Source organism: Micrasema longulum, unplaced genomic scaffold (genome assembly GCF_059751315.1).
Source record: "Micrasema longulum isolate JH-2025_06_02 unplaced genomic scaffold, ASM5975131v1 h1tg000018l, whole genome shotgun sequence".
Classification (NCBI taxonomy): Eukaryota; Metazoa; Arthropoda; class Insecta; order Trichoptera; family Brachycentridae; genus Micrasema; species Micrasema longulum.
Genome location: NW_028277226.1, coordinates 244,867 through 310,626, shown reverse-complemented (window position 1 = coordinate 310,626; position 65,760 = coordinate 244,867). Strand labels below are relative to the sequence as shown.

General features: G+C 31.4%; 2 protein-coding genes across 2 annotated transcripts; both read right to left on the bottom strand.

Annotated features, from left to right (window-relative positions):
- Positions 1-8,118: 8,118 nt before the first annotated feature.
- Positions 8,119-39,519, bottom strand: LOC148285640 (uncharacterized). The gene is made up of 4 exons (XM_088242607.1): positions 39,426-39,519; positions 32,285-32,850; positions 17,869-17,914; positions 8,119-8,980 (listed from the first exon to the last, which is right to left on the bottom strand). Exons 1-4 carry the CDS (start codon positions 39,435-39,437, stop codon positions 8,252-8,254), a joined length of 1,353 nt encoding a protein of 450 aa, XP_088098733.1. The 5' UTR covers positions 39,438-39,519; the 3' UTR covers positions 8,119-8,251.
- A 13,689-nt stretch (positions 39,520-53,208) lies between these two features.
- Positions 53,209-56,709, bottom strand: LOC148285639 (uncharacterized). Its single transcript, XM_088242649.1, has 2 exons — positions 56,636-56,709; positions 53,209-54,058 (listed from the first exon to the last, which is right to left on the bottom strand). Exons 1-2 carry the CDS (start codon positions 56,645-56,647, stop codon positions 53,537-53,539), a joined length of 534 nt encoding a protein of 177 aa, XP_088098775.1. The 5' UTR covers positions 56,648-56,709; the 3' UTR covers positions 53,209-53,536.
- Between the last annotated feature and the right edge of the window lie 9,051 nt (positions 56,710-65,760).

Sequence of the window (65,760 nt, the reverse complement as noted above, 5' to 3'; positions counted from 1 at the left end):
TGTTAGTTCATCTAAACTGCCTAACTAGGGATAGCTTCCCCGTTCTAAGGCAGTAAATTATGTATTTTATAATGATATTTAAAAGTATTTACAGTTTTATCATAATGTGTGCTTTTTCAGTCTTAAGGGTAAACAATGAATATCCAGAGAAAACATAAATAATACCAAAATCTCTATATCCTAAGTCCCATGTCATTACAGGCTAAAGAATTTTTCAGGGATTGCTAGGGTGGGTAGGTTAGTTAAGTGGACACATTTAGAGAATCTGAATAAACTCTAGGAAAAAAAACATCTTCACTTGGCTAAAAAACTTTGGCAAGCCCTTTTTTTTAAAAAACAAAATCAACAAATCAAAGTTAAATTGGCATCACAATTATTCAGTAATAGCGTTGTTGACGCAATAATTTTTTGTCCCAAAGAAGAACAATGAAATACCCTATTGACTTGCTTAATTCTACAAATATTAACCACTTCGATTTTTAAAAACCCTTTTGTGCAAGAAACAAAGAAAATATTTTTTAATTTATTAAAAACACACAAAACAACATGAATTCACTTGAACTTATAGATGGAACAAAAGTAGTTCATTGCAGGAAAAAAATTGAATTTTATTGGTCTTATAGTTTGCATGGAAAATGTAAAAAAACTTTATGCCACGCTCGTAACAAACGAAGTTTTTTTTCCCTATATTCTGTTCTTCAAAATGAGCCTAGATCAATTTTTAGAAACATTTTTTGGTAATTTTTGTGCACATTTTGGGTGTAATGACAACCCAACTGAAAGATAATTCAAATCAATACATGATTTAACTTCACAAACATCAACAGATGAAAGAATTGAAGGAATATAGATATTCAAATATGGGCAGAATGGTGAATGTTACACAGTGTGTAAAGTGGCCACTTAAACCAGCCATTGACAGGTCATAAGCCCTGTAGATGCCTAGTATTCTATATTACCTTCTCTTAAATGTTCTTTATCTCTGTTGTAATCTGTTAATGTTAATCCAGTCTTTGTCTACGAAAATTTGGAGAAACTCAAAATATTATTAAGTATATATTGTATTTTTTCAATTTAATGTTGTTTTTTATAACATTCATGAATGTAAAAGCCTTATGGGTGCGAAAAATTAATAAAACAAAATTAAAATAAAATAAACAAATTAATATTTCTTGTTATTTTTAATTTTCTTGTTTTATATATTTTTGTTTTTATATTGTTTTTTTAACTTAACTCGTTGTACTATTTTATTTTATATTGTAAATTTCACTTATGTCGTATAATAAATGAATAAATAGAAGTTTTTTTTTTCAGGCATTGCCTAGTAGGTGAAATAATTTGGCCAGATTAAACTCCAACATCAATAAAGGTTTACGTCTTTAACTTTACAAAAGTCAACAAATAGAACTTGATATAATTCAGATTTTAAAACACACACTTTTGTGTACTGGCGGATAAAGAAAACAGATAAAGAAAACAAATTATTGAAGCATAAAAACTTTGATAAATTAAATCAAACATTAATTTAACTTTTTTACATGTACAAAAAAATATCTAAACACATTTTGACGTTTTTGAAAAAACTTTTTTTTTCTGGTTTTACCAAATTTTTTTTATAGAAGCATTAATTTAATAGTTTTTTTATCTCGTTTATGTGAAGAAAAAAATCCTTTTCCGAGTTGATTATCTTTATTCATTTTTGTTTTAATTATTTCTTAAGTTTTTTTTTTATATGTATGTTTTATCTATTTCCACATTGTTCTTTGAAAATGAAAATGATTTTTTTTTGCTTTTTAAAGTAGAATTGGCTCTGCACTATTAGGCATTTTACTGGAATAAAAGTATTGTAATTACTAAGATTATTTAAATAAACTGAGGAAAAAAATATAACACATACCAACTAAAGAAAAATAAATTATTTTCATAACCAAAAACATACGTTTTCAACTCCAAGTTATTCCTTAATCATAGCGTTTGCGCCCCACAACAACAAAAAATATTTATACTTTTGGATGCACTCAATTGTCAACGCTTGTATTAGTCATCCAAATCAAGCATGACTTTGTCAAGCTGGTCAAGGAATACCTCCATGACGTCATCGTTCAAGAATTCAAAAGTGAATTTCCAGCTTCGAGCGCTGAGTCAAGCGGAATAATTTCAATAAAGACACTGGATTAAAAGCACTTCATGTTGAAAATATAATATTAAAATTAGAAAACTTAGAAATTAAAAAAGCGACTCATAATAAGAAAACAATTATTCAATAACCAAATAAACAATATTTCTTTTAGTCCTCTCCTGTCTAACTTCGAAAATAGTGATATCAAATTACCACCCGTGTAAGGAAAAAACCACTTGATTTATTAGGTCCACTTGTAGTATTTAGTGAACATGATAAAAATAAAAAGAGAATCAATTCATTAGTTACGTAAAACTTGACCAAGAAGCTTGTTTGATTTGAAACCGGTCGGAGAAAAAGAAATTAATAAAAATTAGTGGTTAAGAACAAAGATGTTTTATTTATTTTATTATATGGAATTATTCTTAATTGATAAAAGTATTTTTTTTGTTATTTATAAAATACAAACTCGTCAGCAGGTTCTTAAATACTGCTTCGATTTTTTATACTCCACCTACATTAATCATAATTTTATTTAGAAAACGTTACATATTATACCATATTTTATAGTTTATTATCTTATTAAAAATTAAAAACTATTATTCATACAAAAAACTTTTTTCCATTAGCCATAATTTGAGCATACGTCTCGGTAACGTATAAGGAAATATTAACTCAATATTTTAATGCTGGGACCTATGATTAAACTAACCGATTTTGATTTCTGGGAAATAATACATTAACTTGATACTGGTTAATTGACCTGGACTTAACACCATGAGTTTTCAAAATGAACAACTAATTATACACTTGTTTATTTATAGTTTGTACCGGAAAACATATCGAGCATTTATTTTAATTTTATTATTTATCGGTGAGGATATTTTTAGGCAATGTTTTAAGTATGTCCAAATTCATTGTTCGTCCCCAGCAAGAATACTGTACTCCTATTTAATTAATCACCTTACTATAATGTAAGTATTAATAGACTAGAAAGGGTCCAAAATTATTTTTTTTAAGCTAGTCGACTACCGGTTAAACATTAACTTCTCTAACCATGCTGAAAGTATGCAGTACCATGGAATGAACTCTCTTAAAAATCGAGGAATAATGTTAGACCAGCTATTTTTATACAAATTAATGATTGATAAAATTGATTCTCCTAACCTACTTGAAAGACTTCCATTTCGTGTGCCATCTAGACCAACAAGACAAAATCTTCTGTTTTACACAGAAAACGCGTCAACAAACTATTTGAAACAATCCACAATACCTACGAGTAGAATATGCGACCAGTATAACAATAGATTTACCGAGGCTAATATTTTTTGTTGAAAATGCATTTCAATTTAGGTCAAAAATCATAAATTTTTTGAGAGAAGCAGATATTTAACTTAATTATTATATACGTATTTTTAAATTTCTTTACTTTTACATTTGTTATATTTAATATAATTTAAATTATTGTATTAAGTGTAAAAAATATTTCTGGGTGTGCATGAGTGTCCCACTATAATATAGAAAGAAATTGACAATATTTGAGTACATACTGTTTGTTTACCCAATAAAATAATTAAACGCTTTCAGACAGGCTGGATTTCCTCCCTAAGGAGTTATTAAGGTGCAAATTTGTAGCAAAGGAGAGGAAAAACACTTTTGAGAAGAGAATATGAAAGTCCACGCATTAAAGGGTGAATCTCACCCATGCGATAAACATTTCAGCTCTTTTACTTCACAAAAGTCGACAAATGGAAGAGTTAGATATGGATATTTAAACATAGGCAGAATGGTGAATGTTACACATTGTGTGTGACCACTTAAACCAGAAAATGCCAAGCCGTAATTCCTGTATATGGCTTGACTTTTATGTTCTCTTAAATGTGTCTTCCCTCTCTGTTGCAACAAATTTGCAAGGATATTTTTTATATTTCTTAGAAATTTGCATGAAAATTTCCACTATTTGGTCACTACAAGAGACACGATATTTATTCTTTGAACTGTTTGAACAATTTGTATTTACAATATATATATATATCTTTATCTGGGCTGATGAATAATACAGAATACAGTTCTGTGGATGAAGTGGAACCAAAATTTTTGAACTCGATGTCTTCTCTCAGGTAAAAATCCTGAAAAAATAAATCTGGTGGAGAAAAGTCCGCCTCTTAGTGAAGTGTTTGGCATGTTCACCTAACATGTTGAGGTCCTGGGCTTGATTCCTAGGAGAGTCATCATGAAACATTTGTTTATATGGTGGATATACAATGCGATATTTCACTGTCTCTGGATTGGCACCTGAAGCGTAAGACTGATCACCTTACCATGCATTACACTGCATGTACTTTTTCAATGTAGTGTCCTATGCACCAATAGAGTTTGATGATGATATATGTACATTGGTGGGCGTGTAGCTTTTAGGCACAGATTCATAAATTTTCATAAATTTCATAAAAAGTACATGTTTTTGTAAAATTCTAAACATATCTACTTTTACACATCTAGTAAATGTTATCACTGTAACTCTCCAAAAAAAGAGACTAACTCTTGTGCTTGGAGAGTGACTTACACTGTTTTAGTTGTTTATTTATAAGAGTGCTTTTCAGCCCTTACGTTGAACCAAACAAAAACACACAGGGCCATTCTAATAAGTGCCAGTACGCATGGCAGTAAAAATATATAATAAGCTCCCCAATAAAATTAAGGAAATAAATTGTGTTCAAAAATTTGCAGCTGTTTTTAAAATTTTCTAATCAATAAATATTTCTTGTATGTAAATGAATATTTGGAAGATGTTATAGAATAATGTAAAATGTATTAAATTAAACATCACTTATTACCTCTGCAATAACGTCGTGAAATAGCTGATATAATTTATCTATTGAAAATGCCCTCTGGTTCAATTATCTGAACTACTATGCAAACTTTTTATTATTGTTACGTCCAAAGTACTAAGGAATAACCTTCTTCTTCACATTTCTCTTATTTCATCTAATTAAAGGCAAAATTCATATTGATTTATTTTAAAGAAACAAGCAGTCAACAATGATATAGTAACATTTAAAAAAATACATTTCAAAGACAGACCAGCAAAGTTTCTAAATAAGAATCATACATGTTATTAAATTGTGTTACAACAAAAGGGTGTGTTTATGTGTATTTGTATGAGAGTAAGTGTAGATGTGTGTTTATGTGTATTAATGTAGGAGTAAGTGTTCAGGTGTGTGTAAGTGTGAGCATCATTAATTAGTAAGTGGGATCGTATCGCAACCAGAAATAAGGAGTCTTAAATTTTTTAATAAATTAAGGGGCATGTAAAATATATATTTAGATGAAAAAAAGTATTATAGTTAAAGCAAGAACGATAGAGAAAAGAATGTTGTGCAAAGTTAGTGCTACAGACTGGCAGATGGAACAAATACGTATTTCTTGTCACGCAAAAGGGGACATTCAGATACATTTTGGAGAGTAGGTTAAAAGAGTGTACTTTATTATTTAATAATTTATGTAAATAGCATTCAGATACAGTGCGTCTATTTTCAAAGGTAAAAAATCCATTTTGTTTGGCAGATTATCCGTAAGTATTAAGAGTTTTCTTGTTTTTATAATGTAGGTATTTTAAAAACTTTCGCTGAACATTTGTAATCCTTTCTACCGTTATGTATTGTGGGCTCCACACAACGGATGCAATATTTTTGGATATTTTACACAGTGAGATATATTGTTGACATTAGCAAAGATCTGGGCATCATCGGCAAAAAGTAGAAATTGAGAAAATTTAAAGCATTCATTTATATCATTAATATAGAGAGAAAATAAAATTAGACCTAAATGGGAATCCTGCGGAACACCAGAGTTGCAGTATTTGAAACTAGATAGGACACCGTTTATAGCCACTGCCTGGGATCTATTTGTTACATAAGAATTTAACCATCTTAAAAGATCGCCATGAATTCCATAAAATTCCAGTTTATGAACCAAGACGTTATGGTTAATGAGGAACTTCAGCCCTACGGGAAATGGGATACAAAAAATGTTTTCTTACGCGGGGTAAAAATTAAAGCATTAAATTGTAGTGCAAAATTTCTTGAAAATGTACAGAAAAAATAATAAAAAATATTTTGATAAAAACGCACTACTTTAAATGACGTCACTGGTTCATGTGAATCAACCTATGATCTGAGAGCTATTGAAGATTTCCGGTCTGCTTGTCGCTTCTGGACCAATAGGAAGAACTGAATGAGAATAAGCGGAAATGAACCTCTGACGTCACACGCGGAGTTATTTCAGAAATACAAGACTTTAAAAAATCGTAGCGCCGATAATACGATATGTAAAAATTAAAAAAAAAAAAATTGACTTAGTTTAACAGTCTATTAACAAATAAAAAATTTGAAAAAACCACTGAACTTCCTCATTTTATCGAATGCCTTTTGAAAATCGGTGTATATGGCATCGACTTGAGATTTTTCGGCTTGAAATTTATGACAAACTTTTAATAATTTTAATGTTCTAACAAAATCGTTGAACATAGATTTATTTGTGAATAATCATAATGCCGTGCGGCGTTTGCTTTCGAAATAATTTTAAGTATTTTTTCTTTTCTTTTTGATTTACATTACATTACTGTTCATTTCATGTTTGAGAATATTTTTTAACTTACTGTGATGTTGCTTGTGAAAACCTGTAGTTGGATTATTTGTAATTTGTTTTGTTTTGTTTTATATTTAAGAAAAATATATCTGTTGGTTATCCAAATAAAGTATTTTTTTTAAAATGTAAGCAATAGATACCATTATTTTGTGTAATTTTTTTTCTGTTTGTGTTTTTCTTAACTATTTCATTTATTTGTTTTTTATTATTTCATTTTTTTCAATTTTTAAAAATTAATTTGTTTTATTTTTTTTATTTAGTTTTGGTTAGACTATAAGAAATTGCAAGCGATAATAAGTCCACCATTTAACTGTGTATACCTTTCCTTTTATTTTAGTGTGTATATTAAGGTTAATAAAGGGGAAAAAATGGGAAGTTAGAATTTAGCTTTAATTTTATCCACAAAGTAAAAATAGGTTTTCTGTGTGAAAAAAAGAATATGTTCACAATTTTTTTAGTAAATATGTTCAACAATTACGAGTTACCGACGAAGATATTTTGAATTTTCATATTAATATATACCTTTTCGTACATACATATCGATATTATTTGATATCGATGAAGAAAGCCGTTCCTAATCGCGACCCAAATATTACTTAGATGCTTGTTCTTACAGTTTTCATATTCGTTTGATTTATTCGTAAAAAATACATTTTCACCTATATCGTTTTTCTATTTGCACCCAGTGGTGCAATGCATTTGGACTAACACCACACTAATCTCACAACTCAATAGGTATAAAAAACCCAAATTAAAAATAAAATACTCCATCTACGTAGTGAAACATTAAACTTTTAGCTAATTTCAGTTTTGCTTTGATTCAAATAATCCATCAAATCATTAAATATAATATTTTAGACGTAATAATATGTTCGCTGATCGAATTCTGAGACATTAAAAAAAATACTGGTCTCAGCCTTGGCCCTTGAGATACACTATGCGTGGTTAATAAAGTCCACCCGTCAAAAAAACTTTTATTGTCACATGATTGTTACGCATATCAGTAGTTCGTTGATGTAGGGGAAATTTTTTTCTTCTTTGCCCTTCTAGTACGCAGTGTCAAATTCTTCATGTCTTGTGTCATCTCTCTGGTCAGCTGCTCCCTCTTAATATTAGTCCACCAGGTGGCTCGTGGACAACCTCGAGCTCTCTCCTGTGTGGGAATATCCAAGGCAAGTCTGACCAAGTGATGCATGGGGTAAATTTAAACAATATATTTATTCGATCGATTTATTTCGTTTGCTTTGACTTAGTAATAAAAAAAACGAAGATATATGAGTATATATTTACAGGAATGGGAAGAAGAAATACTCAATCAAAATGAATAAATATACTAATATTAATACAATAAGGGGAAGAGATTGGGAGATAGATGGAATGTTGAGGGTATGAATATTTACACGGCGAAGGTACATTGATTTTATAGCTACAATAACATTAACGCTGGGTCATCACAATGGCGGGTATGGCTTAGGTTCCTTTTTAATAATAATGATGGGCACCATGAGCTCCATGGGCGGCATGAGCCTTGGCGGCGAAGTGGGCGGCCTTGGCGTGGGCGACCTCGGGGGTGTCTACTACCTGACCGTCGTGGCCGATGGGGGCTCCGCCATGAGCGTAGGCTCCATGAGCGTAACCGCCATGAGCGTAGGCAACGGGGGCGTAAGCGTGGACTCCATAGAGTCCGTGTCCATGGGCGCCATGGGCGGCGTTGGAGAAGGCGGCGTGGTGGGCGATTTTAGCGTGGGCGACCTCAGGGGTGTCGATCACGTTTCCGTCATGTCCCAGAGGGGCGGCTCCATGGGCGTAAGCGCCATGTCCGTAAGCTCCGTGGGCGTAGGCTCCGTGGGCGCCGTAGACGGCGGGGAGTCCGTGAGCGTGGATTCCGTAGAGTCCGTGTCCGTGGGCGCCGTGGGCGGCGTTGGTGTAAGCGGCGTGGTGGGCGGCCTTGGCGTGGGCGACCTCGGGGGTGTCGATCACGTTTCCGTCATGTCCCAGGGGGGCGGCTCCGTGGTGGTAAGCTCCGGCGTAGTGGGCTCCGGCGTAGTGGAGGGGAGCGACGTGGTGGGCGTAGGGGACTAATCCGTATCCGTGATCCCACTGTCCATGGTCCTGGCTCTCGGCCAGACCCTCTCCCTTCCATTGTCCATCTTCGTGACCGCCATAGTAGTGGGCGGAGGCGGCTGCCACACACAGGAGGGTTGCGAATACCTGTAGAGAAAAAGACAGTTTATTTAATCATTTTATTATAAACAGTATCTTGAGTATGTCTAAATGTATATGGACAAAACTGGATTCTACTTCTGAGAAAGTTATTAGGATTTAAATTTATTCCACAAGACAGGTAAAAAACATTAGCTAGAGAGTATGAAAATTTTGGCATGTTTCTGTTTTTTTTTTAGTTTTTTACTTCATAAATTTTACCCGCATGTGTCGGGAATATAATATATACTGCCGAAACAATAAAATTGATATTTTTCATGATACTCTCTCAGCTTTTGCGAATAATCTCTTAGGAATAAATCTTATTCATTAAGTTCACACGTACAACTTATTTTTACTATTGCATTGTATCCTGTATAAAAAAAATATTAAAAAATATATATTACAACTTAATGTATAAATCTATTTTGTGTAATTCTATAATTGAAGATAGATATGCATGTAAAATTGTATTGACGAATGCATTCAAATTGTATGTTTTATAGTATGTATCTTTGTTGAAATACCTATTAAAATAAAAAATAAAGATAAAAATGTCAACACATAAAAGAGTTGAGGTTGAATGTGACACATCGTGTAAAGCGGCCATCTAAATCATTCAATGACAAGTCAAAAGCCCCGTTAATGTCTACATATTCTCTTCTCCAAAATGTGTTCCCTATCTTTGCAATAAAATGCAATAACGTTTCTATTATAGATCGAAATGTGTACCGTCATTCAAATTGATTGCTTCTTGTTTGTATTCAAAGCCAAAGTTTTATTAGTCGAATATATAACTTTAGTAGGGAAACTTGTTATGATGTCCTTGCTCAACAGTCATTTAAATTAATTTAGGTACAAAAAAGTAAAAGAAATATACCAACGTAGTTTAAAAAATGAATTTACTAAGTGTATACGGAAAATACGATCTAAGTTGATTATACATAGTTAGCTTTAATTTAATACGATTTATAATTATTATTCTCTAATTTTTATGCCTGCTCATATTAATTACATGGTTAATGATTTTAAATATTTCCGTGTGCGAGAGGTAAACTTATAGAGAGGTTTAGATCGGGTCGCGGTCCTGTGGCTAGTGTCTCGGACTCACGGACCAAAGGTCTGTGGTTCGAATCCCACTCTACCCCAACTTGATTCCCATTTTCTAATAGTGAGTTATTTACAACTCGTTGGAAATGGCCATCAAAATTAAATATTTGGGTAAATCATGAGAACGCAAATGTTTTTTTTTCTATTAAAAAAAAAAACTACGGTTACTCAAAATATGATCAAATTGATTTATTATTATGTCGAAATCAAATTATTCGTCCTCTTTTACATTGTAAATAGCGTCAACTCCTAATTGCTTTAATTACATTTTTTTTATTTTTTTTTATTGTAAAGTAAAAAAACATACCTAACTCCCAAAGCTTATTAAAATGTTAATTAATATTTTTTCGAAAACAAATTTAATTTAAAGCCTCTCATCAAAAAATACAAGAGGTGACAAGTATGTTTCTTTACTGTAAATGAATATTAGGAAGATGCAATTGTATAAATTAATAAATAAAATTCAATTAATCTTAGCCATAGACACCATAATCTAATATGTTTTACCTGTTTGTATTGTCTTAACTTTTTTATTAATGTTTTTTTATTATAATTTTTTTATTTAGTTTTGGTTAGACGGTAAAAAATTGCTAGTGGAAATAAATCCGCCATTTAACCATGTATATCATTGTTTTATTTTTGTATTTATCACATTGTATATTATGGTTGGTAAAGATTTATTTTTTTATAAAAAAAAACAATAATTTGCGTTTCTTTAAAAATTGGATTTTTGGAGATACTGTAGTTTATCTCTTGCATACAGATTTTTAAAGATTGTTTTGTTTTACAAAAACTGCTTCGTTCCAAATAGATAGCTTTTAAAATAAGTTTATTTATATATTGCTTTAAAGAAATAAAATTTTATCATCATCATTCTCCTCGTGTATAGGGCATGGTTATAATACAATTCTTCAATTTGGTCACCACTCTACGTTACCCATTGTAACAAAATTTTTCCGGCTCATTTATTTTAAACTGCATTTACGCGAAAATATAAACTATTATCTTATCTTATATACATTGAATTCACTTAAAAAATAGTTATAAAAGGACAATATCTCATCTGACTTTTTTGTAAAAAGTTGTAAATAATATTTTTGATGTATCCGATTTAGTCTAATGTACTCGTATCTATTTCAATGTGCCTGATAGGTCAATGAGGCATCATATTTATTTTAGATATATTAATATTTCAAGGTCCGATTCACACATTAATTCTCTGTTCCCGAAAATTCACTCTCTCTAGAACAAACACACTGATAACCAAAAAAAATATGTATTTCTGTAACTTTGTCAAACTTCAAGAATCAATTATTCTTAATTTTTTCTAATAATAATTGAGTTTCTAGTATTTTCATTTAATCTTGTATGTATATATTTATACATACATTTTTTTTTCATTTTAAATTATATCATAACATTAGTAAATTGTTTGTAACCTTGGTTTATGTAAAAGCCCTAAATAAATGAATAAATACTGCTTCATTTAAATATGTGTTTTTAAAAAATGTGTTTAAATCAATTGCATACACCATTATAATAATTTATCTAAAACAACCATCGCGTCGCGTTGTATCGTTAACGGAATAAAATAGAGAATCAATGTAGGTATTCTATGGGCGTAACTATTGTAATATCGTAAAATATCTACGATACAAAAATCACAAAAATCAAAAATGTTACCGGTGTGGATATTCGCTAATAAGCGGAATGGGGAATGTTGTAGTACTTAAAGTGGCCACTTAACCCAGCCAATGACAGGTCATAAGCCCTGTAAACGCTCGAATATCCATAATCCTGAATTTGAAAAAAAAAAATCTACCTCATCTCTGTAGGGATATAAATAAAAAAATGTAAAACTAAGTGTTTAAATTTTATTTGTACAACTATCTACAGTAATTTAATTACATTACATTTTTGAGACAATACTTTCAAAACCCTAACACAGATTTTAACACGACCCAATTCAACTAACGCGAAAGAAGAAGGGTACTATTGAAGGATTAGAAGACTGATCACCTTGTATACCAATGCAGTGCTCTATGCAGTGGATAGAGAAATACTGATAATGATAAGTATTTTTCAAATGAAATTTAATAATAGAACAGAAGTATCTAGAAATCTAATAGAAAACGAAAGTCGTTCGTGTTTTTGGTATGAAATCATTCAAATAATAAGAAAACATTGCCCGTACCTCGTACGAGCATTCTGCTGGGTTCTCCTATTGTAACTACATGACCAAAATGTGTAAATTACTCTTTTATAAAAAAGTTTCTAAAGTCCAGAGTACCTTTTTTTTTTTTATTGAAGAAGGTAAAAACATGTACAGAAAATATAAAAGAAAAAATAATGAAACCCACTACACCGCGAAACCGGCTGTCAGCAGGTTTCTTATTCTTCCTTTACAAAGAGAAACGTTAGAGAAATTATATAATTTCAAAAAGTAATATAAACATTATTAAGAACTAAAAGCATACCTAATTTTTACACAAAATTTATTTAAAAAATTAAAATAGATGACATTAAATGACAATCAATATAAAGCTCTGTTACACATTAACCATTTAATAATTTTTTTCTTGAAATCTTTGTCAACATTTTCTTTTAAAATCATCTTAGGAATCATATTAAAATTTTTAGTAATTGTATAAAAAAGTGTTCTTTGGCCATACTTGTTTACAAACCTCGGTACTGACAAGCTTTCGCGTTGTGCTAGCCTTGTATTATGTGAATGTAAATGCCTCTTCTGGTAGTTACTATCAAATTGGTATCTAGTAACAAATTTAAGCCATAGAATAGCATTTACGGACAGGCACCCTTGCTTTTTAAAAAGTTCGGGTACCTCTTCTTTATCAAGTCTAGGTGATCTGTCAATTAATTTAAGAGCAGAGGTTTGTAATGATTGAATTTTTTTAATGTTGGTTTTACAAGAAAGGCCCCAACTGGTAATATCGTACCTAATAATTGATTCTGCTAATGATTGATAAATAAGTCTTAATGTTTTTATTGGTACAAAATATTTTGTTCTAAACATGCTGCCTGTAACTTCAGAAATCAAAGTGAAATATAAAGCAACTAATTATTTATGTATGACTGTATTACGCGTAAAACTGACGTAATATTACAAGTAAAATCACTTCTGTTATTATGCTTTAACTTATTCAATTATTATCTTACAATCCACTCGATAGAGCTGTTATAACATTGGTCAATTACATGGATCGCTTAAAATTCCGACAAACAGAGCCAATTATAACAGCGACACTTGCATATTTCATAAGCCGTGATAATCATATCAGATTTACATCAACAGTATTTTAAGTGTGTCCAAATGTGTGTAAACAAGGCGGGATTTCCCATGTACGAATAAAATTTGTTGCAACAGAAGAAAAACTTTTTTGAGAAAGGAATATGAAGTCGTACGTCGGCATTTAGAAAGAGACCTTCGGCTATATTCGGCTTTGTAGATCTTCGTCTTTGTCATACAGGTGTCGCGTGTAATGTCCGTCAGTGGTTTTTATGCGTTCTTAAGAACGATGGAGACAATTTTAAATGTATTATTTTTTGGTAAAATAGTTTGTTTGCGGGATCTATAATATCTTATTTAAAAAAAAAAGGAAACCCATAACGCTTAGTCACGCCAAATTGTTAACAACGTTTATATATATTTTATTTAAAAAGCCAACATGTATTTTTTAGTGAGGTTTTTTTATTTAGAAGTTATGTTTCTTTTTTGTATCGTAATTTAATATTCATGTGTAAATGTACAATTTAATAAAATAAAAACAAATACAAACTGACTGCATAATTAATGTAAACAACGAATGTCACGAACAAGTAGAAGAATTTTTGTATTTGGGAAGCATGTTTTCAAGAGATGGAAGAGTAAAAAAATGTGTTAAAAGGAGAGTCAATGCGGGCAACAAAATAAACGGCGCACTAAGCACAGTAATTGCTAATAAAAATATGTCAATCGAAGCTTAACTGGCAGTACACAACAGAGTTTTAGTCCCAACACTTATGTATGAGAGTGAAACGTAGAACTAGCATAGGAAGGATGAAAGTCGAGTGAACGCGGTTAAAATTCGATACCTTAGACGAATATGTGGGAAATCAATGTGTGGCAGGTTTACGAATGATGGAATCAAGCAAGAATGTAAATCTGAGCCAGGTATAATTGATAAGATTAAGAAAGGGTCTCTGAGATGGTTTGGTCGTGTAGAACGTATGGACGGCAAGTATATATGGCGAAAATGAACAGTATCGTGAGACCAGTACGATCAAGGAAGACGTGGCGTGATCAGATAAATCACAAAGTCTGGTCATGTCAAGACAGGCAGAACCGAAGCGCATGTATGACAAGATGTATGAATGTAGAAGAAGCTAAAAATGTATGCCAGATGTATGTAGTAGTAGAAAAAAAAACCATTTAAAAAAAAATAGATTGTCATTACAAATGAGTTAAAATAAAATTATGTTTAGTATAAACTATCAGAAGTTTCAATAATTAAATAACAGTAAACATTTTTATAACTGACGACTCATGAGTCATGACTAAGACCGGCATTAGGCACATGACTCATGGATTATGGTAGCAGGCACATGTGCTTTTGTTTTTTTAGAAACTAAAAGTTTCTTAACATAACAAAAATAAAAAAATTACACATACTCGAGACATATTTGAAAAAATAAATATAAGTATGAAAACTGTAACAGCTCTGCTCTGACGAGTACCCTTATCGTGCGACAGAGAAGACGCTTTACTATGTCAAGTTAGCCGAAATGGCCGACAGTCTCTTTCGGTCTAGTCTCTGTCTCTGTCTCTGCATTACGTGAAGGGTAAACTAATGCAGACTTCAATTGTCAAAGAAATAAGAGTTTGCATGAGTATCGTGATTTGCTGTCTCTTTCTTTCGAATTGTGGGGGGAAATGCAATCTTTGCTAAATATAAAATGCGGTTGGTAAGGAAATAACGCGTCTATTTGTTTTACGACAATGGCTTTAACTGATTGATATCGTTAAAATTACTATGGTGAATTGTAACAAAGGATCACCTTGAAAAGGGAATGCCTGAAATACTTTGTAGTCTATCATTGAAACATTTAATTCATTGACTTAAATAATTTTATATTTCGCCTCTAATTGCAGTGGTCAGCGCATTTGCATACCATGCAAGAGGTCGATTTCCGATATAATTGAAATGATTATTATTTTCCTGCAATATTTCATAGTCTGAACTGGTTCATCAATCGTAAGACGGATTATTTTTAACCTATGCTTCCCGACGGTACAAAGTTATCAAAGTATAAAATAATTTATACTTCACTTGTATGAGAATGCATTTGATGCAACTAATCACTGTCGGTACATATTTTGTCATTTTTTATAGTTTCGGCCATTTTGAAGTCATTAGTTCAAAAAATGACTCCTGGGGATCAGTTTTGCAAAGAGCTGTCACCCGTTTGGTTGTGTCAAATTACTACTTCTTTAGTAAGAAAGTTCTTTAGATTATAATGCGCGCTTTTCGTTTATTTTTGAAAACATATTGTAATGGAAAAAACACTACTTATTCAATTTTTTCATTTGAATTGTCAATACATATTTTTGGTTTGTTATTGATTGAGTTTTTTAAGATCCTCGTGATTTTTTAATCTGTTTTTACTATGTTTTATGTTTTTTTTTTAATGTTTTGTTTACTATATACAAATACATTTTTTTTATTACATCTTTGTTTTAACAATGTTTTTTTTCTCTTTTGACTCGGTATTTTGATGTTTTTTTAAATATGCATTTTGCTATACAAACATGTATTTTTTTGAATATGACTTAAAATATTTTCTTACTTTGTATTCTGTTTTTACTACGCATTTTACTAGGTTTTCACTACATTTTTTACTATGTTTTAACTACATTTATTACGATGTTTTTTCGGGTATAAACACAAATAAGTACATAATTATAATACTAGGTTTACTAGTACGGAAGGGCTAGCTGTTCCTAGGTATTGAAATAAATGTGACAAACAGAATTGCAATACAGTATACTTTAAAAACGTAACATGTAACCAAACAATAAACAGAATATTAGCGAACCCGACAGACGTTGTCCTGCCCGAACGGTAGTTTGCCTGCTATTTGCTTAGAAAAAGACTTTTCATTGATAAGTAGGTACCTAGGTACTTTTTTGTGATTAAACTCTAAAACTTAAAATTGTTAATATTTAAATATTTCATTTAAGTTGGTACGTAGTTACTTGTTTATGGTTGAATACCAAAATATAAAATAAATATGGCATTCTTTTTGCAAACGTCAAACTCCGGTCGTCTCAACAACAAAGGGGTGTACTGAGTTCATGCTTCTACCAGCTGAGACAAATTAAATGCATACGCAAAACTTTGCCGGTTGATGCCGCCCGTCAATTAATAAATGCGTTTGTAGTGTCTAGAGTCGATTATTGTAATGGTATCTATGCAGGTCTACCAATGAACAAAATGACTCGCCTACAATCTGTATTGAATGCCGCAGCGAGACTTATTTTCGAAATCTCTAAGTTCAGTCATATCACTCCACTACTTCGGGAACTACACTGGCTACGTTTTCCACAGAGGGTCGAATACAAACTCTGTTGGATTATGTATAAGTCACTGCACAACTCTGCTCCGGAATATCTAAGGGAACTATGCATTCCAGATGAATTAGCTGACAGGCGTCTAACGCTTAGATCAGCTAAGTCTACGGCGAGAGGAAAAGTTATTTTACCTCTACGCAAACAGCGCACTAAATTTGGTGAACGCGCATTTGCGGTCGCAGGCCCTATGGCATGGAATGCTCTCCCAGCAGAGGTGGGAGGCTGTGAAAGTGAAGTAATGTTTCGGAAAAAACTTAAAACCCACTTGTTCTCTAAATTATTTGAATAAATCCATAGCATGTGACAACAAAATAAATTATTTTAAATAAATTACAAATTTAAAAGAATCACTATGTTAAGCGCCCTTGAGGTATTTTGTTACGAAAATGGCGCTATATAAGTTTTTCATAATAATAATAAAAAGTACTTTTATAGGAATACGATTTTTAAAAATGTATTGAATTTAATATTATTTTAGTGTTACCAAAAATCCAGTAAAAAGAAATAAATGGGTAGAAATCATAAGAAATTTAAAAAATTAATCTGATTGAGATCCAGAAAAAACAAATGCTGTTTGTAAACATTCAAAAACAAACTTTTTTTATACAGAAAAAAACAACATGTTTCCATTTTTTTTGCAAATACATTCTCCTCGAATGCCACCCTGGTAGATCGATGAATAAAACATTTATGCTCCTAACTTTATTTTTGCATATTCGATTAAATATTTTAATATCTACGAACACGCACAGCGCAAAGATCTATATTTCTTTGAAAACCGCTCGTAAATCGCTTAAGCCGTATAGGAGGAGTACGGTGACATCACACGTACAGAGGAATGATATATATAAAGATTGAAATCAATACAGGAGTAAGACGTTTGCTCAAATTTTGGCTAGTTGAAAAAAATAGTTTATTGTCAAATAGTCTTAATTAAAAAAAATAAAAATGATGTAGGTTAACTTTAAAGCATTCAAAAAAAATAAGAACCTGCTGGCGAATTGAATATTTACAATTCAGAAGGATTTTAGGTTTTGATAACATTTTTTAAAATATTTTTTTTAATGTAAACGCCTAACTAATAAAGATTTCCGTGCAGCTCAATTGTATTTTAGCGCGTGTTTTTATTTGGAAAAAATAGCTTGTGCAATGGACTCACCAGAGCGTTCATGATTGTCTTGTATGAGCCTTTTCTGAACAGAAAACTGCTTGTGATTCGGGGAGAAATAAGAACTAGCCTTTATACTTCTACAGAGCCTTCGGCAGCGAATGGTAGGGGTAGAAATAAACACACGGTGTTGTGATACTTTCGAACGTGCGATTGGAATTCATAATAAAATTGTTTTGATCGGCTTCTAGATTCCATATCAAGGTCGTTTTTTATGGAGTTAAATTTAATTGGAACTAAAATAAATAATCATTATTGATTTAGGGTTTTCAATGGTTTTTGAAATTAGTGAATTAATTTAATGATTATCATTTTTTTCATATCCAAATAAACTTCCATGTATTAAAAATGTGTAGATACATTTAAGCTATTCTTGCCAAAAAAGAGTAAGTTTCTTGTGTTTGGCAAGCGGTTCTTTAGCGTGGAGGAATAAATATTTATTATAATATGTAGTTGTAGGTATGCAATCAAAACTCTTTATTGCTCAACTGTTCGCCCTCTTCTAGAATATGCCTCCATGGTCTGGTCTCCATTGTATGTCAATCGCATAAATCACATTGAATCAGTCCAGCATCGCTTGCATCAAAAAATTGCGTGGATGCTTGGACTAGAGAGAGGTAACTATTCGTATGCTGAAATAGAGTCAATGTTAAATATTTCTAGTCTACAAAAACGTAAAACTAATATTGATTCCATATATATGTTCGGCATACTAAATGGTATAATCGATGTTCCATCATTACTGGGACAAGTAAAATTCAATATTCCGAATCGTAGATTGAGAAACAATGAAGTACTGTTCATCGATCAGCATTGAACAAACTATGGCCTTAATTCTTCAATGACCCGTCTTTGTTGTATTGTTAACTTAAGACAAGATCTGAACTTTTTTGGTTTAAGTTTACAACGATTTAAGCGAACACTAAATAAATAGTCCAGATCTTGTCTCGATGTCCCTTATGTTCGTCAATGCTTCTTTTCTTTTTTTGATGTTTTAAACTATTATTTTATCGTAATATTTAAACCCTATAAATTGTATACATGGACAATGTCCGTTAATAAAAAAATAAAAAAATAGTTGTAGGTATATTGTCGGCGTCGTAGTGTAATGGTCAGCGTGTTTACCTACCATGTGAGAGGTCTCGGGTTCGATTCCCGACATGGTAGATATGAAATATTTATTAAAAAGGCTGTTTTTTTTCGGGAGCGTAAGACTGATCGTCTTACCTTCATGTAACAAAAAAAAACAAGATACGCTGCAATTTATGTACCAATCAGTGCCTTATGCACCATTAAGTGCAGAAAAGTTATTATGATGATAAGGTATAAAACAAAATAATGCAATTAAACTTCGCATTAATAAAACAAAAATTTAAGGAATAACATTAAAAAAAAAAAACAAATTAGTTACTTTAATCATAATTATTTTTATTATATTTTTTATAACTTTTGTATGCTAGGGAAGCGGTTTGCTGATGAATGTCGACAAATCCAATGTGATGGTTTTTAAAAGAAATGAAAGTATGACTAAATGTGAAATCACTGTGAATGGGGTGGGGTTTATTTATTTATTTATTTTATTTATTTTATTTATTTGGATAACCAACAGCTATGATTATCATATATTTATATAACAAAACAAATAACAAATAAGCCAATTACAGGTTTTCACAAGTAGCATCACAGTAAGTTAAAAAAGATTCTCGAACATAAAAAGAATAGTAATTAAATGTAAATTTAAAAGAAAAGAAAAAAATACTACGAGTTATTTCGAAAGCAAACGCCGCACGTTATTAAGATTATTTTCAAATAAATCTATGTTAAATGATTTATTAATTACATTAAAATTATTAAAAGTTCGCCATAAATATGAATTTTGCCTATAATTAGATGAAACAAGAGGTATGTGAAGAAGAGGGTTATTTCTTAAAACTTTGGAAGGAACATTGATAGAAAGTTTGCAAAGTAGTTCAGGACAGTCAATTGAACCAGAGGCAATTTTAAGTAAATAAATTATATCCGCTATTTCACGACGTTTTTGCAGAGGCAGTAGGTGGTGTTTTTTACATATATGAATATACTGGTCAGATTTAAACTCAAGTTTCAACCGGAAACACATGAACTTTACGAATTTTTTTTGAATATTTTCAATGCGTGATATCTGCACATTGTACATAGGATTCCATATTTGTGATGCATATTCTAAGTTGCTTCGCACTAATGTACAGTAAAGGATTTTAAGTGTCTTTGCCATAGTGAACGACTTAGAGCTACGCATAACAAAGCCAAGCGCACGCGATGACTTTTTTATGATGCTGTCAACATGGGTGTCAAAAAGTAATTTACTATCATGGAAGACACCTAAATCCTTTACACATAATGAGCGTTGGAGGTTTTGACCCTTAAGCACATAGTTAGTACGTAAAAAATTTACTTTGCGACTAAATGTAATAACTGAACACTTAGAAGGATTAAGGTCCAAGCAGTTGGAGTTGCAGTAATCCTCTAGACGGTCGAGATCTGACTGCAGATCAAAGACGTCAGCTGGGGTCTTGATACTAACACAAGTAGATGAATTGGTGCATCTGGGAAGTATGTTTACTAGGGATGGAATGACTGAGCAAGATATTGAAAGGAGGGTTAGCGCCGGGAACAGAGTGAACGGTGCACTTAAATCAACCTTGGCAAATTAATGTTTGTCGCAAGAGGCAAAATAAGCAGTTCACAATGGAGTCCTGGTGCCGACCCTGGTGTATGGGAGCGAAGTATTCCCTTGGAAAAACAGGAATGAAAGTAGGCTAAGTGCTGTTGAAATACGATCTCTCGGGCGAACATGTGGTAAAATTATGTACGATAGATGCACAAATGTTGAGATTCGTACATCATGTAAGTCTGAGATAAGCATCATCGACAAAATCAAGAAAGAAGCTCTCCGTTGGTTTGGACCAAACTATCTCAGAGACCTTTTTTAATTCTGATTAATTATACCTGACTAAGATTTACACTGTCGCCTGATTTCGTCATTCTTAACCCTGTCATACATTGATTTCCCACACCTTTGCCTAAGAAACCGCTTTTTGACCGCTTTCACTCTGCTTTCATCCTTACTTTGCCAGTCCAAAATATATAAATACTTTTTCAAAAATAAACAATAAAGTTATACATTGTGGCTAAAAAGCGTAATTTTGTAAAACTTCCCACGGCGACTTACCTAAATCTTTGTACATGGTATTGGGTTATACTTTTTTTTTCGTTTTTTTATGTATTTTTTTCAAGCTTACATAGACATATTTTAAACAAGTTCACTATAAAAAAAAGAAACACTGATTCTTAAAGTATCTCATACATATACACAAAAAATATTATAATACTATGAACTATAGATCATTCACCGCACAATAACCACAACAGGTGCCAATTTGTGTCGTTCATGTTAATCTAAAACCTCAAGCCTTCGAGTACATTGCACTTTTCCAATGATTTTACTTTGTGCAATTCCTTTAGTAGGATGAATATTGAATGCTATAAAATAACAAAATTAAATGTCTAAAAATACCAGTGTAATAAAAATATTGATTCTGCATTCTTCGCAATATCAATCATGAGGATTGGTTTGCAGCAAAGCCCTGCAACTCGTCATCCGCTGCTTTCTATTTTCTGCAGCTCTCTTCAGATCAACATATAGGCGAAGTTCAAATCCTCGCACTCTTGCTCCAAATTCTCCCGTCAGGGGCGCCCTCTGTAATTTGTCCCCTCCACCATTCCCTCTATTTTAAGTATGGATTTTTGTGCAACAAATACGCTATTTAAAACTGTCACTCTCGCCACCCCATCCGATTGTAACGTACTCTAAAATTGATTGGCACAATGCAAAATAATTTTTTAAAAGTTCCTTTAAATTAATTATATTTCGAATTGTTATGAATATATACGTTAGTCATTTAAATTTATTTTTAATGTTTTCAATCTGCTGTTTCCACTTTGAATTTATAACCTAAGTATTTGACATTATTTCCCCTTTTTATGTATCCAATTATGATGTATCATAAAGAATTTACGTTTATATATCAATTACTTATACATATATGAGAGATAAAATTGATAAACATAAATATTTTGTAGCTTACTGATTAAAAAATCACCGCACGTTACTGCTATACAATACTAATCAGATCACGGATAACCTTTACTTTAACATCTTGCAAGTCCCCTTTTAATTTCTAAAATAAGTAAAGAAATATATAAAACAAATACAGTAATTTTTAGAAGAAGTTGGAGTAGTAAATTCAACGATTGTAATATAAAATTGATTAAACCCGTTTTGTGACGTAGTGAATTCATTGATGGTAAAACATGAATGAATAAAGATGAACACGACGTAGCATGATGACCTAATCTTACTAGTACAATTATACTGATTTACGATGCTATTATACAGGTGTATTTTACATAACTCATCTTGTTAAACCGGTTTGTACTCAATTCATAAATCGTGGCTATCAGGAGATGTGCCGCTTGGAAGATTTTTCTCACTAGGTCATTATACCGTGATGAGCATTGACCGTGTGACGAGAATCTCCGTTCGCACACATACACAATTTACAGTTTATGAATCAACTGCTTTATAGTGACGTCACTAGACATCTCGACTGTAGCGACAGGGTTCACACAAGAGAAAGAAAATATCGTCTATGTAAGTTCTATTCCGCAGATGTACTATTTTTCAAAATGTTACAAAAAAGGTCGAAAATCAATAATTTAAATGCAGTTTATTTTTAATTGTTGATTTATATTAGAATATCTATTTTTACTATCGTTTGCGTCTATATAAAGTTAATTGTGGAAGTTAAACTGCAAAATTCCTTATATTAATACGCAAATCGAGTACGTCTCATCCGCTGTATTGGATTCAGGGATTATTGTTGGATAATTTAGATTATTTATTTATTTTACAGAAACAAACAGTAGACAATGATATAATTATATTAAAAAGATACGGTTTCTAGACAGACCAGAGAAGTTTCTAAATAAAAATCATACATATTAGATTGTGGTACAACAATAGGGTGTGTTTATGTGTATTTGTGTGAGAGTGAGTGTAGAGGTGTGTTTATGTGTATGTGTGTAGGAGTAAGTGTTCAGGTGTGCGTAAGTGTGAGCATCATTAAATAGCATGTGAGAGCGTATTGCAGCCAGAAAGAATGAGTGTTAATTTATTTTTAAATAAATTAAAGGGCATGTTAAATATATCAATAGATGATAAAAAAGCATTATAGTTAGAGCAAGAACGAAAGAGGAAAAGAGTCTTGTGCATAGTCAGTGCTACAGACTGGCAGATGGAGTAAATACTTTTGTCTTTTTTGTCACGTGAAAGGGAACATTCAGATTAATTTTGGAGAGTATGTTAAAAGAGTCTACTTTATTAACACCCTTTTTGTAAAAGTCACCTTAAGTGAACAATAAATAAATATCTCAGAACGTCTTGCAGGTACAGGGCACATGGGCAATTTGAATTCTAGTTCACTGTTTCCAATTATTATAATACTTCAATTATAACAGACAGGAGCTAAATTTCAGCAAAAAATAGGGGTTAGTTTTCATAACAGGTCTTGCAGCTACTGAGCGCATTGACGGTTGAAATTCTTCATCCCATTTATAAAATTTAGGTATTTTATAGTTGATAACATTATATTGCAGCTAGATTACCAATCGTCTTGCAGATACAAAGCGCATGGACGAGTGGGATTCTAGCAACTTAAAATTATATCAACAAATTTATATATACACGGTATTGCTTTGTTTATTTAAGGAGGAGGGAAGATTTATTTTTGGTACTGAATTTAATCGAATGCAAGTAGTCTATTGGTCAATTTCAAAATCCAAATATATCAATCAATGCGGCTTGTCCCTTTGAATTGAAAACGTCAAAAATACGTATTTTGATATTTTTGGCTCAAACGCGGTAATGAACTTACATATACCATATTATTTTATTTATTTTTTTAGTTATTCAACTTTTTGTACATAATATTAATTCCACATTGGCGGGCTTATTACCAAATGGCAATTCCTTTCAACCAACTAATAAAATAAAAGTTTATTTTAAGTCATGTCAAGTTACAAAACATATTTAATTGAAAAAAAATGCCAAAGATACGTATATAAAAATATAAAAAAATAGTTAAAAGAAGTTTTTTTTTAAACTCATTAAGGATCTTGCAGATAACAATATTTACTTAAAGGCGTATTTATACTTTACAACAACAACAACAACAAACCATCACGCCGTTTCCCCGTAGGGATAGACAGAGAGGATAGAACGCCATAACACTCTATCTTGGCATACAGACCTCGCTTTCTCTACATTCATACATCTTCTCATGCACGCACGCCGATTATTCCTACTTTTGACATGTCCATCTTCAAGTATTTGATGGACTTGATCGTGCCATGTCTTCCTCGGTCTTCCTCGTTTTCTGCACTCATCAACATTTGCATCCTAGATCCTTTTAGCCGTTCTTTCGCCGTCCATTCGCTCTACATGTCCAAACCAACGCAGCACCCCTTTCTTGATTCTGTCAATAATGCATGTCTCAGCCTTACACACTTCACGGATCTCGACATCTGCGCACCTATCATACATCGTTTTACCACACATTCACCTGAGGGATCGCATTTCGACAGCATTCAACCCACTTTCATCATTATTTTTCCAATTCCATACTTCGCTCCCATACATCAGAACAGAAAAAAAAAATTAAACAAATCAACAACTAATCGCGAAAACTAATTTTTATTACAAATGTATCTATATTCTAAACTATTATGAGTCGGCCTCGTGGTGTAGTGGTCAGCGCGTTTGCCTACCATGCAAGAGGTCCCGGGTATGATTACCGACATGGTTGAAATGAAATATTGATTTAAAAGGGTGTTTTCATACTAGAATATTTCATAGTGCCTTGACTGGTACCTGAAACGTACTTTATTATTATTTTTTTATTTTTTTAATTATGTTAAACAACGGGAACAAATTGAAATTAATATAATTAGTATTACTTTATTTACTGTGTTTGCTTTACAGAATTTATTTCATAAGCTTTGCATTTTTTGTTTATATGCTTACTTTTTTCTCTTGCATACCTTTGTTATTATTGTTTTTTTTTTACTTTGTTAAAACTTTTTATAATATTATATATTATATTTTTTCTGTATTTATTATTTAATATGTTAGCGTGTATTTTATTTTTATTTTTTGTAAATGCCTTTTGGGCCTTAATGAACAAAATAAATAAATAAATAAATTACATAATACTTAGGGTACAATATGAGCCCGTTCCGGGTAAAGTGAACTAACTGTCAAAACCGTTAAACTTTTATATTTTGTATTATGTAGGAATATGTAATTTTCAATACTTAATCAGACTTAATCACGTAGAGTTATTGTTCCATGTCTGTTAATTATAATCTAAATTTATATATATATATATATTTATAAATCACATATCACAAAGTATTTTACAGGTATAAAACATTAAATTACATTCCCAGGAGTTTTTTTTTTTTTTTTTAAAAAACCTTTATTTTAACATAAATAAACAATACATTCAGTAGAAAAATGAAACACTTAAGGTTGAACTTACCAAAAAAAAGTCTAGCTCTTGTGTTTGGCAAGTTTACAAAATAACATAAAAATAAAACATAAAATGCAAAACAAAATAATAAAATAAATAAAAAATTAAACAATTTTAAAAATTGAGAAAATATAACACTAAAAAAAAAATTTAAAAAAATATATATAAAAAAAATATATATTAAATAAAAACACAAAATTTGTAAACACGGGCACATATTAAACATACATCTCTTTTTTTAAAATACAGTTAATGTTAATGTCAAGATGTCAAGAGTTATGTCAAGAAGCTTTTCTTTAATTTATCCTTAAATTTTTCGTCATTTATTTCTTGACGTAGATTTTGAGGTAAATTATTGAAAAGCTTCCGTCCTACGTAAGTATAATGATGTTTGGCCGTGGTAGTTTTGATTCTCGGTAGAGCGAGGCATCCTGTTCTCAACCTTCCCGTAATACGGTCCGATGGGAGGCTATCCTTATGCACCTGGAGCATACAGCACTTTCCGTAGATATCCTCCACTCTTAAAACATTAAATTCTTTGAACAGTTCGGTAGTTGAGAACAAGGATGGTTTATAAAGTATTATTTTGATGATTTTTTTTTGTAGAATTTTTAAGGGTCTAAGATGAGCGTTATAAGCCCCCCCCCATCCAACTATTGCATATTGAATGATTGACTGTACTAGAGCATAATAAACTGTCTTTAATTGATCCGTCGTTAAAATACCTCTAAGCTTTAAAAATATGTGGAATAATTTTCTTAGTCTTTTGCACATTGAATCTATTTGTTCTTTCCATTTAATATTTTGGTCGATTATTATTCCCAGATTTTTTCCCATTTCATCTTAGATTTTTTTTTTTTTTTTTTATTAAGTTTTATTCATTTTAACAAGTAAATAACATACAAAATTGTATTTTTGTTCCCGCAAAGCCGAAGCTTGTCTGCGGGTTACATTACATTTTTTTTTTTTTTTTGGTCAGGGTAACACATTGAGAAAAACAGTTTGTATGGTCTCCGCAGTTTTTGTCGTGAGATTTTAGGTCTATATGGTTATGTCTATTTCTATTGTTTAATGTGAATGTTAGGTAGTGGGTTTTTTCTGAATTCATTGTCAAGTAACTTTGATCCAACCACTCTTTAAAAACTTTTAAGTCTTTATTAGCCATTTTATTAAGCTCATTCCAAGTTTTTTCATTAAAAATCATCACAGTATCATCGGCGTAAGAAATGATTTCGCCTTTAAGTGGTAAATTGAACATTATATTGACATATATTATAAATAGTATAGGACCTAGAATAGTACCTTGTGGGATGCCAAAACAGGAGGAAACTGAATCGCTCAATGTTTTGTTTATCCTGGTGTACTGGATTCTGTTTTTTAAGAATTCTTCTAACCACACAAGAACCGTTCCACCAATCCCATAAAATTTCAATCTGTTTATCAGTCTGACGTGTGATACACTGTCAAAAGCTTTTCTTAAATCCACAAATATTGCAAGTACCTTATTACCCTTGTCCAATGAATCGTATATTATTGACGTTAATTTGGCTATGGCATCTTGAGTGCTTATATTTTCTCTAAAGCCATACTGGTTACCGTTAAGTATGTTATTTTCTTTTAGATAAATTAACAGTTGCTTTTTGACTACTTTTTCAAAAATTTTGGCAATATTTGATAGAAGAGAAATTGGACAATAGTTGGTAAGTTCTTCGTGATCTCCGTTCTTATACACTGGGATTACTATAGTTTTTTTATAGTTTTTCGGAAAAACTCCATTTTTCAAGCTTGTATTTACAATATGAGTAATTGGTTTAGTTATAAAAGGTAACAGAGCTTTGATTAATGGGACAGTTACATAATCAAAACCAGGACTGGCAGAGTTTCTTAGACTATTAATGTGTTTTTTAATTTCATCTTCTTCTTGTTAAAAAAATCTTAAAATTAGAAGAAGTTACAAAAATAATAATTTAGAACACGATCACAATACTAGAGAAAAGAACAAAATTAGACTTCCATTTAGGAAAAAGGCAAAGTCACAAAATTCAATTTTATTTGAAGCAATTAAAAAGTACTACGAAATGGAAAAAAATATTTATCAAGAAAAAAACAGATCAAAATTTAAAATAATGGTCAAGACATATGTGATAAACAATTTATAAATTAAATATATTTGCAATGTTATTATTAGAACACACATAACAATATGTATGATATGTGTGCCCTACTTTAAGATTTAAATAATAAAAATAAAAAAGAATACAGATATAGGTAAATAAACGGTTCGCAATTCAAATCAACAAAATATTATTTAAATATATCAATTTGAAGACAGTTAATTGATACACTGCCTTTTAAAATTCAACGGTGTTTGAAATATATCTAGCGCATTTGCAAACGAATGAATTCTCTTTATTGGCGAGTGTGCACTTTGTTGTAGACACATTATTATACATGTTGTAGATTTTAAATTTTTTAATTTTAAATTTTTTGTTTATCCAGAAAAACAACAGCAATACAAAAAAAATACACAACAATTATAAAAAAAACATAAAATAAAGCCAAATCAGTTTTCCACATAAATACAATTATAAAAATCCAGTTCAGATAGATATAATTCATAGAAGTGCCTGTGTACGAGTTTTTTTTTTTCTTGTGAGGATGCGTGTGTAAAAAAGTGGAGTGTGGTTTTGGTAGGTATGTGAATATGTGTGTGATTGTATATGGGTGTGAGGGTAGGTTTGGGAACAGGGTAAGTGTGTGTTTGATATGAGTGAATAGAAACAATTTAAATTTATAATGTAAAAATATTATTTATTTTATAAAGAAACATTTTTTTTTCAAATAATAGTTTTTAATTTTGGTTTTAAAAGTGAATTTACTGCAGTTAAATATGTCTATGTTATTGAAAAATAAATTATAATTTCGCGTCAAGCGAATCAGAGGAGAGTTCTGTGCATAGTTGGTGCGAACTGTAGGTACATGAAGATCCATTTATACTTCATTAATTTCTGTGGATATGTGTAAATGGTTTTATTGTCTGTGTATTTTGCTTACTATTGTAACATGTAGTACTGCTGATATCTTCAATAAATAAAATCAAAACTTAAATTAAATGATAAAATTAAGAATAATAAATAAATTAATTGACGTATGCGGATTTAGTGCGTATCGAATGTAATAATATGTGTAACGTGTGTTATTAAAATAAGTACCAAATCGATTCAAGGTTTTTATTAACAGATTTAAATAAGCTCTTATGGCGTAACATAATTTTATTTCCTCTATCGACATCAAATTTGTATTATGACATGGTGTAACCATAAACATTGTTTTCCTATCAATTCCAACGCCCTAATACTTGCAATTGGAAAATGAAATACTTTTCAATATTCTAATTTTCCCCATATCCGGGCGAATGGAGAATACAGTTCTGTGCACTGACGAATAATAAATTTTAATGAAATAATTGAACCGTTGTGTACAATCACGACATATATATAAATTATATATTGTCACTACATATCGCACCTTCAGGACAAAAACGACTTAACTAAAAAAAAGCTTTTTTTTTTTTTTTAATATTTATTTTTCAAAAATATTTACAAAATAGTCTTAAATTAAAGTCCTTCTGAGTTGCATACATACAACTCGTCAGCAGGTTCTTATAAATTACATCGATTATTTACACTTAACCTACATTAACAATAATTTTACTTGAAAAACAATTACAGATTACATTATTAAAAATTAAAAACTATCACTAATACAAAAAACTTTTTTCTAATAACCATAATTTGAGCAAACGTCGCACTCTTGTATTTTACTCAGTATTTTTAATATTATTTGGTAACATGTTAAATATTTTAGGTATACTGTATTGCACTGTCCTTTTGCCATATTTATTGCAGTATCTAGGAACAGCTAGCCCTTCCATACTAGTAAACCTGGTGTTGTAATCATGAACCAACTTGAGTTTATACTCGGAGTGTGACGCATGCTGACAAATTAATTTGTACCAAAGTAGAGCCCTAACAGATAATTTATTTACAGATTTATACATTAATGATATTGAAATATTGTGTCTTTGGCGGTATACATCTTTATGTAGTAGCAATTTGATCATAGAATTTGGCAAGGTTTGAATAAAATTAATATAAGTTTCTCTTGATAACCCCCAGGAAGTTATGGCGTATCGTATAATTGATAAATAAATAATTCGTTAAGTATTAACAGGGACATAATATTTTAATATGTACATTCTATTACTTATTGCTCTTAATCGTTTACACAATTTTCTAATATGTACATCCCTTTTAAAATTACAATGAGTTAAGAACATAAAACGTTATAAACTTAATCTATTTTATTTTTTATTTATTTATTTACATACATAAGTATAGTGTACATTATTTGAGACATAAGTCCCAACTCTATGGGGCTTAAAATCCTGTGTTGAGATGGGACGAGCAATTAGTTGACACAGATACATGATTATATCAAGCATTCACATTCTATCACTTCTTCACAATATTTTTAATAATCCCACTTCGCCTGTTTATCTGAGAGAGCTCATCCTACCTCTTTCACAACACGGACTATCTCTTCGTTCTAGTAACGAGAGAACCCTTTTAATACCCTGCCATTGCTCTAATTTTCTTGCCTCCTCTCTCACAGTAGTAGCCGCTCGATTGTGGAATAATCTACCCACTAATGTTAGAGACGCCCCTTCTTTATTTACATTTAAGTCAAGATTGAAATGTCACTATCTAAATATTTAAATTGTTCCTTTATCCTTCTTCTTTTCTTCCCATCCCCTCTCTTCTCTTCATAGTATAGTGTTAATATTTTTTTAAATGTATATTTATTTTTGTTAATCTTTGCTTTTTGTTCGACCAGAAGTGTGTGAGTGCTTCTTTTAGGTACACTTGTCTCATATCCAGCACCTTTATGTATTGGAACAACTGTTCAGACGTTATGACTCAGAAAATTTAGATTCCGCGTCAGTACGAAAGCGACGCAATAAGTGTTGTGTTCACTTTGCTGTGTGAAGGACGCAACGCCGACAAACATATAGTGACTGAAAGCCGATCGAGTCAATTTAATTTCGATGCAAATGGCATGTTTATTTAATTTTTTTAAATGTTCAAACGACCAATTTAGCTTTGTGATTGTTTTGTTCCGACTAATTGATAATCTTAGTGACTTATTTACGTTTATGTCATTTAGTGAATAAATAAAAATATGTATTGAGTGACCTTATCTGACCTTATAAAAGTTATGTCCTTATTATATTTATCAAAGTGTTTTGATTTGTTTTTTTTTTCATCACACCACGAAGGCCTTCTCGCTACTATCCGTGGCCCTGTTATAGGTTCTGTCGGATATACAGATCTGGTGGCTTCTGAAAAGAATTTCGAGGCTTTTAAAAAGTTTTGTAATCATTTCGGCGAATTGATCATGTACAACAACAACAACAACAACAACAACAAACCATCACGCCGTTTCCCCGTAGGGGTAGGCAGAGAGGATAGAACGCCATAACACTCTATCTTGGCATACAGACCTCGCTTCCTCTACATTCATACATCTTCTCATGCACGCACGCCGATTATTCCTACTTTTAACATGTCCATCTTCAAGTATTTGATGGACTTGATAGTGCCATGTCTTTCTCGGTCTTCCTCGTTTTCTGCATCCATCAACATTTGCATCGTAGATCCTTTTAGCCGTTCTTTCGCTGTCCATTCGCTCTACATGTCTAAACCAACGCAGCACCCCTTTCTTGATTCTGTCAATAATGCATGTCTCAGCCTTACACACTTCACGGATCTCGACATTTGTGCACCTATCATACATCGTTTTACCACACATTCGCCTCATTGAAGAATTCACTTCCCTCTTTTCTCAATCCAATGAAGTACATAAAATGTCCTTCTTGATTACTTTTTTTCAGCACAAAGATGCTAAGGCTACCAGATTTCAGAGAGCTCTTTCGGGCAGCTTTTCTCGTTTGAAAACGAGCAAATTTTCCGTGTACGAGTATGTGGCCACCGCCGAGGATACTTATGTCCTCAGATGCGGTGTGCGGTATGTGGTGGACAAGCTGTATTATGTTTAATATGGCATGTTTCAAAATTATTTAAAATAGACACCTCGGTGAGAATGATGTAAAAATAATACATAGATTGTGAAAAACAATGCAAAACTAAACAGTCCATAGCGGGACGTCCATATTTCTCTCTCCAAAGTGTTCTACATCTTTTTTTTAATAATGTTTAAAATATCGTTGTTTATTCTCTTATTGAGATTTATTTACAAAAACTGCAGTAGGTACTTAAGTTCTGTAAGATTTAAGAATTCAATTATTTCAGAATCGTGAGATTTTTTTTCATTCATTTTTTATACTAAAAAAAAGAGGAAATAAAATGTGATAGATAAGTGGGATGTCAAATTAAAACTTAGCTTATACTTTTCTTTTCCGTTTAGATTCACAAATCGTGATTCTTTTTGTAAGAGATCTTTAGTAAGTACAAAAAATAAAAGAATAGATTTTATATCATTCGATTTATTTCGTTCATTGACTTTTATTTCAGAAATTACACAATTGATATGGCAGACTATTGGTCAGCCGCTTAGTAAAACTTAAGCGACTAAAAGACATTTAGAAAATCTGAATTAATATTCATACAATATACAATGGGTATTTACATCGCGAGTATAACAACTACAATACATTAACGCTGGGTCTCTCTGACACGAAGGGGTCGTGAGTTTACCACCAATGTCCATGGGCGCCGTGGGAAGCGGCGGCCTTAGCGGCGAAATGGGCGGCCTTGGCGTGGGCGACTTCAGGGGTGTCCACAACGCGACCGTCGTGTCCCAGAGGAGCGCCACCATGGGCCCAAGCGCCATGAGCGTACAGACCATGAGCGCCGTAGACGGAGGGAGCGCCGTAAACGTGAGCGCCGTAAAGCCCGTGAGCGCCGTGGAGAGCGTTGGCTTTAGCGGCGAAGTGGGCGGCCTTGGCGTGGGCGACTTCGGGGGTGTCGATCACGTTTCCGTCGTGTCCTAGGGGGGCGGCTCCATGGGCCCAGGCGCCGTGGGCGTATCCTCCATGGGCATACACGGAGGGGGCGTAAGCTCCGTAGAGGCCGTGGGCGCCGTGGGTGGCGGCGGCCTTGGCGGCGAAGTGTGCGGCCTTGGCGTGGGCGACCTCGGGGGTGTCTACCACACGTCCGTCATGTCCGATAGGGGCGGCGCCGTGGTGGGGGCTCCACAGGGCGAGTCCGTGAGACCAGGAAGCTGAGGCGAAGGCGCCCAGGCACAGGAAGGTTGCGAAAAACTGTAAAAAAAAAATTATTAAAGAGAACATTTAATGAAAAAGCATCCTTTTTTACTGAACGCACGCTCAAAAGTACACTGTGTTATGTCTCAATCAGACATTTTCGAGAAGAGCTAAAACAATAAAAAAAATTGATTTTAATGCTCGTTATATAATGTTGACGAATAATGCCAAGTATTTTTGTGGTATTTGCTCATTTGACTGTTAAAATATAAGACAAACATAATAGCTTCATAATTTCGTAGTGTTTTTCTCTCCACTTTACTCAATTGATTTCTAAGTCCAGTGAAGTTTGTGCTATCTCTCGCTTTAAAAAAATGTAGAGGTACGTGACTGTTCTTCTAAGAATGTGTAAAAACGTTAAAAAACTGTATTTATGACTCAAAACAGAAAAAAATAGACCAATGATAGCGTAATTCTACGGGCGCGATAGCATTGACACGATATAATATAAATAAAATTATCGAAAATTATTTTATTATTGTAAAAAACAAGAAAAATTTAATAAGGTCCCAAACGAAATCCTTGAAGTACTCCGCTTAAGCGCAAAGTAATATCAAGCAGTAACAAATACCCCAATAGTTATGTTTAATTCGGTTTGGATACCTCAGTGGTTTGGCCGCTGATTTGCTGGCCCCATCGATTCCTTGTTCGATTCCCGGTAAGACCGTAATAATTTAGAGATATATTTCTAAAGCCATTTCTCGAGGATATTTTGAGGTATAATTAATCACCGTCTTATGACCTTTTCGTATATTGTAGTGAAAATTAAATAAATTGATTTGAGTGAAATCTTTAATGGAGTTAAGATATAATTATTTATTAACTTACATTATATTGGATGATTAAACTAAGATTTCGAATGGTAATTCAGTTAATTATATATTTTTTTTCAGTTCTGTTATAGATAAACAACATTAAGGCATCTTAATAACTTAATAAAGTTCTTAAATTATTATAAATTAAATTATAAACGCTTAAATTACTACATTAACCGTAAAAAAATAAACATCCTTAATCAAAATAAATACTAAAATCAAATACGCAACTTAAAAGAGAGTGATTTATAAGGCAATATTTTGAGTTTGTCCAAATTTTTGTTGACGAGGACTCGATTCAACTCTTCGGAGAGCTGTTAATAATTATGAGGGTCATAAGCCCTGTAAATGCCTAGACTTCTGTATTACCTTCTCTAAAAGGTTCTTCAACACTGTTGCAATTGTTTATTTATAAGGCTTTGAAACTTACGCGCACGACTTTTCCGAAGACACAAAGCAAAAACTTTTTGTAACAACGCTATATTTTTCTGTGTCTGTTTCGAATAATTTATTGACTATGCAATCGTTCTTAATACTGTAGACTTTTTACATATTATTGTTCCTAGAATTTGACATAATAATTTATCAAACAGATTCGTGCTAAAAGTATCAATAAATAAAAGCATATAACAATGACATTGAACCGGGAACTAGTTCACCAAAACGCGAAATAGATTTTTTCAACAATGAAAATTCAAAATAAGCATAAAAAACTTCTATCTTTGATCACGTTTTACAACGACTTACGGTTTCATAATGATAATATTTACAATCAAACAAATATGTATGCGAAACTTTATATTATAATCATTATGTAATAATAATATAAAAATCACTAAACTGATTCTTTATTTGCATCAACCAGTTTTATAGATTATACGTCATTCGAAAAAAAATTTTCTGCTCCACAAGATATTGTGTATGTTTTCACCATACTTACATTATTTTATTTGATAACAAGCCTTTAAAATGGAATGTTAAGCAGACGATAGTGAGCATTTTCGACACCTACTTGTGTTCGCGTTCAATTGAGATAATAAAGCTGCTCGCGATATATGCGCAGTGTGCGCACGGTGGAGATGCTATGAATTAGTGATAAATTTGTTGAAAAATAATTAAGGAAAGGTACATTATTAACTAATTTGTTGCAATTTTTTTTGTTGGGTCCTCGTGTTTTTTTCATTTGAAAAAAAATCGGACACAACTTATGTTAACACCTAATAAAACGTGTTTTTTTTCTATTTTTCTTTTTTTTGTGTTGTTTTTAAACGTCACGGTTATTTTTTTTGTTTAAGTTTTTATTGAAGTGCATGTTTAGAGCCGGAGACGTTCTTTTATCTTTGTTTCAAAATGTTTTCCTGGATATTGTGGTAGAAGTGACGTCGTATTTTAGTATTTGCATGTTTGTAGCGAGAGTCCTGACGAAGAAATATGTATCAAAAGTGGTAGACATTAAAAAGTCAGTAAAAGATTTAAATAAGTATTATTTAATTAAAATCTATAACCTACTTCTACTATCTATCAAAACAATTGGAAACGAGAAAATGTTAAAAAAGGCTATAAAAAAATGGATAGTGGAGCTAGCTAGAAGTAAAATGAATTGTCTTATTAGCCCAAACTAATATTGAATCAACTGCTCCACAAATGTATAGCTTATGTTATGTTTTGGTTCTTTCATTGTGCGTTTTTTAATATAAATAATATAGATGTACATAAATTAATTATAAACATAAATACGTAGTGTTTAAAACTGTCTGAACATTTTGTTAATTATCTCTAATTATTAAGTCGTCTTTGTTTGTTCTCAAATGTAAAAATATATTTAAAAAGCATATTGTTAAGTGTCTGTCTTCAGCACGGGTAACCCCAGTGAGGTCACATTATTTGTTATTATTAATCATAGTTTATAATGGAATCAATATGAATAAACAAATAAAAATACTAATATGCACCAACCTGTTAATACTTTGAATGTATAATTAAGTAATTACATTTTATGTTCATTCAATCAAATTAGTTTAATTTTAGTGAAACATATTTAAAACTTGCCTTTCAAAGGACGACAGGAATTCGCTTCAAGATAAACAAACTAGCCAGAAGTCAAACTGTCACTTAAAAAACCCCAACTTATTTGTGTAACGCTGACTACCGAGAGAAGCAGAAAAAAAACAAAAGCACACTTTGGGATACCAGTCATTTGAAAAAAAACTCTTTTTAAAATTTCTGTAGGTGGGTAAATTAATCTTAAATTTCACATGCCAAAAATAATGCTTAAACAAATGCATTATGCTTAAACAAATGCATTATGCTTAAATGACATTTTCACTTTTTTGAAAATACGATTTTATTATTTACGATCGTTTCCGGATATTAAGCTAACTGTATTTTACATTGATTGACATATTTGTTAATTTATAATACGTATAAAATATTAGTACAAACGTGTCAGATAGAGATGAAAAATTAAAATAAAACCGCATACTTTTCAATGATCTTGTTTTTTTGACATGCCTGTCTTAAATGGTGATTGGCACACCTACATCTAAATAATAATAAAATATATTCCTTAGGAATCAAACAGCATAACCGTGATAATGCAAATATATGATTCTTATATTAAATTTTACTCGTCCATTCACCTGTCTGACGTTATAATAAAATGAGATGTTTTGCTTTGAAACTAAATGTGCACGCCATTGTTTTAAAGTCATGGAAATTAGAAAAAAAATGTATCTGTAAAAAATCTTAATTGCTTCAATACATTCGATTTACCGTGAGATTTTCGTACAAAATATATACGATGTTTGTATCTTATTTTTATCATTATGTCTTTTTAATTGCTGTCGTATTTATCTTTCGTGAATGAAATCTTGGATTTTATTCGCGAATGCATCAACATAATGTAATGATAAGAAAATATGTTTAACAATGTTTTGAGTATGTTCAAATGTTTGCACACTGGATGGATTTCATCCCTAGGGAATTATTCATATTTTAATTTGTTGCAACAGAGAAGGAAAACATTTCCTCAGAAGGTAATATGAAAGTCTAGGCATTCACAGGGCTTGTGACATATCATTGGCTGGTTTAAGTGGCCACTTTACACACTGTGTAACATTCACGTTTTTGAACATCCACATTTCCTGAGCTCTTCCATCTATTGACTTTGGACGAAACCCAGCCAGTCTGCAAGCATCTGGACATACTTAAAACATTAAAGATTTAACTACTTGGTAAAAAAAGAAGTCTGAAATTGGAAAATTGTTTTCAGGCGTTGCCTAGTAGGTGAATTGGTTCAGCCGGATGAATCTCACCTACATGATAAAGGCTTCAGCTCTTCTACTTTACAAAATTCAACAGATGAAAGAGTTGAGAAAATGTGAAAGAAATTTTAAAACATTGGCAGGATTGTGAATGGTACACTGTGTAATGTAAAGTGGCTACTTAAGCCAGCCAATGACAGGTCATAAGCCCTGTAAATGCCCAGCCTTCCATATTCCCTTCTCGAAACTGTTTTCTAATTTTTCTTAAACAAAAAAAAAGGATTTGGTGATCGTGGTTAAGACGCTTTACCACTACGTCTTTTTATAAATATTTTGTTAATTTTTGTAACATATTTTTCCATCTATTTCTCTTTCTCTATTTTATAATTGTTTGGCGTAAGATGTTATGTTTGATATGTACAACTTGGTTTAGTAAAATACATTATAAAATTATATACCAGCAAACAAAGGATGGATGTCAATGATTATGTGTCATAAACTAACGATGAAATATGACGGCAGTTCAAATGATCTACATTTCTGTTTAATAAAATTAGGCATAAATGATCTACTATCCAAGATAAATGAACAAGAAAAAAAATACGTTAAGGAGAAAAAAGTGTAAATGTTAGTTAATTACTGGAAATAAAGCGACACTGTAATATTAATGAAAATCATTTTAAATGGTCAACACCAGAATACGCTTAACATATTACAACAGAGATAAAGAACATTTAAGAGAAGTTAATATAGAAGTCTAGGCATCTACAGGGCTTATGACCTGTCAATGGCTGGTTTAAGTGACCACTTTACACACTGTGTAACATTCACAATTCTGCCCATATTTGAACATCTATATTCCTTCAATTCTTTCATCTGTTGATGTTTGTGAAGTTAAAGAGCTGAAACCTCTATTTATGCGGGTGAGATTTATCTAATTGAATTATTTCACCTGCATACTAGGCAACGCCTGAAAATGTTATTTTTTTCAATTTCTATACTTCTTCATGGACCAGGTAATTTATCAACAATATTTTGAGTTTGTCCAAATTTTTGTAGACAAGCACTGGATTCAACTCCCTGGGGAGCTGTTTATATTAACATATTACAACAATTATCTTCTTAAATGTTCTTCTTAAATCTTAAATGTTCTTCATCTCTGTTGTAATATGTTAATATAAACAGCTCCCCAGGGAGTTGAATCCAGTCCTTGTCTACAAAAATTTGGACAAACTCAAAATATTCCAGTATACGCTATTTAAATGTAACATTTTTTTGTATTCATAAGTTTATTTTAATGTCCAAAAGGTTTGAAAACTTATAAACTTAATATCTCAAAACTTTATTTTTTTCATTCATTTCCTTCCTTTATTTAAATTAGGTTTGAGCATTTAAAACGATTAATTATGGCAGTATGACCTACATGTTTAGACTGCCACCCAAATGATTAAGAAAAACATTTGATAATTTATGATATATCAATTTTATATGTCCTTCAATATGTGTACTTCCACACACCAATAAATAACTGATTATTGCAAGTTTATTAATTAGTTATTAAAACGGTTTTACAGATATCGTTATTATAAAATATGTAATCGGCAGATTTAAAGTCCGTGAAAAAAGTTTTTTTTTTAAACGATTTTGATTTATTTAATGCGTTTATATCACAACATATTATATACGCACTTACTTACTTATTTTTACAAATATATTTTAAATGTAAAGAAAGTGACCCATTCAAAAACCCTTTTTTGTTTTATTTTGTAATTATTATCAATAAATTATTTATCTTAATACATTTAACTTATGTATTTGTCTGTTTTTTTATCAACGGCATTAAGTTTATTGGAAGCAGAAATAAAGCTAATTATTTTATAACCAAAAAGTAATACTTATTAATTGAATTACCTCAAATTTATTTTGTAATAAAAACATACATAAATTTATATGGTACTGTGAAATAATTTGGTTAAAAAAATTAAAGGTTATTTTTTTTTTTTAATAAAGTAAAAATAATCCATATAACTTTAAACTATGTTGAGTTATCAAGGAAATAAACGTTTTAACATGTAAATATCTTAATATTCCTAAAAACGCCATTCATATTAATAATTTATTTAACTTTTTAATTGGCCCAGATAAGTTTTGATACAATTAGTTGTTTAGATAAAACTTAAATTAAAAAAAAAACACTTAAGAACTTTGAAATACTAGAAAAAAATTACAATTAATAAACGGAAGATGACAAATTAGTTACTTCTTGCTTTGGATTCACAAAATTATTCAGTCATAAATAAAATCCTCACATTTATATCTACAGTTTAATAAATGATGCTTCTGTATTTTTTTCAAGTTGATTTAATGTTCACAAAGTAAACGCAGAGAGGATAAGCGGTATGCAAGATAATTTGTCACTAAATTTAATCACTGTAACAAGCAATTATCCTCTGATAGCAAACAAACTAATGAACGGATCAATGAAATAACTCACCAGAGCGTTCATGATTGTCTTGTGTGAGCCTTTTCTGAAGAGAAAACTGCTTATGATCCGAGGGAAGACCGCGCAGAGGTTATATACTTGGGTCCTTGAGTCTGTGTTGGTGGGGTTGCTGTTATACAAACACAAACAAATAAATACACTATTCTTAAATCGTACAATTCGATCTCACAATCAATGGAACGGGGTAGGAGAAAACAGGTTTTTGAATCCATCACGAGAAATAACTTGAGGAAATGGTATATTTTAGCCAAAGGCCGTAACTTGTAATTAATCCAATAATGCTGTAAATTAAAAATATGGTTTAATCGCAAGGCGTTTAATGTGTATCAAATTTAAATAGATTGATTTGAACACGTGCGCATGAGAACTAAACGTTTAATTAATTCGATATATTTTTTCAACGTATTTTAATACAAAAATGTGTTTTACGTGTATTTATATTCATGTTTGTTTCAAATAAAATAAATATAAAACAACTTTGTTTTTAACCACTCATTTTTTAGTTTTTCAAGTTAATTTAGTTAAAAACAAAGTTGTTATATATTTATTTTACTATAATTTATTAATCACAAAGTTAGTGCATCAAACGTAAGTTTTAAAAAAAATATCTTGTTTATTTATTTAGCTTATAAATTAACATAAAAGGCATTATATGCAAAGTGGGAAAATAATGTAAATTTTCAATTTCTATTATAACATCTTTATAATTTTAAAAAAAAGATACTAGCTCTTGAGCTTGGAGAGTGACTTACACTGTTATAGTCATTTAGTAATTTTAATTTGTTTTTTTTCATATATACATAAGATATTTTTTTATTAAAAATAAAGAGAAAAACAGGTAATAGTAATACAGTTCTAATATACTAAATTAGAATGCTGTTTCTACACGGGTTCAAAGAAAATCCTTAAATTTGCTTTGAATTTATTTAGTTATCTATTAGTTTTAATAGTTTTTCGTTCATTGGGGAGATTATCATAATTTTTAACTCCTTTTTTTGCTTTGACTGTGACTTGTGTGGAATTTAGGAATTTTGATATTATTTTGGTATCTGATTGACTTATTCATCTCAAATTCGTTTATTTTTGCTTCCTTGTAAAATTGTATAATAGAATATTTATTTATTTTGTAAATAGTTTCTACTTTAATTTCTCTTTAAATTATTCACAAATGTTGCTTGTATTGAATGTTGAGGGTTTCTTTTAAATTACATAAAAATATTTCATTAGATATTTATAATGGATATTCTTAAAATATTGTAACTCTCTCAAGCGTGAAATCTAGTAGGATCATGTCTTAAATTTATCTATTTGACATACTAGAATTCGAATTCGCTTCATTAGTATGGTCCCCTCAATATAATGTATATATTAATCAAATTGAAAACATTCAAAAGAAATTTATAAGGAGCCTGGAATATCGTTTTGGTAACATTGAAAATGATTACGGCGCATCTTTGATCAATTTTAATATAGAATCACTACAAAAAAGGCGCCTTAGATATGATTTAATTTTTCTTTTCAAAATTCTCAATAACATAGTTGATTCGCCGTATCTTTTACAAAATATTGGTTTCCGTTGTCCTCTTCGCTATACTAGATTAAATTCCCTTTTTTATGTACCAACTTGTAAAAACAATTATACCTCGAATTCATTCATTAGACGCACCTGTAGAAATTATAACGGACTCAGTATTGATGTAGACATTTTTAACTGCACGTTGCATTTGTACAGAAAATTTCTTCATGGGGTCGATTATTTGGGATAGTTGCTGAATTGTACATCTTGAGTGGTTTATGCTATGCATATGTGCCGCATGTAATGTATATGTTTGTGTATGTTTTATATGTGCGTTCATGTGTGTGCGTGGATGGCTCGGAGTGTACATTCGGTATTTTTATTTATTTTAATTTATTACCTCCATGGAAAACGCAAATGTCAACAATTATCTTTTTTTCACTTAAAATTCTTATTTATTTTTTAATTTTTTTTCACATTTAATGTTTATATCTTTTTAATTTATGAAAACTTAATTGGTCTTTTTATGTTAAAAAATTGTTGTTTTTAATACTGATTTTGTATGACTGTATGTTTTCTAAATAAAAAAAAATAAAAAAAAAAAAAAAAAAATACTGTATTGTTAGTATTGAGTTCATTATTTAACCGGTAATTGTATGGGTGGACACTTGATGCTATTATTAACCTTGCGTCATTTCAAAATAGGTAGTAAATAAAATTTTACGCGCTAAAATTACGACTTTCAGAAGGCTGTTGATGTTGGTACAGAAAGGTATTACGTACGTAGAAAATTTCTTACGTACCTACAACTGCATTTGGCGAAGAATTTAGCCTACTTTCTGGCCTTTCTGCGTTCCTTGGCCGTTTCTGCGTTCCTTGGCCGTTTCGACACTCCTCAATTGTTCACAAACACAAAATATCAGCGAATATATCCAAACAGATTGAAAAACAAACGTGTACCATTTACATAGTGTCATTAATTTTGAATATGTTTTTTAAATTGACTTAAATTTACTGTCTTATATTTCACTTACATTTTCTTCTCATCGTTTCTTTGAATCCCTAAAAAAAAATATGTGTATATTTTTTTTTTTTTTTTTTGATGTTATTACTATTTTATTTTATTTTTACATCTGAGCATGTTTTTACAAATTTTCTTCATTTTTAATATTTTTTCCATTTGTAAATACTCACTACAAACTACAAATTTAAAAATATATTTTTTTAACTTAAATTTTAATTTTTAAACAACTTTCATTTATGTTTTTTTTTTCCTTCTCTTTTTTATACTTTCATAATTAACCTTACATATAATTGATTTATAATATGGAAACTTCACTGGTCCATTAGAGTTAAGTCTAATTGTATAAAACATGAAACTTTGTAACTGTACTGTATGTTTCCTAAATAAAAGAAAAAAAAAGAAAAAAAAAAGAAAAAAAATATTTGTCAGTTCAGTCTGTGAAAAAATAAAATGTATCGGCCATTTCGCAAAACAGCAAAAACACAGAAGTCGTTGATGCACCGAACTGTATATCAATATGAGTATGTACAAATGCTTGCAGACTGTCGGAATTTTCTCCCTGGGAAGTTGTTCATATTTAAATTTGTTGCAACAGAGAGAGAAAACACTTTTGAGAAGAGAATATGGGAGTCTAGGTATTTACAGGGCTATCTAAATATGAACAACTCCCTAGGGAGAAAATCCAGCCAGTATGCAAGCATTTGGACATACTCAAAACATTGTAGAAGAAGAAGTGTATAAAATTGAAAAATTGTTTTCAGGCGTTGCCTAGTATGTGAATTGGTTCAGCCGGATGAATCTCACCCAAATGATAAAGGTTTCAGCTCTTTTACTTCACAGAAGTCAACAGATGGAAGAATTGAGGAAATATGGATATTCAAACATAGGCAGAAGGCTGAATGTTACACAGTGTGTAAAGTGGCCACTTAAACCAGCCAATGAAAGGTTATAAGCCTTGTAAGTGCCTAGTCTCCCATATTCCCTTCTCAAAAATGTTTTCCCTCTCTTTTGCAACCAATTTAAATTTGATGATATACCATCCAAACTAATATTACATGGTACATGCGAAAGTGTGTTTGTTTTTGTTTCCTTCACGTCTCAACGGAGCGAAGGATAGCCGGGGAGGTGAGAAGTAAAATAGGCAACTTAGAGCCATGGCTTTTTTCTTGCTTTGCAGCCTCGTAACCCAGACAAACAGACGCGGGTCTACGTGGGAAGGGAGTGAGGGAGGTCGCAAAGGGAACATAGTTAATAAAGGCGAGGGGTGATTAAATATGTAATTATTAATTAAGTTGTTCTCATAATTTATTCTTTTGTGAATTTCTTTTAAATTCTAAATTATTCATATGACTGTCTTTGTTATTTACTTGGTGCAGGAGTTTTAGAGTGTGATTATGAAATGAGTGGTTACTATCTATCATATGATTCGTGGATTTCGAGAAATCATCATTGGTCAGGCAACGGCGGTGTTCGTTTGGCCTAGATTTTAGATTTCGCGCTGTTTGTCCAATAAAGACTTTTTGCATTCGCATGAGATTTGGTAAAAGCAAAACAAAGTTTTATTTTCATAATAATTTATAATGAAGTGTTACGAAGTGAATACTGATTCATTTAACAATATTATTTTATTTTATTAACACAAACGGCAAATCTGCCTTTTACAAACATTTAAAATACTAACATATTTGGCTTAATATATTTTTTTTTTTAAACTTAAATTTCCTTATACCCAAGACTTATATAAAAAATATTTTACCTAAAAATTATACAAGATTTATATTTAAAAAATTAACCTAAAAATTATACAGCATATTCAGTAGAAAGTTTAAATAATAAAACATTCTACAGTAAAACAACAAGAAAATCATAAGTACTGTTTCATACAGCTGGGCAAAGGGAACAAAAAACTGTGTATATCATGAAATGCATAAATAAATAAATATAATTATTATTCACCATCTTTGAAAAAGTTCAAAAGGTTTGTTCTATAGTAACAATACCCTACACTAAATATATCAGATACGTGGGAATAACTATTGCCGAGTTCATGAAGTCTATTTAATACGGCATTACAAGTATACACTGTCTTGTTATTCTTCCAGGCACCCTGAAGTTAATGAGAGATAATAGTTCAGGGCAATTCCATATTGAATTTACAATTTTGAATAAATTTAAAAGGTCTATAATTTTTCTTCTATCGTTAAGTTTTAACAAATATAATGTTTCTAGTAAAAAATCTATTTTAAAAATTCATAACTGATGACATTCTAAGTTTAAAATTTATATACCGTAAGAATTTTTTTTTGACTCTTTCAAGAGAATTTTGGTGACAGTTCTAGTAAGAAGTCCATATTGTAGAGTTATACTCTAACTGGCTTATCTCTAATGAAGTATACATCAACTTCAAAGTGCCTATGTTTTTGAATTCCTTAGTCACACGTAACATGAAGCCTAACATTTTTAGAGATTTACTAGTAATATTATTTATGTGCCTAAAAAAGAATAATTTTTGATCAAAAACGATACCCAGGTCGCGCACCTCAAACGTTGAGCCTAATTGCAAATTACCCATCAGATAATCAAATTTAATTGGATTTTTCATTGTAGAAAATATTACATACCTGTATTTAATAAAATTGAAAAACCATTTTCAAAGTTATTTTTGCATATTGTTTAAACCGATAACTTTTAATAATACGTGTAAATGCGCATTGCATCCTTTACTTCTGATTTCCACTTTGCCGTACAATTTGATAATTATTCACTACTGTAAAGTTAGATAATTTAAATCAATTAATTCACAAAATTATAATTGATTTAAATGTTTTGAGCGAAAGTCCCGACTGAATATTTTATAACCAACGGGAATAATAAATTGAACTCACTCCACCACATCAACTGTCGTTTTTCATTCGCAGATTTCTAACTATTAATTTTAACCTTGGTAACCAAAAAGGATAAATGATACTTTGTTAAATTTAATTTATTCCAATTTGATTGATAAACAACGCAGTTTATCCATTGAGTTCATTATGAAGCTTGCATATTTTAAAGAATGTTAGCTAGGTGGAAGATAATTTTGATCAATCTTGTTAGTAAAAATATTTTGGGAATTACTAAAAATATTTTTTTTTTGTAGAATAGTAAACAAACAAAACAACAAATTCCCACAAAGGCATGGCCTATTCGTGGGTATGTTTATCCATTTATGCTTTTTTCACTTAGTTCAAAACATCTTAAGAACTAATATAAACTTTTAATAATATTACAATTTTTTTATGAAAATTTCTCAATAACTTATTTTTTCAAATTAATTTTAAATATTTTGTTTTTTTCTATCTCCTTTATTTCTTCAGGTAACTCACTGTACAGTTTCAATCCCTTGGACAATGAGTTTTGAGCTTCTGTTTTTCTCCTCATTGGTAATCTCATCTTTTTTTTACCCCTTGTTTCATAAGAAATGTTTATGATTTTTTTGGTCCTATTATAAATAGACAGGTATTATATATTTGTTTTATATAAGATTGAGAAAAAAGAGTATTCTGTAAAATATTAGAGAGCCCTTTTTTATTTTTTAGTTATTAAAAAAGAAAATAAAAAAGAAAAACAACATACAAGTACTACTTATTAAAGAGCAACCAAATATGTATATCATAGAAAAAACAGTTAATATTTTTAGTTTTAATCAAGGATAGTGCGTGGCTTTTAAAAGAAGGAAAATTTTGAAAGTTTGAGATTAACGAAATATTATCAGTAAAAAAATAATCAAATTTTTTTGGGCCTATAAAATATGAATGTTTCTGTGCTAGCCTCGTTTTACAATGTGGTATTTCCTTCCAGCACACGATTCCTTTTTAGATCAACTTGATCTATTTTATTAATTAATTAATATACTATCAGAAAACAGTCGGCTATCGGGCCTTGATTGACATGGATCCCACAATTTATTTTTAATTATATTTTTGACGTGAATGCGAATAAATATTTTATGAATCGTACTCGGTGTCGAGTCAGGCCGTTTTGTCGAATATTGGAAATGGTTGTCGTGAGTGGAGGATGCGTTACAAAATGACGTCACAGCGCTGCACGTGAGGTTCTGAATTGGGGCTTGTGTGGGCACGGCGCGCGCTCAGATCAATTGCATCGCCGGAACGAGTAGGTCGATTTTAGTGATCGAGATGTTTACGGAGAGCTGAAAAAGTGAGGTATACGTAAATAATACAAGAAATATAAAGATTTCAATCTTGATTCCAATAAACCGAGAAATTATTGGCTGGTCCATTTCATGGTTATTTGACGTTTAATCACCAGTGTGGCCATTATACGAAGCAAATAGAGAGTGATTAATTTGGGGATTTTTTTTTTGCTTGCACCTAAACTTTGCTTCATTTATGGCAACACTGATAATTATGCAAAAGCTAAGTTATGCAAAAATGACCCAGCCTGCAATTTAAAATAAATGATATATCGATGTTATCGGGTGCAAGAAGGTCAATTCTATGTTCTGCTGAAAACAGCCAAACCGCTTTCGTCCAAATAACTGTATTAATCACCTTCTGAAAATGGTGTCGATCACAAAAAATAATTTTTAATTTGCAAAATATACCCACATCTCTAGAAAAATCTGATAGTTTTTAAAAATCATTAAAATTGGTCAAATACTTGGACTTTTGTTTGTAAAATAAAAAAAAAACTTTTGTATTCATTGTTTATCAAGTCAAAAACATTCTAACTGTTGTTTAGATTTGATAATTCACTCTTTTCACAAAAGTGCTATTATCTCAGTTTCATTTTTATAAAGCTGGCTGCTTTCTGCATAACAACGTTTAGTTTAAACAGAGGTCAAGTCAAGTTGTTACAGTTTGGTATTTGAGGATTATAATCAATTTTTTTAGTAAAAACAATACTATTTCTTAAAAAAATTATTTTATTTAAAAATATACGCGTGAAACAAATTTACGACTGTGATCGACCGTTGACAGACGTCTTACGCTTAGATCAGCTACATCTACGTCAAAATGAAAAGTTATTGTACCTCTACGCAAACAGCGCACTAAATTCGGCAAACGCGCATTTGCGGTCGCAGGCCCTACAGCATGGAATGCTCTCCCAGCAGAGGTCCGAAACTGTGAGAGTGAAGGGATGATTCGGAAGAAACTTAAAACCCACTTAGTCATGTGGTGACAAAGTACATTATTTTTCTTAAATTAAAAGCTTTATCTTAATGACCCCCGAGGGGGTGAAATCCAGTCTTTTGTCTATGCACATTTGGACAAACTCAAATATTGTAATGAAACCAACTAGTCCAAGAAGAAGTTTAAAAATTTAAAAATTGTTTTCAGGCGTTGCCTAGTTTGTGAAATAATTCAGTCAGATGAATCTCTTCACAACAATAAAGGTTTCAGCTCTTTAACTTCACTAAAATCAACAGATGGAAGAATTGAAGAAATGTGGATGTTCAAACATAGGCAAAATGGTGAATGTTACACAGTGTGTAAAGTGGCCACTTAAACCAGCCAATGACAGGTCATAAGCCCTGTAAATGCCTTGACTTCCATATTCCCTTATTTAAGGTATTCTCCATCCCTGTTGTAATTTGTTAAATTAAAAAGTTAAAATTAAATTTATGTTTTTATATAATCACTTTGTAAAGCGCCCTTGAGGTATTATATTACGAAAATGGCGCTATATAAGTTATCCATAATAATAATAAAAATGAGTGGCCACTTCACACGCTGTGTAACGTTTAACATTCTGCCTATGTACATAAAACATCAACGTACAGAGCATTATGATTATTTTTTTAATTTTCAGGGAAGAACAGTTTTTTTTTTATTCAACCGTTTCCCTCAAAATCGACCATTTTTATTATAACTTGTGCATTATTATCATCATTCTATCCCTCCCGAGAGAAGTTTTCCATTTCTGTTGAAAACTTTGTCGTTATGGATAACCTTCTTAGCATGTATTTCTTAATCACACTTGAATTTTTTAATCCCGGACTTTGATATAAACTTTGACAATTTCGTAATTAAAATGATTGAATTATGTACCGCGTAACAGCTCTGAGTTGAATTGGAATTCTGACAAGGCGTTATAATAAATTCAATAACTCGACAGCGTTACTTGAATTTATTACCAATTATAATTGCAATATTCATTACATTTAATGTAAAAATTCCTTTGATTGATAAAGTACTTTAAGGTGGATCATACCAAGCTACTTTTTTTATTTATTATGTATTTGAATTTTAAAATGTATTGCGTTACATGTACTAGGTGTTAACATAAGATTTCGCCGTATTTTTCCAAAATTAAAATTGAGCATCCAAAATTTTAAAAAAACCACAGGGTTAAACGTCATTTGAAAGGAAAGAAAAATTTCTGGTCTACAAGTAATTGTATTTTCTTTTAAGTTACATGAATTATTTTATTTGCTTAAAACCCTTCAAAGTGTAATGACAAGTAAAAAGGTGATTATTTTAGAGACCTCTTTTTATTCGCGTCCAATCAAGAAAATAAAGCTGTCAAAGCTGCTCGGAGTATTTGCGCAGTTTACGGAGAAGATGCAATGAATTATTGACTAATGGGTAGTAAAATAATGAAGGAGAATAAATTATTGACTAATTTGTTTTATTGTTTTTTGTTTTTGTTAATTTTTAATCTAATGTTACATCATCTCCGATCATTCATAGCATCTTCACCGTACACTGCGCAAATATCGCGAGCACCTTTGGCAGCCTTTTAACTCAATACACTCAAAATTTGTAAAATTAACAGTCTGGATAAAACAAAAACTAATAATACATATTTATTTGATGTAATAAGTTATATTTACTTATAAGTTATTAATTTAAAAAATACTTGGTACACTTCCACTTATATATTTTGACCAATTAGCGCTTTCACCCTCTAATGGGCATCTAAGCGCTAATTGGTTAAAATAAATAAGTGCAAGTGTACCAAGTATTTTTTAAATTAATAACTTATATGTAAATATAAGTTATTTCATCATTACAATGGAATTCCATTAAGAATTGTCAGTAAATAATTTTAATGAAACATATTTATTGATTTATCTAGACGCCCAATGGGCATTTGTAAGGACATATTATGCATAGAAAATTGTTATAAAGGAAAGTAGAAAGACACAATGGTATAATGTAGACTTGGTGGGAGTGGAAGCGGGAGAGAGGTGTTTATAATTTAATTTAATTCAGTGATCGTTTGAAAGAAGACAACTTGTTATCAAAGAAATCAAGACTGGTATGTTTGTTGGCAGACCTAAGAATTCTGGGCATAGGGAAATTAAAACCATAGTTTATTCTATGGTTATCGGTATGAAAAGGTAAGTTTTGTCTGAGGTTTCTAGTTGGGATATTTAATTTTATTAGCTCATAGTACATATATACACGTGTGAAATATACACTCTTATATATTCATATACACACAATAACACACCCTTACCCTTACAAACACATAATACTTTCGGGTTTCTGGCATAAGTTGGTAACCACATTTTACTGGTCGTGCAAAATCGCGCTTTTACAGTTACAAGCTCATCTCAAATCAACAATTCAAATAAATCTGCAAACTGAATATTGTAGAATATACTTTTTTGTATTTATAATATACAGAATATGTTTATTTACTTTTTATATGAAGAGTATTTGATGCCATTTATAAAGACATCTCATTGTTCGAAAGTAAGTAGTTGCCAACTTGTGCCAGAAAAGTTATCACTATACCAGCCCTTTGGTCTCTTTATAGACCGCGTTCCTTTGTTATTGATGTCTTTATGGTGAAAATGATATGAACTAAAATATGTACTCCAAAATTTTGCTCTTATGTAGACGGATGTCTTTTGTGCAATACTGTTGCTCTTGCAGAATAAAATGTATTATATTGAATACAAAATGCTGAATAGCTTATTGTGTCGATGTTCTGTATTTGAGGTAAAATCATATGGCGCGTGTGTGTTATCGATTAATGGACTTTTACATCTACAACTCTATATGCAAAATCATTACGCCATTTACCTGTGGGAGTAGGCAAAGATAATAGTGCACTACATCAATGCATATAGACCTCGCTTCCTCTTCATTCATACATCTTCTCAAGCACACACGACGATTGTTCCGTCTTTTGACATGTCCATCTTAAGGTATTTCTTCTTCTTCGGTTTTCTCTAGGACTGCGTCTTGTTATTGCTCGAAGCCTGTTCCTAGGATGCGGAGGTTCACCTGTCCCGCCATCTTTTTGGTGGTCTAGTGGGGAGTGGTGAATATAGTACACCTGGCACTATATTCACCACTCTTTCTGAATCTGCTCTCTCCACGTGCTCTCTTCAGAAACGTCTTCTTGATCTTCCCCATCGTACAACATCTTCGACATCGCGAATCCTTTTTATTTCGGAGTGTCTTACTCTGCATCGGATTATCATTCTAGCAATGGGTAGGAGAGTTTTCATTTCACTCTTTTTTAGGAGGCTCATTGTTCTTGTGGTGTCGGCCCTTGTTTCAATGCCGTATGTCATGATAGGTCTAATGCTGGTTTTATAAACCCTTACCATATACTTAAGGTATTTGTTGAATTAAATTTTTCCACATCTTTTTCCGTCTTTCTCGTCTTCTGCATCAATCAACTTTCGGATCGTACGCCCTAATCAACGCAGCCCTCTTTTCTTAATTTTGTCGATAATGATTGACTTAGCCTTACATACACGAACCTCGACATTTGTGCACCTAGCATGCATAGCTTTACCACACTCGCCTTTCGGCAGCATTATTATGTACATGTTTACTATTACGAGAACGTGTATGTTCTCTTATTTTTAAAGTAGATCATTATTGAAAATAGGCTGAAAGTCTGATAAATCTAATATTTCTGTAACATAAAACTGAAAGGCATGAAGTCACATTTTTTGCAAAATTGACTTATGAATGTCATTTTGTTCATATATGCTGATTCTATTTATGCCAAAAATATTGGAGTCCTCCGGTATACCTCAAGTGAAAAAGTTTGTTCTAAAACACTAGTAGTGCAGTAATAATAATCTTGATTTCAATAAAATTCAACGGTTTACTGGTATTAAAGAAGTGGATACCGAATAAATTCCACAATTTTTATAACAAACTACTTCTGATGCAGCGAGGAATTTAAGTCTTATTGTCAAAATCAAACTTCTTCTGCTTCTTCTTCTGCAGCCTTATTCTCACCACTGCTGGATAAAGGCCTCTTCCAAACGTCTCCATTTCTTCCTATCACCCGCTTTCATCATCCATGTTTTACCGGCAATGGAGGCAATGTCGTCGACCCATCTTTTCTGTGGCCTTCCAACACTTCTTTTGTTTGCCCATGGTCTCCACTTTATTATTCTGCCATCATTTTGTTTCGCCAGGTGTCCTGCCCACTGCCATTTCAATTTCGCTGCACGATCCATGATATCCACGACTCCGGTTCGGCGCCTTATTTCTTCATTTCTTATTCTGTCTCTTAGACATACACCAAGCATCTGTCTTAAATCAAACATACTTAACTATTGTGTTATTTCTTTTGCCGTTAATTTTATTATTTTACTTTGCTTTTTTCACATACTGTTTACTTTCAATTACTGTTCGATTGCTATTGATATAATGTCATTTAATTTATATTTACCCGTTATTTTCATAAATTCATGTTTAATTCAATGTTTTTGCATAACGAATATTTTATACATACATTGTTTTTCATTAAATATTCTCCATTACTTTTTATAATAAAGTCCTAGGAGGAATTTGGGCCCGGGCCGGGCGGTTAGAACAAAAAACATTGAAGTCCCATAGTCATTTGATAATATATACTTTAAATGTTTTTTTCATAAATATTCTTATCAAAAGCCTACAAATTCAAAAAAACAGCAATAAATTGTGTTTTCACTTCGAAAGATACATTTAAAACAGTTTTACAGCTTCAAACCGCTCCCCTGAACAATTGACTTAATGTGACTTCCAGCATTTCAGCTTACGGTACAGATTTTACGAGTAATCTTAATAGTAATTCCGTAAAGAGGAAGTAAACTGAAAGTTGGTTTAAGAGTAAATATCCTTCAGACGAGCATCATAAGATAACAAAAAACAATTTTAATGGATGTATTCTTCTATAGCTGAATTTTTACAGGTTCCAACTTAGTCTCAAATCCACCACAGAGTAAGGAAAATAAAATAAACCAATTAACAAAAAGAATGGAACCTAGTTGTGGTCACGTGGAAGTGTTGTGGATTCAGGAATTTAAACTCCGAGGTTCTCTCTCTCTCTCCGATGGCGCTACAGCCCATATCGAGCTTTGGCCTCCTGCAACTTTCGCCTCCAGCTCTGTCGGTCCTCAGCCGCCGTTTTCCAATTTGCCACCTGGAGAAACTGCAATGCATCCTTTCTCACTTCATCCTCCCATCTCATCCTGGGTCTTCCCACTGATCTCTTTCCTCCCGGGTGTTCGCTCATTATTGTTTTAGGGACACGTGAGTCAGGCATTCGCTGTACATGTCCGGCTCATCGTAATCGAAGCATCTTCATATGTGCCGAGATGCTCGAGGCCTGGTATATATTGTACAGTTCTTCACTTTACCAAATTGGCCACTGATTATTCTCTCTCACTGGTCCGCAGATTTTTCTGAGTACTTTTCGTTCAAAAGTGTCCAGCATTTAAGCCATCTTTACTGTCAGTGTTAGCGCCTCACACCCATATGCCAATACAGTACGTATAATTGTTTTGTATATGGTTATTTTGGTTTTCCTATAGACGTTACGTGATTTGAACACTGGCAGCAAAGAAAAGTATGTTTTTTTGGCTGCTGTGATTCTTTTTGAGGTTTAAATTCCACTATGCCGCAAGTCGATTCTCATTTTGCCAACAAAAATTACGAACTTTATCAAATATTCTGAATATGAAAATGTTTGGAAGAACCAAAAAGAAAAAAAAACATTTGATTACGCAAAGGTTTTCACCCTACAAATGCCTTGACATACAAACTTCCTTTTCAAAAATGTTTTTCCTAACTTTTGTTTGCTTTCAGTTTTTTAAATTTTACTTAGAAGTTGCAATATAATATTCCATGAATCATTTCTATAGCTGTTGGAATTAAAGTATGCTTTATTTTTGTATTTTTTTTCAGTACGCTATCATTTTATTTCTTGAAAAAAATAATAACAATCATAAACGGGATTAAAGACTTAGTAAAAAATTGAAGCCAATGTATTTTTAGTCGATTTATTTCGTATTGCTTTTTACAAATTTATATAAAAATATATATACTTGAAGAATGAAATGAAGAATATACAGAATACTACTATACATAAACAAAAAAAACATAAAACTATACATACAAAATACATATATATATATTAAAGGAACGAAAAAAATATATAAAAAATAGTATGGATAATATATATGTTATAAAGATTTGTGGTAATATGGTGATTTATATTCTAGTGAATATATATGTACAATTCTCTTAAATCTAATTTATACATCAGTCGGCGTGGGTGGGCAGGGGTGTGAAATTAGGGTATCGGGCTTAGGGTTCACCAGTGGGCTCCATGATGGGCGCCATGAGAAGCGGCGGCGACGGCAGCGAGGTGGGCAGCCCTGGCGTGGGCGACCTCGGGGGTCTCCTGGGGAACGACGGGGTGGACGCCATGTCCCCAGTGTCCCCAAGCGGGGGCGGCGGGGGCCCAGTGTCCGTGGGACCCGGCAGCTGCCTTGGCGGCGAAATGGGCAGCCTTGGCGTGGGCGACCTCGGGGGTGTCGATCACGTTTCCGTCATGTCCCAAAGGCGCGGCTCCATGGGCCCAGCCACCGTGTCCGGCCCAAGCGCCCCCGTGTCCGGCCCAAGCTCCACCGTGTCCGGCCCAGGCGCCCCCGTGTCCGGCCCAGGCGCCTCCGTGTCCGGCCCACGCGCCGTGGTCTCCGCCCCACGCGCCATGGTCCCACTGCCCATGGTCCTGGCTCTCGGCCAGGCCTTCTCCCTTCCATTGGCCGTCGTTGTGGTCATCCCACCCGTGGGCGGACACCAGAGCGGCCATGCACAAGAAAGTGGCGAAGAACTGTCAATGAAATCAACAATATTAATGAATTTCTATAAGTACCATATCGTCGCTTCAGTTTGTCTTTATCCAACAGACCATTTTTAACGAAATTTAGTAAAGTTTACTGAGGAGTTCTGAGAAATCCATAATTTATAAAATCCAAATGAAAAATATTTATTTTTTAAATTGTTCTGGGGGTTTATTAACGAATTTTGTCTTTAGTTGTGGTCATTATTTATGCTAATTTCGTAAAAAAAAATCTGAAAAAACTCAATTTCTGCAGATTTCTGTTTTGGTCTGTTAGACAAAAACGAACTGAAGCGACGATGTGTATGCAAATTTTCTTAATCTTATTTAAACAGTAGTCTTTTATACGGTCCTGATATTAAAGTTTTAGCTTATAAGGTTATTACAAAAAGATTAATGTGCTGGCTGCGATGGTTGATGTGTGGTTTAGTGATTGTATTGTAGATGATTTGGCGCGAACCCTTATCAACAACTGTTTCTTTCCAAAATTAAAAAAAAAAAAATTCTCTGCAATCTTTTTCGTCGACACCTTAGTGTTCTGATGAAATGTAAATTTCAGGTTCAGAAATTTTGATAATAAATTTACAGTTCAATGATTATTTGATATATGTAAGTTAATATTAGGACATTTATTTATTATAATAGTTGTTCTATTTTAAGACCAAATAAAAAAATATTTTAAAACATAACGATACGGTCCCAAATAGGCTAATAAATGACTGTTTATGTTAACTGTGACTGTTACTACTGACATATTGTAAAATAATTTTAAAATGTGTTCACTAAGAAAAAAAAGTATAGTTTACTATTAAAAAATCTATTATTTATATATGCAATACGTAAACACAGGGAAATATGTGGAAATCGCTAAAAAATGCTTCATCTGTAGTCACAATTAATAGTCTTACTAGCAATTCAAAAGGAAATGCCTATAATATGAAGAAGAAAAAAAATAAGAGTATTTTTTCTCTCATTTACTTAAACATTATTAATTTTAATTGATGTTACCGTGCGCGATTTGCATATAAATTTGTATGGGTGAACTGAGTGAATAATATTATTTCCTGTCGAACGCATACTTATTATTAAAAAAATAGTCTAAGATAAACGAAACTGTATATTTCTGAAGACTTTTTTTCATTTTTCAATATTTTACCCAACTAATAAACTTTTTTTTTTTAATTTCACTACAATAACTAAGTTTTTTTTTAAATTTAAAATGAAGTGTTTTGTGATTCAATCAATAATATTAAGTCAATTACGTTCAAAGATTTTCTTTAAAATATGTACAATTATTATTTACGTCAAAACAAATTTAGGAAGCGCTTTACATAAAATAACTAGCTACATAATAAAAGCAACAATATTTTAAGCTTGTCTAAATTTTTGTAGACGAGAACTAAGTTCAACCCTCTTTGGAATTACCAATTTTAATACATGACAACAAAGATGAAGAACATTTTATAGATCAGACCATAGATGTATAGGCATAAACCAGCCAATGATAGGTCTTAAGCTCTCTAAATACCTTGACTTCTGCATTCCGTTATATAAAATGTTCTTTATACATATTCATATGATTTTCTAAAAGAAACATGGTTTTTATGAAACAATTTGTTTTTTAAATAAAATTATAACGGTACAAAAATAAACTACCTTTGCAGTAGTAATCATGATTAAAGAACCTTTTTTCAAAAGAAAATAGCCAGCTTAGCCTCTATTTTAAAGGCTTATCAGAACCCATAAATTTGTCAATAGGAAGTTAACAGAATAATCTTCAATTGTCTATAAAATTAAAATCGACTTGTCGGTACGTTTTTTTTTATTCAAGTTAAATTAATTTTAGAACATGTTTAATAACGTTTTACGCACGAAGATACCGCAAATTTTCATACAAATACACATTTTATACTGACAATGAAGAACTTTTTTTTTTACTTTTTAATAGACTAATATACTAAGCCAATTCATTTATTTTAATTTTTATGTATCGTATTAACATCGCAATGATTTTTTAAAGTTTTGTATTTCTGAAATCACTCCACGTGTGACGTTTCAAGTTGTCTTCCGCTTCTTCTATCAGTTCTGCCGATTAGTCCGTTGTCGGTAAGTAACTCGGATATCTTCCACAACTCACTTAACATTAGTTGATACATATGAACTAGTGGCGTTGTTCAAAGTAATTCATTTTTATAAAAATATTCGTACGTTTTCAAGAAACTTTGCCTCATACTTTAATGCTGTAATTTATACCGCGCGTAAGAAAACACTTTTTGTAGACAATTTCCCGTTGGGCTAAAGTTCGAAATATTGAAGAAAATTATTCAAAATAGACCTCGACACTCAGACCAATTGAGAAAATATCTTTATTTTATTTTTTCTTCAACAGCTGGCCGTCTAAACAACTGCTTCACGGCGCCAGCGCCTGTCATGTCTACCCTAAAATGTACTTGTGTTTTCGTCAGGACACTGATTGCAATATATAAAAATTGACAGGTGTTAACAAAACATGATTTTCGATGAAAAAAAATACTTGAATAAATAAACAATAAAAAAGGTTTAACTGACCATTGGGTTCATGATGCTGTTTCTACGTCGAACTGGAGAGCTGAACAAAGCCTTTTCTGATGAAAACTGCTTCTGTGCTTTCAATAGAGCTTACTAACTGTTTTATACTTTGCTCCAAGGACCAATCTGTCGCCAAGAGGGGCGGCATATTGCTCTGATAGTCCACAATCCAGTTTCAGGTTATTTAGATACCAACTTGTCGCCTACTTAATCTTTCTAAGGCTTTGTACGTTTACTCTAGAGCCTAAAACATTGTTTCTCAACCAATTAAAGGGGCAGTGTTTAATGTTTATTGTGGGAGTTCTGCTTTAACTCAAATAAAATAGAGAAATATCACTTTTTTTTAATTTTTAAAGTAATAAAATACTTTCCACTAATTTTTTTTTGAATTCCCGCAAAAACGTCATGCCATTGGCTTCGCCTCTAATACGTAACGGTTCATTTTTATTTGTTCCCGGCAATTGAAATGTACTTAGAACATTGAACTTGACGTCACAACAACTAAGAAACGTTTTAATGCATAGATTTAAAAATAAATTTAATAAAAATACGTTGCCAGAAAAACGCGACATGTTTGGTCTTGACAGTTATGACGTCAAGACTCGTGATAATGTTCTAAACAAATTTGAATGATCAGGAACAAATAAACATGAATCGTGACGTATTAGGGGCGTAGCCAATGGAATGACCGTTTGTACGGGAATTTTTAATTATAAATTAAAAAATATTTTTTACGCTGCTAATAATGAGCAAATTTTTTTTTGCTGGACAGTATTTCTTAGATTTTTATTACTTTAAAAATGTTATAAAAAAATGATATTTCCCTATTGAAATATATGCGTTTTTATGATTTACCCGAATATTTCATTTTGAGGGCTATTTTCAACGAGTTGTAAATAACTTACTATAAAAAACGGGAATCAAGTTGAGGTAGAGTGGGATTTGAACTATTGACCTTTGAGCCGTGAGTCCGAGAACCTAGCCACGGGACTGCTACCCGATTACAGTTTGTGTACAAATGTTGAGAAACATTGGTCAAGAGAACGGCAATTGTTGCACGTATTTTGACAGCTACTCGCCGTGACGTAATGCCGCGTCGATGGACAGTTTTTTAACTTTGTTTATGTTATCACAATTTCACGGCCACCAACCATGTGATACGTGAAAAAAATTGTTATCGTTTCTGCATTTCCGGTAAGACCGTTTTAACAAACATTACATGTGTTTAAATATACTTACATATTCTAAATCTTATTTTTAATATTTAGTTTTAATTTTTGCTTTGCGGATATATAAATATTTTATTTATGTTGTTTTATTTTTGGTTTTTTTGTTTTTTTGGTTGCATTTATGAGGACCCACTAAATTAAAATTTTACTCTCTAAAGTTTAAAACATATTCAAATATGTGTTTATTATTCAATTTAGATGTATTTTTTTTTCTCCGAAATGATTACAGAACTTTTTTAAAGCGTTTTTTATTTTTTAATTTATTTTCTTTTATTTAGGAAACATACAGCACAGTTACATGGTTTTATATTTTACACAGTTAGACTTAACTCAAACGGACCAGTGAAGTTTCCATATTATTAAGTAATTATATGTAAGGTTATTAAATAAAGTACAAAAAAGAGAAAGAAAAAAAAAACAAAAGTTAAAGTTGTTCAAATATTCGAATTAAAGTAAAAAAAGTTCTTTTGAAGTTTGTAGTTTGCAGTTAGTATTTACAAACGAAAAAATATTAAAAATTAAGAAAATGAAGTAATTAAAAGTTAAGAATTAAAATAAAAAATTAAAAACATGCTCAGATCTAAAAATAAAATAAATCAGTATAAAATTTTTCAAAAAGAAAAAACATAAAAATACACATCCATATTTTAAGGGATTCAAAGAAACGATGAGAAGAATCTTTAAGTGAAATATAAGACAATAAATTTAAGTCAATTTAAAAAACATCTTCAAAATTAATGACACATTATAGTAAGAGCAGCAATATATTGATTTTATATACATCTACAATATGAGTAATTAAAAGTAGTTTAAAAGTTTGAAAACATGTCAATGCAGCAGAGAGAGCCTTGAAATTCTTTTTGGAAGCCACCAGATCTGTATATCCGACAGGATCTATAACAGGGCCACGGATAGTAGCAAGAAGCTACGTTCGGTAATCATAAAGAGGGAGAAAGGGACAAGTTTTGTAATCATTTCGGCGAACTGATCATGTCCAATCAGTTCAACCCTAGTCAGTGAAGAATTCAATTCCCTCTTTCCTCAATTCAATAATGTGCATATTATGTACTTTTAGATAACCTTCTTCCAACAAAAAGATGCTTAGGCTACTAAATTACAGATGGCTCCTTCAGGCAGCTTTTCACGTTCGGCAACGAGAAACTTTTCCGTGTATGTGGGCACCGCCAAGTAGATTTATGTCCTCAGATGCGGTGTGCGGTATTTATTTTTTTATTTTTTATTTATTTCTTAAGTTAGCTTATATTAAAACTAATATAAACTATTATGTACATTTACATCATCTATATATATTTACATTTCCTTACAGTAACTTATACATTTATTTTTAAATTCTTTCAGACACTTTTCATTCTTCATACATTCAGGCATCTCATCATACATTTTTAAACCCTTATACATCAAACAATTTTGCGACTCAGCTCTTTTCAATAATGGTAGTCTCATTTTATCCTTTTGTCTAGTAGCATATTCATGACAATTTTTGTTTAAGACAACTTTATCCTTAAAATATTTTGGTAATTTATCGTGAAAAAATTTATGTATAAATATCAACATATTAAATTGAAGTCTCCTTCTTACAGATAACCATTTTAGTTCATCTCTCATTTTTTATGTAGTGGGCAAGTTGTATTTTACGTTAACGAGAACCCCTTATTTTACCATTTTAAATTAACTAGGTCCCATAAAATATTTTCGAGTAATAAAAATATTTTTTTGTAGGTAGGTACTTATTAGTAGCATAAAAAATATTTTTAAATTTATCATTTTAGATTTTCGCGAAAACGGTTCATTGCATTACCCACGCCCCTAATACGTCACCATTTGGTTAAAAAAATATTTGTTTGTGTCCGTTTAAATTGAAATAGAACACCGTCACAAATCTTGACGTCACTATTGTCAAAGCCAAGCATGTCCCGTTTTTGTAGAAATATTTTTTTTAATAATTTTATTTTAAAACTTATACATAAAAACTAAAAACATTTATTCACAATATCTATATTGCTTTTAAAAATACAATTAATTTCTATAAATATATTTTACATATTTTTATCGGTGTCCGTACTATGTGATATTTCCCCATTCTGAAATAAAGAACTGCGTAAGTCTGTTTGTTCATATGAGGCGGTCGCCAAGTACTAAATTCACAAGTCCGCGCATTTGCAAATTAAGGTATTAAGTAGCTCTGTGGAAACAATTCTATCAAACCAATCCATGTTTATTTTTTATATTTGGTGACTGTTTTATAATAAATTGAACACTTAATTCGGTTGACGCGATGGTATCATAGTATGATAAGATGGTATCACTCACTTAAAAGGTTGCAAAAATTCCTACCCTTTAATAATAAATGCACTCTTGTACAAGAATTACTACCACCCATTTGAGATTACGCTGATGTTTCCATGGCTGATTTAAGCTGTGAGCAACTCGATAAACTTAAACGCCTTCAGAATACATGCAAAAGGTACATTTTTGGTCGGAGAAAATATGACCACATTTCTGACTATCGTAGGCAACTGAAATGGCTTAAAATTAGACAGCGGAGAGACTATCACGCTTTCTTACTTCTGTTTAATGTACTTAATAGTCCTAACGCTCCTATATACCTGCATGAAAATTTTTAACGCTTTTCAGTTCGTGGTTTACCTCTTCGTTCTAATTCTTAAGAAACTCTCTTAATACCCATCCACAATTCCTCTTTCTTCTCTAACTCAAATAGTGTCCATGATGCTCGACTGTGGAATCATCTCCCATCCACCATCAAAGCTGTTACTACATTATCTCTGTTTAAATCACGTCTGAAAAAACACCTTTTTTCTCTTCCTTAATCTCTCCTTCTTTCTTTTTTTTCTTTTTTCCCATTAAGTAATAGTTTTGACTTAAGGTAATTTATAAACAAATACGTTTATTTATTTATTTATTAACGAACATTGTCCATGTATTCAATTTATAAGGTTTAAATATTACAATAAAAGAATAGTTTAAAAACATTTTTAAAAAAAGTAAGAAGCATTGACAAACATAAAGGTCATCGAGACAAGATCTGGACTATTTATTTAGTGCTCGTTTAAATCGTTGTAAACTTAAACCAAAAAAATCCAGTTCTTGTCTTGAGTTAACAATACGACAAAGGCGGGTCATTTGAGAATTGAAGCCATAGTTTGTTCTATGCTGAACGATGAACAGTACTTCATTGTTTCTCAATCTACGAGTCGGAATATTGAATTTGACTTATATATATATTTTTTTTTTTATTTAAATTTTATTGATAAACCCTTACGGGTTACATACATTTAACAAAATGTTTTCACTTTTAAAATTCAAATTCTACTGTTAATAATAATATTTTTAACATCTTTTGTAAAGGTTGCCTGAGTCTTTTGTTTAGTTTTGCCTGGTAGTTTATTGTATAATTTCAGTCCATGGTTTATAAGTCTCGATTGTCCTTTTCTCGTTTTAAAAGATTGTATATGATATTTTTCTGAAATTCTCGTATTGTGTTCATGTTTACTACAATTTTTTTCAAGTTTTAATTCTTCGTCTACAATTACATCAGTGGCTAATTTATGAATAAATTTTAAAGATTCTAGTTTAAAGAGTTCAGTTACGTTTAATTGTTTAGTTTGTTCAAAAAGTTCTTTAGTTGCTGTTAGATAGGGAAGGTCATATACTAACTTTAATATTTTATTTTGCTGTCTTTGTAGTCTGTTTATGTCATTTTGATATCCTGTTCCCCATAGTAGTTTCATATAACATATTTTAGTTTTAACATATGCTTCATACATTAATTTTTTTTCCTTTATTGGAACAAAGTTTTTGATTTTAAAAAATAGACTCGATAAAGTTGCCACTTTGCTAATTAAATTGTTGATATGAATTGTCCATGTCAATTGTCTGTCTATTGTTAGTCCTAAATATTTAACATGTTCAATTTCAGTTAGTCGTTCATTATTTATGTAAGCATCTACTTTGTGACATTTTTTTCTAGATTCAAAATGGATAATATTGCATTTTTTTTCATTAAGTGTAAGTAAGTTTGTGTTTGTCCATTTAGTCAATATAGTAAGGTCTTCGTTTATGTCATTGTTTGTTAATACGTCTGTTTGATTTTTATAAAAAAGTCCAATGTCGTCGGCATACATAATAATTTTCCCTTTAAAATTATACAGTGATAAGTCATTAATATATAAAATATATAACAGTGGACCCAAAATAGATCCTTGTGGGACTCCAAAATTTACTGTTTGTATTTTACTTTTTTTTTCATTTACAAAGGTATACTGCTTCCGATTAGTTAAGTATGATTTTAATAGTTTGTATTCTTGAGATTTTACTCCTATATCATTTAATTTTTTTATCATGGTCTCAATGTGAACCGTATCAAAAGCTTTTTTAAAATCTAATATTAATCCTGTGGTTGGAATTTTAGCATCCATATTTGTTTGAATATAATTAATCAAATTTACTAGAGCGGTTCCAGTTCCTTTTTTTTCTTGAAAACCATGTTGGTTTAAGCATATTATATTAAGATTTTTAATATGTCCCATTAATCGTTTATGAATACATTTTTCAAAGATTTTATTAAATACAGTTAAATTTGCTATAGGTCTATAGTTACTAGGTTCCGTTCGATCTCCACCTTTAAATATAGGAGTTATTCTTGCAGTCTTTAGTTCTTCCGGGTAGATTCCTAACTTTATATGCATGTTAATTAATTTTGATACGACCGGGCTTAAAATATCTTTGAGATTTTTTATGAGTGAAGGTTTAATTTTATCATATCCTGGCGATGCATTTTTTTTAAGATTGTCAATTATTTTACACACTTCTTTTGTCGTTGTTGGTCTAAGAAAAAAGGTACTATTTATTTTTCTTCTTCGTTTTTCTGATATGTTTAGACATGGTCCATCTAATTTACTTGCAAGTCTTTGGCCTACATTGGAGTAATATTCATTGATAATGTTTGATATTTCTTCTTCATCATTTGTGAAAATCCCATCTTTTACATTCATTTCTTTTATACTAGCTGACTGCAATTTTTCTCCAGACTTGATATTTTTATTATTTTCCAAAGTTTATTGCTGCTGCCTTCTGCTGATTTTATATAATTCTGGTAATATTGTTTTTTTGATTTTCTGATTTCATTTCTTAAATCTTTTTGAATATTTTTTAGTTCGGTTACAAGTTGACTGTTATTTCTTTCTTTAATCATTTTTTTATATACTTGATTTTTATTTTTTATTTTTTGAAATATGTTTTTAGTTATATGGAGTCATATTTATGGAGTCAATATTAGTTCTACGTTTTTGTAGACTAGAAATATTTAACATTGACTCTATTTCAGTATAAGAATAATTATCTCTCTCTAATCCGAGCATCCATGCTATTTTTCGAAGCAAGCGATGTTGGACTGATTCAATGTGATTTATGCGATTGACATAGAATGGAGACCAGACCACGGAGGCATATCCTAGAAGAGGGCGAACAGTTGAGCAATAAAGAGTTTTGATTGTACGGACATGAGTAAAATCAGAGGATATTCTGTTAATGAAGCCAAGTAATTTCAGTGATTTATTTACTGTATTATCTATATGCTCGTTGTACGTCAGTTTATAGTCCAAAACAACTCCTAAATCTCTGATGGACTTGACTACATCAATTTTGGAGTTTTCTAATAGGTACTCGAAGGATATTGGTTGTTTTGTTCTATGAAATGACATTTTTTTGCATTTTTTAATATTTATTTCTAGTTTTATATATCATAAGCTTTTTAATCTTTATTTTCTATTGAATATGTTATGTAACTTGAATTATAAAAATAAAACTATAACTTTATTGGTTAGTTGGAAGAAATTGCCATTTGGCAATAAGCCCGCCGATTCACAAATAACATTATGTACAAAAAGTTAAATAAGTAATAATACTAAACTGTGAAATATAACTCTTTTAAGCTGACATTATGACAAAAAATTGCTTTGTAGGAATGGTTTGTTTCAAAGCACATACTATTTCTAACAACTGTGTTAGTAATAGGCACATATTTTGACTATGTACGAGGCATATCCAGAAAGTAAGAGTACTGTTTGGCTCTCTTCACCGCACGCCTCTGGTGAATATACAGGGTGATCTTTAAACCCCGTCACATCCGAAACCACGATGATCAGTATGGGCAAGAAGACATTTTGGCATATTTAAAAAAATATTTAGAATGAAGAAAATTTGTAAAAATAAAATATCGAAAAGAACAAATGGTTGCTTACTTCTGCAGGAGTGTGGAGAGGGGGGCGCGGCCGCGTTGTTAACGGTGTGTCAGACTCCCCCTCCCCCCTCCTCGTTTCTCTCCGACAGAAGTTAGCAACCATTTGTTTTTTTTTAATTTTATTTTTGTAAATTTTATTCGTTCTAAAAATTTGTTTTAATGTGCCGATATTTATTTTTGCTCCTACTGATCATTGTGGTTACGGATGTGACAGAGTTCAAAGAACACCCTGTATATTCATATTTATGTGTAAATTTGGACATGCGTTCATGCTGAGTAAATCATTACACCCACGCACAGAGTTTGCCTTTGTGGGATTATTTTTAATATTTGTGATTTTTAATTTTGTAGATCAAAAATGATTTCACTTTGGGTTCAGATAGGAGAATCAAGATCATATATGTATCATTTGGCTTTCTTGCGTAAATTCCTCTTTTGGTAATTAATTCGAACACGTATGAAATTTGAACCAAATGCTATTTTGCAAACTGACCAGTGACCGATTGTAATTATTATCTGTTGTGGTGTATTATAATATTATCTTTATCTGTTTAAATGTCTCTAGTTCATTCTGACCGGTTTTCAGAAATGTGCGATTATTTGAATATCGAACAAAAATTGTAGGTTTAACCCATTTGTACCATAAAACAATGAATTTCCAATTTTATTTTCAGTACCTCCGAATCTTTGAAAACGAGTTTTCGAATTTACTTTCTAGGTAGAAAAAAAACGTTTTCTAGAGGGAAACGCATTTACAGGATTTGCGACCTTCCGCATTCTGGTTTAAGTGACCACTTTACATTGTGTTTATTAAGAGGACACAGCGGTACACTCACTAGCTAGATAACGAGAAAGCAAATGAAAAGGATGGAGAAGGTACATTTGAAAGGACAATCCCGAGTTGTCTTTTAGTTTTGCGAAAAGAAACATTAGAAAAAAAAAATACAATTAATTATTCTAAATTCATATTTAAATTTATTTCAACAGAGAGGAAAAACATTTTTAAAAAGGGAATATGGAAGTCTAGGCATTTACAGGGCTTATGACCTGTCATTGGCTGGTTTAAGTGGCCACTTTACACACTGTGTAACATTCACCATTCTGCCCATGTTTGAACATCCACATTTCCTCAACTCTTTCATCTGTTGACTTTTGTGAAGTAAAAGAGCTGAAACCATTATCACGTGGGTGAGATTCATCCGGCTGAACCAAATCACCTACTAGGCAACGCCTGAAAACAATTTTCCAATTTTTATACTTCTTCTTTTACCAGGTAAGAATTCAACAATGTTTGATTATGTCCAAATGCTTGCAGACTGGCTGGATTTCCTCCCTAGGGAGTTATTCATATTTATATTTATTTCAAGAGAGAGGGAAAACATATTCCCTTCTAAAAAATGTTTTCCCTCTCTGTTGAAATAAATTTAAATATGAACAACTCCCTAGGGAGGAAATCCAGCCAGTCTGCAAGCATTTGGACATAATCAAACATTCTAAATTCATTTCATATATTTTTATCGGTTTTCGTGGTATGTGATATTTCCCTATTCTTTTATCTTAAAAGATATGACAAACAAACAAAGCAAACAACCCATCACGCCGTTTCCCCGTAAGGG

What these genes read in the sequence shown, in the direction of transcription:
- LOC148285640 (XM_088242607.1), bottom strand. An exon ending in GGCGCCCATGGACATTGGTG is followed by an intron (nt 17,915 to 32,284) that starts GTAAACTCACGA and finishes AATCACAAGCAG; the next exon opens with TTTTCTGTTCAGAAAAGGCT. An exon ending in AGACAATCATGAACGCTCTG is followed by an intron (nt 8,981 to 17,868) that starts GTGAGTCCATTG and finishes TTTTCTCTACAG; the next exon opens with GTATTCGCAACCCTCCTGTG.